The 70,594-nt window shown below is 47.1% G+C and overlaps 2 protein-coding genes across 7 annotated transcripts in view; both read left to right on the forward strand.

The window, feature by feature from the left end:
• The first annotated feature begins 749 nt into the window (after positions 1-749).
• Positions 750-45,582, forward strand: TRAF3IP1 (TRAF3 interacting protein 1). 5 transcript variants are annotated; one of them, XM_080670350.1, is made up of 17 exons: positions 750-976; positions 5,394-5,462; positions 5,857-6,018; positions 7,763-7,903; positions 8,009-8,443; positions 10,676-10,747; positions 10,830-10,994; positions 11,730-11,805; positions 21,973-22,074; positions 24,236-24,256; positions 25,344-25,428; positions 25,868-25,951; positions 27,359-27,482; positions 27,680-27,716; positions 29,234-29,310; positions 42,302-42,525; positions 43,457-45,575. In XM_080670350.1, exons 1-17 carry the CDS (start codon positions 854-856, stop codon positions 43,620-43,622), a joined length of 2,163 nt encoding a protein of 720 aa, XP_080526476.1. In that variant the 5' UTR covers positions 750-853; the 3' UTR covers positions 43,623-45,575. The 5 variants fall into 5 exon arrangements, with proteins under 5 accessions (XP_080526476.1, XP_080526472.1, XP_080526473.1 ...); XM_080670346.1 differs by lacking the exon at positions 10,830-10,994 and having other exon boundaries at positions 43,457-45,582; XM_080670347.1 differs by lacking the exon at positions 10,830-10,994 and having other exon boundaries at positions 27,359-27,464.
• Positions 45,583-57,859: 12,277 nt separating this feature from the next.
• ASB1 (ankyrin repeat and SOCS box containing 1) overlaps positions 57,860-70,594 on the forward strand; it is a 17,809-nt gene continuing 5,074 nt past the window's right edge. The window contains exons 1-4 of one of the 2 annotated variants that reach the window (XM_080670824.1): positions 57,860-58,119; positions 59,523-59,664; positions 62,177-62,479; positions 70,192-70,577. In XM_080670824.1, the coding sequence (XP_080526950.1) occupies positions 58,071-58,119; positions 59,523-59,664; positions 62,177-62,479; positions 70,192-70,577 (880 nt within the window). In that variant the 5' untranslated portion in view covers positions 57,860-58,070. The remainder of the gene's footprint in view (positions 58,120-59,522; positions 59,665-62,176; positions 62,480-70,191; positions 70,578-70,594) is intronic. The other variant, XM_080670825.1, reaches the window with a different exon arrangement.

Genomic DNA, 70,594 nt, shown 5'->3' on the forward strand with positions numbered 1-70,594 from the left:
TCAGACAGGAGGAGCATGACATCAGATGGAAATGCTGGTCTTTACAAGGAACAAAGAACATTAAAAATGGTAAAAAAAAAAAAAGGAATGTAAACAAAGTTACAAAGGTATCCATTAGAAGAACTACAACCAGATCGCCAAGCTTCCAGGTAGCTAAAAGGGTCTCTGCACTGAGCTTGTGCATGGTGGATAGAGACAGGTGGCAGAACCACAGACACTTGGCACAACTCCGGGGCCTGACTTCGCACGGGTTACTGGGCGCCAAAGCACCGTTCAATCCTCACCGCTCTGGGAAGGAGGGAGGCTGGCACATACTGTCCCTGCTTTATTGGAACAGAAACGGAGACTCAGAGAAAACGAGTGACTGTACTGGCGCAGGAAGCCATGTTAACAGACAGGACTGGGCATTTTCTATCCCGTGTGAGCTTAGTCCAGTCTCCTAAGTGTCTGTGAAACAGGCCACACAGATCTTGGAGGCTGTGTCGCTGTTAAGCATTCCTCGGCGGTCACCTCTAACCCGGGGCGAGCACCCACTTCCCGGGACCGTTGGGAGGGTCCAGGGAGAGGGCGCCGTCACTGCAGACAGGGACGACCCGGCTTCCGTTCGCAGCGGGGCAGGGGCCGTCGCCCCTTGGCGTCCGTTGCTAAGGCCGCGCTGCCCTGGCGACCGATTGCCGTGGCTCCGCGCACGCGCAGTGGCGGACTCCGGTGCACTGTGGGATGGAAACTAGAGCGGCGCGTCCGGGAAGGAGCGGGCGGTGGCGGTGGCGGCGGCGGCGGGGCCGGGGCGGTGGGGCTGCGGGGCGGCGGGGCTGAGGTTCGGCGGGCCGTCCGGGGTGCGGACGGCGCCGCCATGAACGCGGCGGTGGTGAAGCGGACGCAGGAGGCTCTGGGGAGGGTGATTCGGAGGCCGCCGCTGACGGAGAAGCTGCTGAGCAAGCCCCCGTTCCGCTACCTGCACGACATCATCACTGAGGTGGGCGCCAGGCCGGGGTCCAGGCCCTGGCGGGGGTCGGGGCGGGGCCGGGACCGAGGTGGAAATCCGGGGGCCTGGGTGTGGGCCGGAGTCCGGGCCCAGGTGTGGGTCGGGGTCCAGGTGCGGATCGGGGTCGGTGGTCGGGGCCCATGTGCAGGTCCGGGATCAGGGTCCGCCCGAGTGTGGGCCAGGGTCGAGGTGGGTGATCGTCGGCCGGGGCGGGAATTAGGGCTGGCGTCGGGGTCGGGCCTCGCGTGGCTGTGCGCAGCCCCTGCCCGCGGAGCCCTCCTTTGACCTGGCCTTGGGCCGGAGGGGCGACCTCGGGCCCAGTTCAGTGGTGCCCGTGCGCCGAGTGCCTCTCCACTCCTGCGCCGCCCTTGTCATCCATCCCCTTGGGCCACCTCTTCTGGGGAGTCTCCTGGCCATTTCTTTCCAGCCTGCCCTCGTATCTGTTAGAGCACATCTTACATTCTACCTGCCAGAGTTGTTTCTGTGATTTTTTTCTTCAGTGCCAAGCAGGTGGAAGGCGGTCAGAAATTCTGGGAGAAGGAAATTATCCTTTTTTATGGTCTCCTCTACCCCCTAGTTTTCCTCTACAGGGCCCTGCACAAGTTTTCTACATATTGTATGTTTAATGAATACCTGTGGGTGAATTTATTGAAGGTGGTTGTAGGGGGGAAACTGTAAAAGAGCACGTTAGTATTTGCTGATCAGTGGCACAGCTTGCCTCCGTTAAGGTTGGTTGTAACTTTTCCCTAGTGGAAGGAAGGTGAATTCCTGAGCCACGGAGACTGTAACTTGTTGACATGTTCCCATTGAACTGCACCGGGTGCACACAAACATTCAGTTACCTAGAATTTGTCAAGACTCCTGGTAACACCTGTGACGGCGTCCATCTCCATGGAGTACCTGGGACGGGCATCGAACTCCAGCGTGCTCTGTGGAGTTAGGACTCAGCTTGAACTTGCAGGCTTCTAGGGGCTCCTGATCTCCCCCCTTGTTGGTTCTCAAATGTCATTTATCACTCTTTCCAGCAGGTTGGGCATCTTACTCTTCCACATACTTTGCTTTACTCATTTCTGCTGTCTTATAATGTTTGTAAAATGTGTGTCTGTGTTAAAAAGCCCTAATTGTACTTAAAACTCTCTGGAATCCCACCCACATACAAAGGGCTGTCTGGCCTCCACCTCCTCCTGCAGCCCTGGATGATGTGTGGGGAAGGGACACAGCCATGTGTTTCATCACCTTCAACCTGTGAAGCAGGCAGGTAGCGTCTTCTAACCCAGGAGGGTACAAGTCAGTCCCCAGGATGGGAGCCTGGCCGACTATAGCCTCACACTTTTATCTTGGGCGTTAGTCCTGTCTGCCCACTGAAACGGAGAGCCAGAAAGGGAGGTGGGGGACATGCCTCCTCCCCTGGGTCTTGGCGTGTCATCAGGCAGATGCATTGGAAAGCATTTTCAGATAATAGGTGCAGAGCCTTGTATGAAAATTCTTTACTGCCCCTGAGTATTAGATTTAAGTCATCCTCTTATCATCTTAGCTACAGCTAAACTAACTTTGCCTCTTTCATAAGTCAAATAATTGATCTTGTGATGTTGATGTCTCTTGTCACTTAAAATTATTGCTCACAATTTTAACTGCCAGCTAACTGGGAAAACCTCAAAAAAGACAAAAAGAAAAGTTTCCAGGAATACGAAGTACAGGACACTCTTTTTTTCTTTTTTTTAAATCTTCTAAAAACTTCTGAGGAACTTAGTGAGACCTTTAAGGATCTTAATGAGAATGCCAAAAAAAAAAAAAAAAAAAAAGGAAAAGGACCAGTCAGAAATTAAGCATAAAATAAAGAATATACAGAAACTCAACTGTAGATCAACGTACCCCAAGAATCAAACCAAAGATCTGAAACATGAGGAAACAAAAAACACCCAACCAGAAAAACAAAAAGAAACCAAAAATATGAAGATAGTGTAAGGAGCCTCTGGGACAACTTTAAGCATACCAACATCCGAATTTTTGGGGTGCCAGAAGAAGAGAGAGAGCAAAATATTGAAAACCTATTAGAAGAAATAATGACAGAAAACTTACCCTACCTGGTGAAAGAAATAGACTTACAAGTTTAGGAAGCGCACAGAACCCCATACAAGAGGAATCCAAAGAGGACCACACCAAGACACATCATAATTAAAATGCCAAGGGCAAAAGACAAAGAGAGAATCTTGAAAGCAGCAAGAGAAAAACGGTTAGTTACCTACAAGGGAGCACCCATATGACTGTTGGCTGATTTCTCGGCAGAAACTATGCAGGCCAGAAGGGAGTGGCAAGAAATATTCAAAGTGATGAACAGCAAGAACCTACAACCAAGATTACTCTACCCAGCAAAGCTATCATTCAGAGTTGAAGGTCAGATAAAGAGCTTCACAGACAAGAAAAAGCTAAAGGAGTTCATCACCACCAAACCAGGATTACATGAAATGCTGAAGGGTATTCTTTGAGAAGAGGAAGAAGAAGAAACAGGTAAAGATAAAAATTATGAACAACAAAATGACATCAAATACATACCTACCAACAAGTGAATCTAAAAAGTGAATAAAAAATCTGAAGGACAGAATGGACTGGGGAATATAATAGAATCAGGGACATAGAAAGGGAGTGGACTGACAATTCTTAGGGGGAAGGGGATGTGAGGGGTGCGGGAAGAGATTGGACAAAAATCTTACACCTATGGATGAAGACAGTGGCGGGGGGTAAGGGCATGGGGTGGGGTGGGGAATCAGGTGGAGGGGAGCTATGGGGGGGGGGGGGAAAGAGGAACACCTGTAATAATCTGAACAATAAAGATTTATTAAAAATATATATATATATATTTTTATTGATTTCAGAGAAGAAAGGAGAGGGAGAGAGAAAGAGAAACATCAATGATGAGAAAGAATCATTGATCATTGATCGGCTGCCTCCTGCACATCCCCTACTGGGGATAGAGCCCACAACCTGGGCATATGCCCTTGACCAGAATCTAACCCGGAACCCTTCAGTCTGCAGGCCAACACTCTATCCACTGAGCCAAACCAGCTAGGGCCAGGATACTCTTAATGTTCTACCTGTTTTCCCAGGAAAATTAATGGCACAGCTCTTACATAGTTTGATGAGGAATAAACATTTAATCAGTAAGCTGGCTGTAACTGGGTCTCAGAGAAGCAGTTGATTTTAGTATGGGACTATTTTTTGTTTTTTAAACATGTCTTCCAGTAATAAATATGCTTTATATCCATCTGAAATGCACACAGATAGAGATATTCACTCTTACTACATAAAAACGCAGTCTGATGTTTTTTTTTTTGTTTCATTAAGAAAATGCTGTTGCTATCCATTGTGTTGATTTTATAGTAACCTACCACATTTTGAAAAAAAGCTGGTCTTGGAGAACCCAGAGTCCTGGCTGTGTATGGGGATGAGGAGGAACAGAAAAGCTAGTGTTCAGGGTCATTGGGAGGGGCAGGTTGACTGAGGGAGAGGACAGAAGTGATGCGGCACGGGGCACCCTCTGTCCCAGGAAGTGAGGAACACAGTGAAGGAGAAAGACCTTCTACCTAGTTTCAGAAACCTAGGAAGTTCCTCTTCTTTCTGGAATCCATTCTTTCCACTGGGCCTGAGTGACCCTTGTAAGATGTTGTCTTCTGCTTTTGAACCTCCCAGGGCCTCCTTGTGGTCCTTAGGCTAAGTTCCTATTCCTGAATGGCTTCAAAGGCCATCTGGGTCAGGCCCCTGCCTGACTCTGGCCTCAGGCTGCGATTTTCTTGGTCTGGACCAGATGTCCTCAAACTACGGCCCGCGGGCCACATGCGGCCCGCCGAGGACATTTATCCGGCCCGCCGGGTGCCGCTGCCTGTCCAGCTTAGCAGCCGACTCGTCCCGGGCCCGCAGTGCGCATAGGAATTTGTTCATAGTGTTTTTTTTAAGCTATAGTCCGGCCCTCCAACGGTCTGAGGGACAGTGAACTGGCCCCCTGTTTAAAAAGTTTGAGGACCCCTGGTCTGGACCTTTCCAGGGCTGTTCACTTAGCCTGGCATGTGCTTCCTCAGTACCCCCTCCCCCAACTGTTCTCCTATACGCCTCTGGTCTCAGTTTAGATCTGAGGTCTTCTGGGAGGTAGTCCCTGACACCCTCACCCCTCTGGAGTTTGGATGGGTACTGATCCCCTCTTCCCTCTCCACCCCATAAGTCTTTTTGATGTTTACCTATTCCCACAGCTAGGCTGGTTTCGCCTGGTCAAGGCCTCACACATGATAGACATGTGTTTGTGGGGTGAGTACATGAATTAGATCTTGGGTACGGACAGATTCGGGGTTCAGTGAATGAGGCTGATGAAGAGGCTGCCCTGTGGGGTGCTGATCATGCTTTGCTATATCTTTTGAAGGTGATTCGAATGACTGGCTTCATGAAGGGCCTGTACACGGACGCCGAGATGAAGTCAGATAACGTGAAGGTAGGTTTGAGGGGGGCTATTTTCCTCGCCGTCATGAATTTTTTTTAAAATAATCTGTGTACCTTGGTGTGTGTCATTTATATGCTGATTATGGTTGGGTAATTTGTGAATTGCTGTATACTCTTTTTCATTTCATTTTTGGCAACTGCATTCATGCTCATTTTATTCACTGAGAAATGGGATTAGTGTTGCAAAGGTTAGTGCTACCACATCAACTAATATTAAAAGCTTTATTGAATTTTGTTTTGTTTTGTTATAGAGGGTCAGTATTTTTAAATTGACATCTCAAAATAGCTTTTTATGCAAACAGGAACTGTGCCTACCGAATATACTAAAGATAACACAAACCTTTTGAAGTATTTTATCATTTGTATTTTAAATGGAAATCTTTCAGGATAAAGACGCAAAAATTAGCTTCCTTCAGAAGGCCATAGACGTAGTGGTGATGGTCACGGGAGAGCCATTGTCGGCGAAGCCAGCCCGGATTGTGGCGGGGCACGAGCCCGAGAGAACAAACGAGCTGCTCCAGAGAATTGGAAAGTGCTGCCTCAGCAAGGTAATGCTGCAGCCGGGCCCTTAAAACTCACCAGCATGAGAGCAGCAGTTACAGAAGGAGTTTTGGGTGGTGTGTGTTGGACGCTGCACTTTGAATCTGATCCCACCTAATCTGGAACCTCGGAGTTACATGGGAGTAACTTAAACCTGTGTAATGAAATAGAGACCCAAGTTCCACAGGCTTTCAGTGTAAAATTGGGACTCACAGGCACTTGGCTCTTGGGGCCGGTGGCCCGAGGCTGTGCACCCAGGCTTCCCGGCCTTGTCCTCCTCCTTTCGGGCCCCTTTCAGGACAGGTGACTGTTTCCAACTGGGGCTCAAGTAGATGGAGAAGCTCCTTTTCTTATTTGGGACTCATGGGACATTCCAGTTCTCTGCTTGCCTTCCCAGCCTCTGGTGTCACTTCCCTCCCTCCTTTCTTCCCTATTGCCCCTCCCCTCTCCTGGTTGTTGTTTGCAGAACTGTGCTGCCTTCAGAGAAACCCTGTTTCAATTGTACAGAGACTGGAATTGTTACTTTTTGAGGTCCTCACTATGGCCTGGAAGCATGGCCTCTGGTTAGATGCAACCTGGCCCTGTTTGCTGAGACGATGGAGAAGGTCATCCCGAGGGCCTGCCTTCTTTGTGGGGTTGGACCTTTATCAAGGGCTAGCTAATAAAGCCCTCCGTGTACCTGGTGGATTATGGGGTGGGGGCTAACCTTCGTTGTTGCTGGTAGCAACAGTGGGGGTAGTGGAGTGGTGGCTCCTAGGAGGCCTCAGGAGAGCCTCATTGGTTTGTGTCCAACTCATAGGCTTGGAGATGCAGAAGCTGATTTTGCCATTGTGGGTGGTGGTGGGGAGAGAGAATGTTTCCGTCCCCAATCCCCACCCCACTTCCTTCACGTTGCTCCTCTTTCTAGAAAGCAAATCTGACTCCTGTCTTCCCTGCTGAATCCTTTGAGGCTTCCTGTTGCGTGTGTGTGCGTGCGCGCGCACGCACATGCATAGACAGCTCTGTGATGTGGCTCATAAGGCCCAGAGAGACCTGCTGCTACTCCCTGTCCTCCAGTTCTCTCTCGTCTGCTGCACCTGTGCCTGCTCCTAGGTCTCCTGCTCTGGTTGTTCTCCTGCTTCCCAGTTTCATCTGGCAGCAAAGTGGGACCCCTAGCCTTTCCTCCTCCCAGGCTGACTTGTGTTCCCATAGCGCACACATAAGCACAACTGTTTAACCATTGTATTTGGCCATGTCTCCCAGGACATCCCCTAGTATGCAGTACATCCTCTAGTACAGTGGTGGCCAACCTTTTGGACCTCACTGACCACCCGTTGGCGATGGCTGCTCAGTACTAGTATATCTTTGGCCCCGGAGTCTAGTGCCTCCTTGTGGAGAGAGTGCGTGAGTGTGAGGTGTGCCCAGGCTCTGGCTGGTGGGCGGGTGCTGCAGAGGGATTCTCTTATTTCCTTCCTTCAGGCCTTTAATGGTGGGTGTCTGTGACCCTGTAGGGAGTAGGAGGCATTCATGGAGTTGTCCTTGAACAGTGTGTCCACACTTCAAGCGGGATTCATTGCGCTCGGGTGGGTTCTGCTGTCCACACTGCAGTGCTGCTAGTGTACTGCCAGCAGGTGGTGTCATATCTTATCCTTCGAATCTCACTGATAGACGAGGAATCTGTAATGAGCTGCCTTTGAATGTTACCATTCATGTTTGTTACGTGTGCTAATCCCAATTTCACCCGCATTTCATTTCCTCCCATGGGACAACAAGCTGTCCAGCGATGATGCGGTGAAGAGAGTACTAGCTGGAGAGAAGGACGTGAAGGGAAAGGCCTCACTGACGTCGAAATCTCAAGAACCGGACAACAGGAATATGAGAGAAGAGGAGCCCAGGGTTCCTAAAGATGAAGAGGTGATTCTGAAGCGACATATTGGAGCACGAGACAGTGAATCTTTTTGTAGGTCGGGCAGTGACACCTGTAAATGAGCTTGTTATTTGACTTTTTTTTTTTTTCAGGGTAGAAGAAATTCTGAAATAAATGAGGGAAGTACAAGCAGAGATCGCAAACAAAATGAAGAATTGAAAGAAGAAAGCAAACAGAGGGAAAAAGAAAGGGACAAGGAGAAGACCAAGGAGAATGACCGCGATCGACATAAAGACTCTGAGAGAGACAAGGGCCGTGAAGGGGAGAGAGAGAGGACCAGAACCAGGGCCAGGCCTGACAGGGACAGAGACAGAGGCAACAGGGACCGGGACAAGGATTTGGACCGTGCTAGAGAGAGGAAAAACGAGGGAGGAAAAGAAAAGGAGCGGTGGAAAGACAGGGAGAAGGAGCGTGAGCGAGACAAGGGCAGGGACAGGGATAGGGACAGGCGGAGGGTGAAAAACGGGGAGCATGCCCGGGACCCTGTCAAGGAAAAGAGCCGAGAGCATGATAAACCGGAGAAGAAGGTAAAGTCCTCTTTGAAAATGTGAGCCTCTAACTTAGAGTTTGTGTTGTTCTCTAAAATGATTTTTGTCTTTATTAGAATGTGACTAGGAAACTGATTTTTTAATCGCCAATTTAAAATTAGGACAGTCTTGGATTCTCAGTAGAAACTGGAAGAGATGTCAGTTTTTTGCCAGGTGATTTCAGATTTGCTCTGTGCTGTGAGTGTGTGTTTGGGTGTTTTTCTGAAGTCTGTGGAATGGCCAGGACCCAGCGTTGTGAGCAGTGTTCACAGGCTGGCTCAGTGGTATGTGGGCCTAGGAGCCTGGTTGTGGCTGCATTCATTAAGGATTATGGCTACTTCCTGAGTCTTGTAGGTATTAGTGGGTAAGTACAGCCAATTCCTTGGTTTCTGTATTTCTTGTTTAATTAAATGTTCAGATAAATTTAGGATTGACCAGAAGATTAGTTTGGTTTCAATGTTTTCTGAATGTGCAAGTTGCTTTGGATTCCCTTTGGATGGTATAGGTGTCTCGTCAGGCTAGTGTTCCAGCTGTCTGTTCTCCTGGGGGCATCTTGTGGTTCTAGAGTGTTCTGGGAAGAAGGTTGTGGGGGTCTTCTGGTCTCAAGCTGCTAGAAAGGAGGGACCCAAGGCCTAGAACGGTTCAAGGTCAGTTCAAGGTGGTAAGGGGTGAGGCCTGAGCTGTGATTCCTCCTGGTTTTGTAGCATGGTACCTTAGGGTGTAGCACAGGGGGCCCAGGGGTAGATGGGCCTGGCTCTGCGGGAGGCCTGGGCACTGCACACAGGTTTGGTTAGTAATTGAGTTGTGATCTACTGAGAACTGTGGGGTTCCCACAGGCCCTGGAGTAATATAGCCTATGGCAGGTGTCATGAAAACCAGGGTCACTGCAGGAGTCTGAGAAATACGAAGACATTCCCCATGTTCTCTCATGCGTTGATGTTTCTCCCCTCCCTCCCTCCCTCCCTTTCTCCTTCCCTCCTTCCCTCCTTCCTCTCTCTGAGAGCAATTAAAAAAGAGAGAGAATGTTAAAAAAAAAAAAAAAAGACATCCCCCATGTCTTGCTCTTTCTAGAGGTCTAAGAAGTGTTTGTCAACAACCTGCTTTTTCTCAGGCACTGGCACATTCTGGTGTGTTTTCCTGTGCTCCAGGCAGCGGAGTGAATGGCCAGTGTTCCTAACTGTTCTGTTCACTACACTTGCTGGTGCTGTTACGAGGTTTTGATGGAGAGACAATTCTAAAGAGTGGTTTTGCAGGTGGATATGTGGGACCTATTGGAGCCAAGTAAGAGCCATGGTTTTGTGTAAAGGTATGTGAGACCAGGGAGAAGGCACTGTGTTCCTGCTTGGAGCTTGGCTGCCAGAGAGAGACAGACACCAGTCCCGACTTCTGTATGTAAACGGTGGCTTGGGAGGTGGGAGTTGCCTCCCTTCGACTTCTGTTCAGCTTAGATGGCATTCTCAGCCTCCCTCTGGGGTTTGTTAGGAAAAGGTGAAATGGTTGGTGTGAAGTGCTCTGAGAAGTCAGAGTGACATGTGGGGGTGAAGGACCCAGGCCATCTGTGGACGTGACACCCTGTCACCTCTGAGGAGACAGCTTGGTGCACCTGGGCTGGGGGAGCCCCAAGCAGGGTCATTATGGCCAATACTGTCTGTCCCGTCATGACTCAGTAATGAGGACATTTAGTTGTCGAAATGTTGAACAGGCATAATGCCCTCTGCCTTTACAGAGGAACCTCAGTGATTATATCTCCTCTCCCAGTACGAGATGTGTCTTCCAGGGAATTTGATTCAAGGTGCGAGGTGGTGTTCACAGTTTTCCTGCAATTTGTTTAAAGAGGGCTTTCCTGGCGCACCATCTGGAGCCTCCATCTGAGAGTGCCTGGTTCTCAGAGCTGGGCAGGGAGTGGGCCACTCTCCCCCACTGCCGGGGTCCCTGTGTCTCACTGGGATGTGCCCGAGAGGTTTGGCCTGGTGCCAAGAGACACTGTCCTGCAGTTTCCCCGAGAGGCACTGCCTCCAAGTGTGCTTCCCTTGTTCTGCCCCATGTGGGAGTGGTCTGGATGGTCTTTTGGGATCCAAGCAGCTAACAGCCACAGGGGTCCGGTCTACAGTGGGACATGGGGAATGGTTATCTCACTGTTGTCAGCAAGAAGCATCTTGCTTTTGGATGTCATTTTAGATGTAATGGGTTTGAATAATTCTAGAATTTGAAGAAAAACACTTTTTTTTATAGTCATCAAGCTCCGGGGAGGTGTCTAAAAAGTTGTCAGATGGATCTTTTAAAGACTCCAAAGCTGAAACAGAGGTAAGCTTTTAAAACTAACTTTAAGAGATGCAAAGCTGTGGCTGTGTGGAAATAGTAACTGCTGTGCCGGGGCCTCTCCTAGCCACAAGACGGGAGGAGCGCGCAGCGTGGGCTGCAGGCCGGAGGGCCCTGTTCAGCTTGTCGTAGGAGCGATGATTTGAGTGGCTTACTGCCTGGACACACAGCTGGGGTGTGCAATCCTCCGGTCTCCTGTGTGGACCCCTGGGCTTCCTTAAAGCTTCATTTGGCAAGTGCTATGTATGGTGTACAAAGGGATAAGGTAGTCATTCGGGAGAGGGGGAGGTGGCACTTTGGATGAGTCTGGGAGAGGACTAAGTCACCAGGTAGACAGGGAGACAGAGGCCAAGCTCTTCTGGCCTGTGTGGGACCCCGCAGTGTATCCAGTGGCAGGGGGTGGTTAAGGCTGGGCCCTATCCTCTCCATGTGGGCCATCCTAGGGAGGTTAGACTTATCCCAGTTCTCACAATCTAACTTGCTTTCAGAGAGCACCTCCAGGCAGCTGCAGGAAAGAGGGACGAGGTGTGGGACTGAGGTTGGGAGGCCAGTTAGGAGGTCAATTAGGAGGCCGTCATGGCTGGTTGAGGGAGGTGGCAAGGCAGGAACTGCCAGGGGTGGGAGGGATGGGATGAGCTGTTTTCTCTGATCTGTGCTCACAGTTTTCTACGGATGCATGATCAAGTGTATAGCTGTAGTGGTTGAATAAAGTGTGGTTGGCTAATTGCTGGCCTGTTAAGGGCTGTACAGAAGACAGGATTCTAAATCTAGAGCGAGAGCGGGTTCAGCCTCTCTCTGACTTCTCAGGCCTGGAGTGCTTTAAATGTACCGAGTTGGTGTCAGTGCCTCTAAAGAGTATGGATGGCCTTGTTTTGTTTCCTGTTCTTCCTTGAGTGGAGCTTGGATCATAAATCTGCTCGTGGATCGCTGGGTGAGGCATCAATTAATTTTTTTCATTCTCTTTAAGACTGAGGTTTCCAGTAGAGCATCCAGATCAATGGCAACAAAGACATCAAAACGGCGATCTAAAACTTCCATGGAAGGTATAGCAAACTTTATCATATAAGTGCCTAAAAATGTGGAGATTCATTTCTTTGCCTTAATCACAGTATCTATGGGAAAACACTCCTGTGGCTTGAAAGCAGATCTGCCATTGGGGGGATGAACAAAGACTGGGAAAATGATGAAGATATGTGGCTCTACACACATACATGAGCTCATGACACCGGGGCAGAGAGCACCTCCTTACTGGAGATCTGTGTTGCAACCTAGAAGATGTCATCCAATTTTAATTCTCTAGACTCTTATCTTTTGTATGATTGGCTGCATTTAATCCTGATGCAGGATGGACAGAAAGAGCCTCCTGTTCTTAGATGGCTCCTATGCATTTAAAATAGCAGAAGTTATCACTGGGAAGCTGCTGGGAACAGGCCTGGCCTGGGATTGCCGAAGGATAGACTCATTATGACAGAAATAAGTAAGTGGGGAGAGAGTGAGCCAGTGCAGGGAAGTGCTGTTGAAGGTTTTCAGTTCAGTATAAAGTTACTTTTCCTAAATTGTGGAAGTTAAAGAAGTGAGGCAAGAATGTCATCTTTGAAATTTTTTATTTAGAAATTAAGCTTGGATGTTTTGTTTTGAGTTTTTGGACATGGAATCGTCCATCCCCTCTTTAACCATAACACGTAATACTTCAATGAACATCTGTGTGGGATGGGTTCCCAGAAGTGTAAGTGCTGGCACGAAGGTTTTAGCTACAGGTACCTACCGTACCCTCTGCCCCACTCGTGCTCCAGGGCTTTAAAGGCTCGCTGTCTCCCTGGACTTGCTAGTGAAACTGCATACTCTGTGGGTCAGTCATTCTCATCAACTTCCTCATTTGTCTGTTCTTCCCTTTGCCTGATTCCTTACTACTCTCCTTAGAGTCTCGGTCTTCTTAATTTGCATAACTTCCCTGTACATGAAGGATATCTGCCAATTTTTAAAAAAGTGTTCGTTTTTTACATTTTTTAAAGTTCATTTTTATTAATTATGTTTGATTTCTGACTTGCCCAAGTGTTTAATTTGTATGCATTGGAAGCTGCCAGTCTTTTTTTTGTGTGTCCAGAGATTTGAGAGATGAAGACTGTATTTTGTCATACATTATTATCATTAATTGTTTTAGTTATCTCTTATTTTAATTCATGGTGGAAGGTGAGGCTTCAGAGTCTATTTATTTTTTTTGGAATAACTCAGCAGTGTTCAGGATCACTTACTAGTGATTTCCCTTCCCTCCTGCTCTCTGGTTTCCATACACGCCTTTTAAAACTTCCACTGTTTTCTGTTTTACTACTGGTTTCCTATCATTGTTCTTTAAAAAAGCTTTCAGCCATTTTATTTGTCTACTCTTCCAGATATATTTTTAAATCACTTGATGAGTCAAAGAATCCCACAACTCAGAAACAAAACTACCTTAACTTCCCTGGATTTAGTTGGATTTGTGTTCAACTCATGCTTCATTATGTGGGGAAGATTGGATACCTCCAATTTGGAGTTACTGCAGGCGTCTCTTTCCTCCCAAGATGTGTGTGCATGTGTGTCTGTGAGTCAAGGTTTATTTGATTGTTTGTTTTGTTTTTAGTTTTTTGGAAGTGGAATCTTCCTTTCCCTCATCATTTTTAGTGATTATTGTTGGAATGTAGATGCTTTATTGATTGTTGCTTTGAATCTTAAATCAAGCCTTGTCATGGGTCTTCTGTTGACTTGTTGGGTTTTCTAAGCTGATATTGTCTACTTTCTTTTCTAATAACTCCAGATGTTTGTGTCTGAGTTCATGGGCAAGCTTGCACTATAGAGTTCCTTTAGAGGTTATTTAACTCATTCGACTGTTGGAGATTTGCAAGCTTTGTGGGATTACTGAGCTGTCAACAAATTGGTGGACTCTTTTCTTCCTTGCCTGCTAGCTGGGGCACTGACCTCAAGTGGATCCTCACCCAGCAAAGCGGGCACTGCACCCTGATACTGGCTTGTTGGCATGGGAGCATCGGGAAAAGGGCATGAGGCCGAGGAACTCTGTTCAGCTCGAGGGATAAGCCTGTATGTACTGGAGTGTGAGGTGTTATGCTTTTGGACACATAGAATCGTAAAGCCATTCTAGAACCCATATAGAATCCAGAAAACATTCTGCATGAGAAGATAACTTTTGCCTGTTCTTAAATAGTACATTATAGCAAAACTAGTCACTTTGAGTTGGTGAGTGCATTTAAATTTCATTTGATAACTGCAGCATTACAAATTCAGTTTAGTACATATTTTCATTGTGCAATTTCATGTTAGGAAGAAGGGGCTATAGAACAAGTGAACCTAGTCTTTCCTTTGAGAAAGAACATAGTCCTCCTGCAGTAAAGCTAAGAAGGAGCATGGGAAACCTGGGCCGCCCCGCCCAACAGGCTTTGCAGGATGTTTGAGAGCCGGCCCCTGAGCCACCTATTATTATTGACCAGGTAGAACTCAGTGGGTAGTCAGCAAAGGTTCCACCTGGGACCTGGGCTCTAGACACCGCCTGTGGAGCAGGGCAGGAGGACACATGGGTCCTGCCTTCCAGAGCTGCAGGGCTGCAAGGATTTCCTGCCATGAGTCAGTCCCGAGCTGAGTGTGTGCATTGGAGCCTTTGTTTCTTCGTTCTGCAAATGTCTGTGGACAGTGATCGAGAGGGAGAAGACAGGTAGCCGGGAGAACACAGCATGCACACATTCATGTTAGTTAGCCGGGAGATTTGAAGGGAAGTGAAGCTAGGAGGAGTGGGTAAGGTTGGGCGGTGTGCAGGCAGGGAGGGCCTCTGAGGAGGTATTGGTCCTAAACCTGCAGTCCGACATCCCTCTTGCAATCTGGGACCGTGGCTACTAACCCCTCGCCTGCCTGCCTGTCTGATCGCCCCTAACTGCCTCTGCCTGCCAGACTGATGCCCCTAACTGCTCCCCTGCTGGCCTGATCACCCCCTAACTGCTCCCCTGCCAGCCTGACTACCCCCTGACTGCCCTCCCCTGCCGGCCTGATCACCCCTAACTGCCTCTGTCTCGGCCCCCACCACTGTGGCTTTGTCCAGAAGGATGTCCGGAAGATGTCCAGTCTAATTAGCATATTACTCTTTTATTAGTATAGACTAGAGGCCCAATGCACGAAGATTCGTGCAAGAATGGGCCTTCCTTCCCTTGGCTGCTGGCACCGCCTTCGCTCCGGCCTGAGCCGCCTTTCTGCTCCGGCCCGGAGCCGCCTTTCTGCTCCGGCCTGGAGCTGCCTTTCTGTCTTCCCACACTGCCCAGAGGCCCGGAACAGCTGGGGTGGTGCGGAACGCCTGTTACTCTTTTATTAGTATAGATTATTTTTATTCTAACCACTTTGATGTTCATTATAATGTCCTGAAGGTCAGAAATGAGTTGATATTCTATTTATTTTAACTTGCTATGTTACATGATAAAGATGAATAACAGCTCTTAAGTTAACCATTCTGTGCCCTTTTTGTACAACTTATTTTTTTATGGTTGTTAATCCTCACCTGAGGATATTTTTCCCATTGATTTAAAAAAATATTTTTTTATTGATTTCAGAGAGGAAGGGAAAGGGAGAGAGAAATAGAAACATCAATGATGAGAGAGAATCATTGATTGGCTGCTTTCTGCATGCCCCCTACTGGGGATCAAGCCCACAACTTGGGCATGTGCCCTGACCGGGAATCGAACCATGACCTCCTGGTTTATAGGTAGAAGCTGAACCACTGAGCCATGCCAGCTGGGCTCCCATTGATTCCTTAGAGGGAGGGAGGGGGAGAAAGAGAGAGAGAAAGGAACATTCATGCAAGAGAGACACAAATTGGTTGTCTCCCACATGTGCCCTGACCAGGGCCTGGGATTGAACCTGCAACCCAGGTACGTGCCCTTGACCAAGAATTGAACCTGAGACCCTTTGGTGCACAGGCCAATGCTCTAACCACAGAGAAACACTGGCCAGGGCAATACAACTTATTTTTGCATCTAAACCAGTGGTTTACAACGTGGAGCACATGCCTCACAGGGGGGCAATTTGATTTTTAAGGGGGGCAATTTGAGAATGAGTTATTAACAGTGAATTTTTTGCATTTCTTATGGTTCTAGGGGTCTCATAGTATATTAATATATATTGTGACATATTTGTGCATTTCAGTTCTCTATTGTATGTTTTGAATATTTGCTATTTTTTCATATCACTTCATATTATTATTACTATTTTTTAACAATTTCTTAGTGATTTCTTCCTCAGTACTTCAACTGTCCTTTTGTTCTTTTATTTTTCTCTTTCATGGATGCCATGTTCTTTGGAAGCTTGTTTGAACCAAGTTAATGGCCTTTTAGGCTTCCCCCATGTGAATAGGAGTTCACTTTTTGAATAATAAGAATTATATGTCACAGGGCGGGGGGTATCAGGAATTTAAAGATGCTTAGATGGGGCAGAGCCAAAAAAAGGTTGGGAACCACTGGTCTAAACCAAAATGCTGTCTTCATCTTGCTGTTGGGATTTACAAAATGATGTGGGTGTTAGAGAAATCATCTTCCAGTTTTCCATCCTTCTCCGCTCTGTTCTAGAAGATGCCCACAGGGAAGACTGGGAAGTGCTTGCTGTGGGCACTTGGGGAGCTCTTCTGTGGCTTGCCTTTCTTTTTCTGTTTGAGGTCGGCAGTGTGATGTGGGCACACATCCTCGCCTACTGATAAGGAGCAATTAGATGTATGAATTTGGATTTCAAATGGGATGATTTTAATTAAATACCAGTAATTGTAGCCTTCTGTGATGTTAAACTAAATTCTTCAAAAATACTAGAATTCTTTAGTGTAATTGAAGGGAAGAAAGAGTGTAAATCTGACTGTAGGGAAAAATAAAAATTTTTTAGGCTGAACTACCTTATATTTCTGATTTTAAAAATTTTATGCCTGTGGCTAGAAGAATGATAGGCATGTCTTTCCTACCATGTATTTCCCCTTAAGAACCACATTTCTGAAAGTTGTGTGTCTGCCGCCCTGCTCCAGTGGGGTCCCCAGGCACTGTGTGAGGTGGCCTTGGCTGTTTGTTCCAAGTGGGTCAGCTCTGTGTGGTTTATCTGGGTCTCCAGCACTGCAGGACGACTGAATAAAGGGCACTGAACTGGAGCAGGATGACTTCTTACAATGAAAACGCTCTCACAAAGGGCCCACATGCTGCAGTGCAGTCGCTTCTTGGGGTGGTGCATTTATGTCATCCTTGCGGGAGCTTCTCTCAGCTGGTAGGCAGGGTCCCAGGAGGGAGCTCCCAGGCAGTCCCTGGGCCAAAGGAGAGGGGTGGGGCATGGAGTGGCCAGTGTAGTCTCAGACCTTGGGAAGAATTCCAACCCCCACCCCCCTGCAAGCCCATGGATCCTCCTTTCATTGGCATATGGGTCACAGTGAATGAGATGATATCCACAAGGTGGCTGGCCTGTCACAAGCATGCCATACCACTCTGCTCCTTACACACACTTGAGTTTACTGAGGCCCTGTGTCCAATGCCAGATGGCTGGCTTTGTGTTGTCAGGGGCAGGAGGAGAGTTCATGGTTTTGTTATCATTTGCTTTTTCAGGTGGATTGACGACTTCCACAAGGAATTTATCCATTTAATCCTATCTAATAAAGAGGGCATATGCTAATTGACCATCACTCCATCACAAAGATGGCTGCACTCACAGCTGAGGCCAAGTTCCCATAAGGAGCCTTAACAAGCAATCAGCAGGGACCTGAGGCTACACCCTCTCCCGCCCCTATGGGGCTTGACAGGGGACCTCAGGCTGTGTCCCCCACCCGGCAGGGCTTAACAGGGGACCTCAGGCCGCGCCCCCTGCCCTGGTGTCTGGCTGGGGGACCTCAGGCCATGCCCCCTGCCCTGGCGCCAGACCAGGGGACCTGAGGCCATGCCCCCCACCTGGCAGGGCTTGACGGGGGACCTCAAGGTGCGCTTCCCGTCCTGGTGCTGGGCTAGGGGACCTCAGGTTGATCCCCCCGCCCCAGTGCCAGGCCAGGAGACCTCAGGCTGCGCCCCATCAGGTGAGGCTTGACAGGGGACTTCAGGCCGCACCTCCCATCCCGGCACCAGGCCAGGGGACCTCAGGCCGCACCCCCGCCCCAGCACCAGGCCAGGGGACCTGAGGCTGCGCCCCCCTGCCTGGCAGGGCTTGACAGGGGACCTCAGGCTGTGCTCCCCACCCAGAGTGGCTTGACAGGGGAACTCAAGGTGCACCCCCAGTGCTGGGTCAGGGGAACTCAGGCCACGACCCCCGCCCAGTGGGGCTGGACGCGGGACCTGAGGCTGCACCCCCCTCCCGGTGCCAGGCCGGGGGACCTGAGGCTGCACCCCCCTCCCGGTGCTGGGCCGGGGGACCTGAGGCTGTGCCACCCCGCCTGGCAAGGCTTGATGGGGGACCTCAGGTCATGCCCCCCACCCAGCGGGGCTTGACAGGGGATCTCAGGCCACGTCCCCCACCTGGCGGGGCTTGATGGGGGACCTCAAAGCATGCCCCCTGCCCCGGTCTGGGCTGGGGGACCTCAGGCCACGCCCCCCGTCCTGGCACCAGGCCAGGGGACATGAGGCTACGTCCCCTGCCTGGTGGGGCTTGACAAGGGTGGGACTGGCCAGGTCTGGATCTAGCCCATTGGGGGCAGGGGCCGGCCAGGTCTGGGTCTCACATGATCTTGAGGTGCATGTGGGTGGGCGGGGACTTGACTCTGGGTCCTGTGGTGTGCCCCAGATTCTGACAGGAGAAAGGTTTTCATATACATTTTACTAATTTTCTTTCATCTCTGACACTTCTATTATAGAGAAAGGGCAAATAGCAATATTATTTCCTCTAATTAATCCCCTTTTAATGTGCATGAATTTTGTGCACCGGGCCACTAGTTTTTAAAATATGAACTATTTCTCCTACTTGATATTGTGGTGCAGGCTGCCTGCTAAGCCTGTTCTTTTTACTGTGGTTTGACAGTCCCAGCTTTCCCGGAATAGAAAGCCATCCATATCTTTACTTTGCTTGAGTCCCACATTTAATTTTGTTTTATTTTTTAAATTTTCTTATTGTGAAAGATACAGAAAGTAGAGAGATGAGAATGATTAAGACCCATATACCTCTCACCTAGATCTAGCAGTGATGACATTTTGTCATGTTTGCTTCATTAATAGCTGTGTAATTTTACTTTATTTTTAATTATTTATTGCTGAAAGTATTACATATGTCCCCCTTCCTCCCCCATTGACTTCCTCCAGCTTCCCTCCACCCCCCTTCCCCCGCCCAGGTTCTCCCCCCCCATGCATATATGAATGGCCTCATTTGTGTCCATGGGTTATACATATATGCATATAAGGTCCTTGGTTTGTTTCCTCACCCCCACCCCATCCTCCCACCTTCCCTCCAAGATTCCACACTCTGTTCCATGCTTCCATGTCTCTGGATCCACTCCATTCATCAGTTTATTTTGTTACTTAGATTCTACATATGAGTAAGATCATATGATACTTTTCTTTTCTCTGACTGACTTATTTCATTTAGCCTGATACTCTCCAGGTCCCTCCATGCTATCTCAAAGGATAAGATAGTATTCTTTTTTTACTGCTGCATAGTATTCCATGGTATAAAGGTACCACAGCTTTTTTATCTACTCATCTACTGATGGGCACTTGGGCTGTTCCCAGATCTTTTTTTTTTTTTAAATATATTTTATTGATATTTTACAGAGAGGAAGGGAGAGGGATAGAGAGCTAGAAACATCGATGAGAGAGAAACATCGATCAGCTGCCTCCTGCACACCTCCCACTGGGGATGTGCCCGCAACCAAGGTACATGCCCTTGACCGGAATCGAACCTGGGACCCTTCAGTCCGCAGGCCGACGCTCTATCCACTGAGCCAAACCGGTTTTGGCTGTTCCCAGATCTTATATAGCTGTGTATTTTTTATGAAGTATTTCACAGTATATTGAAAACATCCTAACAGTTTACCCTTTAAATATCTCAGTATGCAGCTCAAAAAAAAAAAAAAAAAAAAAAAGACATACTCCTACATAGCCACAAAATTATTGTTGCACCTAACAAAATTCTCTTACCATCTGAACCCCGATACTCCTAAAAACCCAGGCTGTATTCTGATTGTCTCAAAAAAGTTCTTATGTTTTTAAAAACCAGGACCCAGTTAAGATTAATACACTATATTTTTATTATAATTTTTGCCTCCTCACTTTGAATTTGGAATACACCCCCCGCCCCGCCCTTTTATCCCAGCGCATTTTTGGAGAGAATAGGTTATTTGTCTTGTAGAATGTTCACTTTCTGGATTTGTCTGGTTGTTTTTTTGTGGTGTCGTTTAACTTATGATACCCCTTTACTCCCCACCGCCCATATTTCTGTTAGACCTAAAGGCCTGCTTGGATCAGGCAGAACGTTTTGCTTCCCACTCACCCTGATGCAGGTGCACTGTGCTCTTTACCTTGTTTCCCGATGGTGTGCACCGGGATCTCGTTGGACTCTATGGCAGCTGCTCAAGGCAACAGGCTGCGGCTCAGGAAGGGCATCAGAACTTGAGAGGTCTTGATGACCAGTCCACACCTGACCTGCGAGGTTTCTTGGTTCCTGGTAGTTTAGACAACAGATGGCGCTAGTGCGCCTTTTTTTTCTTTCCAGTTCATAGTAATTTTAATATGAGTATATTATTTCTTTGAGTGTTATTTGGCAAACTGGTTAACCTTCCCTCTGTGATTAAGAATTAGTTGTATAGCCCTAACCGGTTTGGCTCAGTGACTAGAGCGTCGGCCTGTGGACTGAGGGGTCCCAGGTTCGATTCCGGTCAAGGGCATGTACTTGGTTGTGGGCACATTCCCAGTATGAGGTGTGCAGGAGGCAGCTGATTGATGTTTCTCTCTCATCAATGTTTCTAACTCTCCCTTCCTCTCTGTAAAAATCAATAAAATATATGTATATATAAAAAGAATTAGTTGTATAATTAGTGAATATATAGCCTGTTTCTCTGTTCTATTTGTGTGAATTTGAAGCTTACTCAAGAAAATAACCAGAACTTTAAAAAGATAAAATTGTGCAGTGTCACTAATCTCCTTGAACTACAGAATAAAGATAGTACATTTGTAATTTACTTATTGTGCTAGTGGGTTTTGTAGAGTATAGAAAATATTTGACACTTTCAAATAAAATGTAACTTAAAATTATTGGGGTGTTTTCTTCTAAAATTGATAATCTATAGCTGCCAAGCTGATACTTATGTTTGTCTAGAACTTAATATTTCATATTGCTTCCTTGTCTGCCCTCTATAAGATATCATAAGTAATTGGCCACTTGAATCAGATTGTTTGCATCATTTTAAAGATTTTTAAAAAAATCACCTTAGAAAATTATGTCATCCATTTATGTACTTCTGTTACATAAAATAAAGCAGTTCTTTGATAGTTAATGGCAGGTTGATATAAACCATTTCTTTGAATACTTTTGAGAAATGATAAGATGTGTTTCAGGAAAGGGAACATTTTTTTATTTTATTTTTGTCTTCCAGTTTCTTCTGAGACAGTGGGGTCCTTTAGTGATAGGTCACTTTCCAGCCCAGGATCATGCCACAATTAAATATCTGTCCCTCCTGTACCTCTCTGCCCCTCCCCCCTTTTTTAAATAGGAAAAACATTTCTCAGATACTGGATTTTTTTTTTTTCTAATTTTATAAACATTGGCACATTAGTCATTAATTGGTAGGCAGGTATTTGGGAGCGTTTAAGATATCTAGGCCTGTACACCATGCCCCAAATATTTTTCTTTTCCTCTTGCTTTTCTGAGATTACTGCCTATTTGCAGCTTCTCAAGTCCCAGGCCTGGCAGTAGTGGGAGGCACTTCTAGAAATGGAGGAGGGGGGCCAGGCCCCCGCCTGGGCTGAGTGGGGCCTGGCCCTGCTCACAGGCTGCTCCCTTCTTTCCCTCTGGACCCTGGAGCCACACCTGGGGACTTTTTTTTTTAATTTTTGAATTTTTATGAGAGTTTATTTGTGCCAAAATGAGGACATATGCCTGGGAGCAAGATCTCAAATGCTCCCCCTGGGGATCGCCTTTGGCGTGTCCACTATACACTGTGGGTCACCTAGTGGGCTCTGTGGTAAAGCCACCAGCCCGCAGTGCACAGTCTTAACTACCCGTTTCAAACTGTTTCATATCAGGACCGACAGAAGCTAATACTAACTCAGCTAGTGTTTCAGATGGTAACTCATCTAGTCTGTGGAGAGACAACCCTGAGCCAGAACCAGCAGTGAAGCAGAAAGGTAAGGATGGCTCTTTCACTCCTTTCCTGGGGACACTGAGTCCCCCGATGTGGTGCTTCTTTTGGGCACCTCCCTTCTTGGGGTCCTGTCAGAGCTATAGGGTCACCTCGGGTCTGTGGTCCACACGGGGCCCTGTCCCTTACCTTCATACACCAGGCTTGGACATGGCCACTGCTTCCCTTTCTCCTCTACATAAATGAGAGCGGAATATTCTAGTCATTGCTGGATAGCACCAGCCTGTCCCGTGTCCTTGGAGTTTTTTTCAGAGGAAGGTCAAGTGGCAGAGTCCTGGAGTGTAGGAATGATCCTGAAGCCAGCCTCAGCCACTGCTGGGCCTCCCACAGGCTGAGCACACTCCACTGATTTCTTTTTTTAATATATTTTATTGATTTTTTACAGAGAGGAAGGGAGAGGAATAGAGAGTTAGAAACATCGATGAGAGAGAAACATCGATCAGCTGCCTCCTGCACAACCCCCACTGGAGATGTGCCCACAACCAAGGCACATGCCCTTGACCAGAATCGAACCTGGGACCCTTCAGTCTGCAGGCCTACGCTCTATCCACTGAGCCAAACCAGTTAGGGCACACTCCACTGATTTCATGTTCAAAGAAGACTTTCATCAGCTCACAACACTGTCATGACCATGGTTTTCTGTCTGTAATGTTCTTTCAGTGTCTTAAGTTGTACCTGGTTAGTCTCTGCTTTTGGCATAGTTTTCTTAGCACTTAAAAAAAAGTTGTGGTGAAATGCACATTCTGCAGTTGTCTTCTAAGGCCTGGAGTTCCTAACAGGCTAGGGGAGTGCCAGGGCCTCCTCAAGTGTTGTGCCTCAGAAGCAGGGCTGTGCGGGCCTGGTGCTGGGTGGCCTGGGGCTGCTGGGGCTGGGCGGCGGTGTGGCCAGGTGGGGCTGATGTTTGTCCATTTGCTCAAACAGAAAACACCTGTTGGAGGCCTAGTGTGTCAGGCCCTGGGCAGTGAGTATGTTAGTGTGCACAAAGCAGACTGAGGACAGCGGTGTGCACCAGAGCTGCAAGGGACTTTGCCACGGGGTCGGGGACAGCCTTTGGGCAGGAGGAGGCAGGCAGGCCGGCCACCAGGAGCCTCAAAACACAGAGGCCCGTGTGGGGGACAGGAGCATCGGGACCCACTCCCACTAGGTGTTGTGGCCGTGTGGGAGTTTAGCAGCAGGAAGCCATGATGCTTTCAGGAGTGGCTTAGTCACACTGAGGTCATGGGGACTGAAATTGCCATGTGCACGTTCTCACCTTGGTGTCATCTAGAGCCACATTCTCCAGGCCCCTCTTAACCACCCCTCCAGTTCCTTGGGCCCCCACCGGTCACCAGGCCTGTCCTCTGCTGTCACTCTGTGGGGTCCTGTGGGGCCTCCCGGTTCCCATTGCCCCTGGGGCACCGTTGCTGTGGCTCTCTGTGTGGTGTTCCATAGTCAGTGGAGAGTCAAGTCCTGCGGATGGACAGACCAGGGGGCCGAGAGCACTCTTCACCCTGCGTTGGCATGTGGGTCCTCCCAGTGACCCAGGGGCGTGCAGTTTCGGCTCTTCTGCACATGTGTTCATGCATTCTAAGAGTTATACAAAAAAGGATGATCCACCTGTGGGTTGAACGCACCCACCCTGCAGTGCTTCTGCTCAGGTACCTGTGCCCTGAGCAGCACTTGAAGAAAAAGGACCCTGGTGACAAGTGCAAAGGTCGGCTCCTGTGGAGCTTGAGAAAGTTTCTTCTAATTTAGGAGCTGATGGAAAAGTCCTGACTGACCAGTTAGGGAAGGCTGGTTGTTTGGTCTCACCGGAGTCCTACCCGTGGCCGGCGGTTCCTTCGAGGAATGAATGGCCTGGACCCGCACATTCGGAGTCAGTCAGTGTTTGTCCTGCCTGTTTCATTGTCTCTATGACACACTTTCTTCATACCAGTTTCCTGTTATAACATGTTATGAGTCATAGTTTTCTTGGTTCTTTGTTTTTCTACCTTTGAAAACAAGAGAGTGACAGTGACTAGAAGTTTTGAAGAAATGACCATTTCCCCCCTGATAAAATCCAAATTGTTTATTATGTATTTTTCTCTAATACTGTTCTGCTCATTTTGTATACTGAGGTTTACTAACACAAAAGTGAATTTCTGATGTGTTCTTTTTCTTTTTTTCAGGTGATTCCCCTAGTGTTTCAGGTAAGGAATGGTGCTGAGTGAGTGCTCGATACGAATTGTGTGCACACGTGTACAGATGCAGACATGCTCTCAGATTTATGTCTTATAGGTGTGTTAGTAAAACTATCCCAATTTAAGATTTAATCTGCATGTTTTATGTGTCAAAAATACATTTTAAGCCCTACCCTGTTTGGCTCAGTGGATAGAGCGTTGGCCTGTGGACTGAAGGGTTCTGGGTTTGATTCCAGTCAAGGGCACATGCGGGCTTGATCCCCAGTAGGGGGCGTACAGGAGGCAGCCAATCAATGATTCTCTCTCATCACTGATATTTCTGTCTCTCCCTCTCCCTTCCCCTCTGAAATAAAAAAAATATATATATATTAAAAAGAAACATTTCAAAGGATTTCTTTCCAGAGTATAAAGTATATTTTCAAAATTCAAATTCTGATGGATTTTCACTTTTACTTTAAATAGTGGAGTAAATGTAATTGTCTTAATAGTTTGGACTTGTTACTTACAGATTAAATCATTTTATCAAAGTGAAGACAGTTTTGTTCAGATTATAAATATAATATGGTATACTCAAAGTAGAAAAATTTTAAAATGAAGAAGAAAATGAAAAGCACTAGTAATTCCACTGCTCACAACTCAGATGAAGACCTTCTAGAACCCCATGTTTAGACATGCAATTATTAGATGTATCACTGTACTCTGCTAGTTACATGTTAAAATGATGTCACTGTTTACACTAAAAGGTCTCGCTTGTGGCGATGCCATATTTACCAGATTGCCTGTTGTTAGTCACTAGTGGTGATGGGAGCCTCCTGGCACATGTGTTATTTAACGTGCCCATTTCTTTTGGTTGTATTTTCTTTAAAGTGCTGAATTGATCAATCTCCCTTTTTAGTTCTGTTTCTGGAGGAGTTGAGCCAGGGCTGAAGGGAGCCCATTTCCCTGGTCTTCACCAGAGTTAGATGCCAGGTGTCTGTTTTATCTTCATCAGAATGATGGATGAGAAAGCTCATTTATATTTGCAATTACTTGGTTACTGTCTTCTCCAGTATGTATCCGTTGTTTCTATTCCTTCCTTTGCAAACTGCTGACTCAGAAGGAGAAGTGGGACCCATCGGCCAGGAGAAGTCAGAGGTGCCCGAGAACCCTGAGGTCCCCCATGAGCTCCCGTCTGGTGCCAGGTCTGTGCTCCCCCCACGCGGAGCTGACACGCTCCTCTCTGTATCTCCCGCAGTTCATGTAATGCTTGAGCTTAATTCCGAGGAAATATTTGTACTAAGAAGCAAAAACTGTGTATTTTATTTAGTCTTTCTGTACTTGGGTGACAACTAACTACACATAGAACATTTTAGAGATTTAGAGTAATGCATAATTATGGCTAAATTATGTCATGTTTTGATTACTGATAGTTATTTTTGTACCTTAAAATTAATGAAAATATAAGATTAAAAGATAGATACTTTTAGGTTAATGGCATTTCTTAATATTCTAAGAGTATGTGCAGACTAGGAGGCAGATGGTGGCTGGAAGTCAGTGTTGAGCTGACCTGGGTTTTCTGTTGTCTACTTTGAAATGTGGGAGTGTTTATACCCCTGTTTGGTTTTCCACGTCTGGGTTTAGAAGAATTCCTCGTCCTGGGAGTGCCAGGCCAGCGCCTCCCCGAGTGAAACGACAAGACAGCACGGAGGTGTTAACAGCGGACAGGTGAGGCGCACTCTAACAGGAGGGGCAAGGGCTTCTCCCAGTGTGTGGGACCTCGGGATAATGGGAATCGGGCACATGCTGCAGCGGAAGGGGTGGAGTGGATGGTGCTGGGAAAACTTGCTGTTGAGAAAAAGAAAAAACAGGTTAGACCCTCACCTGAAACCACACATGGCCTCACTTTTCAGATCAGTGAGAGAGAACACAGGCACTCCCACAATTAAACCTTTACAATACGTGGGGAAGATGTTCGGGTGCATTTCTCTGACCTCTGGATAGAGGATTTTCTAAGCATAAAAACAATGAGGGGAGAAATAGGAAAAAGATTTAAAGGCTTAATTGCAGAAATAGAAAACAAAGGTTATGAGCAAATCATAAACAATATAAAGGCCAGCGCCAGGTAGGGCTTTTGTAAGTTTACAACCTGCCAGTCGCTGTGGTCGGCAAACTGCGGCTCGCGAGTCACATGCGGTTCTTTGGCCCCTTGAGTGTGGCTCTTCCACAAAATACCACGGCCTGGGCGAGTCTATTTTGAAGAAGTGGTATTAGAAGAAGTTTAAGTTTAAAAAATTTGGCTCTCAAAAGAAATTTCAATCGTCGTACTGTTGATATTTGGCTCTGTTGACTAATGAGTTTGCCGACCACTGTGCCAGTGGCTGCAGTAGGATCCGTAGATACAAAAGTCAACAGGCTGGGTCAGGTGTTTCAGATAGAGCAGGAGGTCGGACTTGGAAATGGCAGGTGTAGACATTTACTCAAGTTTTGTTGCAAAGAGACCAAGAGAAGGAAAGGAAGGGCAGTAGGGAGTGGGAAGGAACGCAGGGCCGAGGGAAGTTACTAGTTCTTGTTTTTAAGATGAGAGAATGAGCACATTTTTGGATGACAGGATGATCCTGTGGGGGCGGATTTGGTGATGTGGGGAAGCAGGCTGGGGGTGTTGGAACAGAATCCCTGAGTGGGCAAGGGGACGTGGAGAGTTAATATGTGGGTGAGATTCTGGGAGGTGAGTTCTCTCTGCCGCTTGGTTTTCCTCATTCGCTAGGAGTCTGGGGAGGAGGAGCAGGTCAGAGGAGGGAGGAGGGCAAGCAGGTCTCCACGAGAGAGGGCTGTACAGAGGTTCTCATCCAGGGGCCACCCACCCCCCAGGGATGTTGGGACGTTGGGGCTATGTCTGGAGTGGCGTCATGACTGGGGAGGAGGCGGAGGGAAAGTTCTTGGCATCCAGTTGGGGGGTTTGGGGCCAGGGCTGCTGCTAAACATTCTACAGTAGACAGGCTGCCCCCCACAGAGAGCGATAGGCCCCTGTCCTGAGCTGCTCTCACGGAACCTCGCATTCAGTTCCAGATGCACTGGGTGGATGAAAACATCACCGACAAGATTTCTAATTTAATCTGATTTCTTTGTATTCAGGACAGGAAGTGGTCAAACCGTCTCCAATGTGATTGTCGATTTGCAGAACTCTGAGAACGAAGAGGACGACCAGTTCGTGGTGGAGGCTGCGCCCCCGCCCTCTGAGGTGTCAGAACTCGAAGTGGTTAGTGCCCTGGCCTGGGCGTTTTGTAATGACACTTTCACTCCAGCGTTCAGTTTTATGCAGACAGAACTTCCCTCTAATTTTTCAGTTAGTTTTCTACCCTAATTTCGCCATTCCTCTGATGAGATCCATGAAGGTAGGGTTTTGAGGATTCAACAAACCCGAATCTCCTTTTTTCTCCTTTCTTTCCTGCTCAGGTACACGCAGTGGAATTGGAGGAAGATGAGAAGCACGGTGAGTGCTGGTGTTGGTGTGGGTTGGAAGGGTCAGATGCAGGAGTCCAACCAGCAGTACATAGGGCTCCATGGGCACGGGTCCCTCCGAGGTTGGTGCTTTTCATTCTGGGAGATGATGGATGCTGCTCCCATCCTTGGGGGACCTGGGGGCACCCTAGACCCTGGAGGTCAGGTGTGAGCTGTTTCGTAGGTGACTCCTTTTCTTATCCGTATGGTTACATTTAGAATTGCATGACCTCCAGGGTCATTCCCAGGTTCTGTAATGTTATCTGCTTTATTTCATACATCTATGAAAGCAGAGAATAGGCTAATGATGCCTTGTCCCTGTCACACAGCTCCCACAGTGAGGCTCATCTTGTTTTATTTCAGCTTCCACCCCCCAACCCCACTCCCCAGGCCCTTTGCAAGTCCCAGGCATCAGTTCTTCGGGAAGCACACTGTATGTAGCGCTAAAAGATAAGGGCTCTTAAAAAAAAAAAAAAAAAAGCCATAAATTCATTGCTATATGTACAAAAAAAATTACTTAATATCATCCATACCCCTTTTTCCAGTTTTGTGTATTTTTTCAGTTTGACTGGCAGTCCAGATAAGGTCCCTGCATTACAATTGATCTGACTGAAGTATGTCTCTCTCTTTTTTAAAAAAATATATTTTATTGATTTTTTTACAGAGAGGAAGGGAGAGGGATAGAGAGTTAGAAACATTGATGAGAGAGAAACATCGATCAGCTGCCTCCTGCACACCCCCTACTGGGGATGTGCCCGCAACCAAGGTACATGCCCTTGACCGGCCAGTGCTCTACCCACTGAGCCAAACCAGTTAGGGCAAGGGAAGTCTCTCTTAACTCGGGGCCCTCACACCCTTTCCCCTCATGATGTATTTGTTGAAGAAGCTAGTTGTCTGAGTTTCTCACACCTAGGTGTTGCTTATTATACCCTCTATTATGCCTTTTTCCACATTCTTGTAACTTAGTTCTAGAAAGTTGATCAGATTCAGGTTTTTTAAATTTAAAATATGCTTTTATTGATTTGAGAGAGAGAAAGGGAGAGAGAGAGAGAGAGAGAGAGAGAGAGAGAGAGAGAGAAACATTGATGTGAGAGACAACACCCATCGGCTGCCTCCTGCACACCACCTACTGGGGATTGAGCCTGCAACCCGGCATGTGCCCTGACCGGGAATCAAACTGTCAACGCTCAACCATTGAGCCGTGCTGCCGGGCTCTCCATTTCTTCTTAATCTTTGGAAACAGAAGAGAAAATCTAAAGATTATTTTTCCCTTTCAAGGAGCTGATTTCTTTGAAACATTATGAAGCTGTAGAGTTAGTTTCCACCTCCAGCTGTTGTATCAGTCTGATGCAGGCTATCTTTGTCAAATAAAAGTGAATGAAGCTGCTTTTAGTGTAGAAGGAGAAGAATAAGGACTTGGCTGTTCTTGCCACCCCTCTGCCCATTCAGAGTAGAGTAGCTTCAAAGGTCAGAGAACAACTGGAGCATAAAGCTGCTGCTTTTTAACAGGAGGACTCGTCAAAAAAATTCTGGAGACAAAGAAAGATTATGAGAAGCTGCAGCTGTCACCCAAACCTGGAGAGAAGGTAATGGAATGTCTTGTAAATAAATATCAGCATTTTAGTGTCTGTTTCATACATTTACTTGGAAAAACAAGAAGCACCATTCGAATGTGGTCACACAGTAATGTCTCTTTGTACGTAGAAAAGCGTCCCCTCCCTCAGTGGGGAGGAAAGACACTGCGGGCTCTTGCAGTGGCTGTCACTTCCCCGGACCCTGGGTCAGTGCTGCCCTGGGTGGGCAGCAGCCTCGTTTTGGGGCTCAGGAGTCAAGGGCCAAGGCCTGCTCTGCTCTGACTCCGTGGCTCTCCCCTTCCTGCCTCGTCCATCCCTTCTCCGCTGTGCGGAGTCCGGAGCTGGCTGCCTGGCGCCGGCTGATTGAGAGGCTAGGGAAGCTTTCAAGTCTGGTTTTTAAATACAGGCTCCTTGTATCAGGCCGCCCAGCAGTCTTTCTCACAGTGTGTGATGAGGCTTTGTTGGGACCCACGGCCTCCTGCTGGCCACTGCCCCTTAGGCATGTGAACCTGGGGTGAATGCCTGCAGGCCAGGCAGTGTGCCTCAAATGTCATCATGTCTAGGTTTCTGTTACATTCGTTTGAAAAATAACAATAAATATTTATTGTGTGTGTGTTTTACAGAAAGCAATTTCTTAGAAAGTTCGTTGTATCAGCAGCCACAATTTCCCTGTTTTACGCATACTCACACACATGTGAATTTAATGGTTGTTTTAGACAATTCTGCTTAAAATGACCTGGTTTGTCATGAAAACGTGGCCTGAAATAGCCTATAAGAACCATGCAGTGAGAGTTACACCAGGGGGAGCCTTTAGATGCTCATAGGAGAAACATGTTGCCCAAGGCTTCATGTAAGAGCACTGTTTGCTCCACCGAGGGAGGCCCAACTTTCTGGCTTGCTGTGTGTGGCTGTGGAATTTTAGTCTCTCAGAGTCCTTTCCACAGGCCAGGCATTGTCCTGCTGTCCCTCACTGTGTCCCCAGCCCACTGGAGGGTCTGCCTCCAGGCCGGGACTGGAGTGGTCAGCCTTCGTAATTTGTTGTGGTTTTACTTTGCGTTTCTTCTACGGCTAAGGATCCTTATGTCCGGTTGCTGGTTCCTCCTATTCTCACTCAGTGCTGTTGAGGTTCTGAGGTGGCTGGCTGCCCTCTTCTCTCAAACTGGTTCTTTCTGTCTGTTTTACCAAGTCAGCTTCTTTAGAGGGTAATTCCATTTTCCTATTTCCTTTTTAGTTTCTTTTGGTAATTAGTATTTGAATCAGGATCAAGTTGACCTATGAGTGAAGGAAAGATCTGGAACAGTAGTGGCTTACAGGAGGTAGAAAGTGCTTTAGCTCATGCGCCAGAGCCTGGAGTGGCAGTGACCCAGACGCCTTCTACCTTTTTCCTCCTGATCTCCATGCCTCAGGGACCAGCCTTCAGGACTGCATTCCAGCCAGAAGGAAGGAGGAAAAGGGAAGTAGAAGGGCACACCCCTTCTCTCTCAGGCTATTTATTGGGAGTTGTGCACACCACTTCCACTTACATTATGTTGGCCACATTTTTATCACTGAGGGAACCATGAAGTGACATTTTTATTGCAGGCATCAGTTTGCTTGGCTAACAATCAAGGGCTCCATTAACACAGACTAAAACTTGCCAGGTGTCCTCAATGCCTGGCACACTCAGAAGTGATAATATTTGCAAGGCACAGGGGTAAGTAGAGGAGGCTGCCTGCCTGGCTGGGGCTGAGGATTTCTGGAACTAGCACATCTGCCACGTGCTCTCAGTGGCAGGAAGCTTCTCAGAGGTCAGAAACGGGGTTGACCAGCAGTCTCTCCACAGTGCTTCTCCAGGAAATGGTTCATTTCATTCATGCTTACAAAGTCATGGCAAGAACATGTCTGAAGTATACTTTATGATTTAAAAATATATCTATAGTTATAGTTTTCCTTCCCTTCTGGAAATGTCATCTTTTTTTTCCCCTGAGACTTTTGAAAAACTATTGATGTAGGCACTCCCTAGCAAAGAATCAACTTTGGTTTTGTAGATACTCACTTTTGTGTTGTTTTCATTTCAGTGATTTCTGCTTTTTCCTTTTAATTTCTTTTTTAAAAAAAATATGTTTTTATTGATTTCAGAGAGGAAGGGAGAGGGAGAGATAGAAACATCAGTGAGAAGAATCATTGATCGGCTGCCTCCTGCATGCCCCCTACTGGGATCGAGCTCGCAACCCCGGCATGTGCCCTTGACTGGAATAAAACCCGGGACCCTTTAGTCCTCAGGCCGATGCTCTATCCACTGAGCCAAACCAGCTAAGGCCCTTTTAATTTCTTTAGGTGTTTATTTTTTCTAGCCTCTTGTGTAAAACTTAGCTCATTTATTTTTAGTTTTTGTCATTTTAAAAATTAATATATTCACTATACATTTCTATTTAAGCATGCTTTATCCTTGAATTTTAAATTTCTTAAATAACAAATTAATATTAAGTATTAAATTTTCTTTTATTTTAATATGAAGTCCTTTGTTGTTATTTCTTCTAGACATGTAGGCTACTTAGGAGTCTGTTCTTTAGCTTTTAAATATAAGGCTTTTTTAAAAGTCTTTTTTCTTTTTAAATCCTCACCCGAGGGCATGTTCATTGATTTTTTTTTTTTAGAGAAAAGTTAAAGGGGTGGGGAGAGAGAGAACCATTGATCCGTTGCCTCCCGTACATGCCCTGATCAGGGCTGGGGATCAAACCTTCAATCCGGGCATGTGCCCTGACTGGGAATCGAACCTGAGACCTTGTGGTGTATGGGACGATGCTCCAGTTAACTGAGCTACACGACCAGAGCTAAAAAATCTTTTTTTTTTTTTTAAATATATTTTATTGGTATTTCACAGAGAGGAAGGGAGAGGGATAGAGAGCTAGAAACATCGATGAGAGAGAAACATCGATCAGCTGCCTCCTGCACACCTCCCACTGAGGATGTGCCCGCAACCAAGGTACATGCCCTTGACCGGAATCGAACCCAGGACCTTTCAGTCCACAGGCCGACGCTCTATCCACTGAGCCAAACCGGTTTCGGCTAAAAAATCTTTTTATTGACAGTATCTAACATAATTGCATATTCAGTGAATATGGTCTACATGATATTGATTATTTGGAAATGAGCCTTTCTTCTTGGCCTGGCTGTGGTCAGTGTTTGTAAAAGCTTTAGAATGCTCGCACAGTGGTTCTACCTTCTACACTTTGGGGCCAGGCTTCAGTACACCCTGTTGACTTCCTGGGGAGGTAATTGTAATGTACTCAATGCCTGTGGGCTGTAGCTGCCTGTTATTATTGATTTATACAAATTAATTATAATACTAGAGGCCTGGTGCACAAAGTTCGTGCACAGGGGTGTGTGTCCCTCAGCCCAGCCTGCACCCTCTCCAATCTGGGACTCCTCGAGGGATGTCCGACTGCCCGTTTAGGCCCAATCCTACCGGAATCAGGCCTAAACGGGTAGTCGGACATTTCTCTCACAGTCCAGGACTGCTGGCTCCCAACTGCTCGCCTGCCTGCCTTCCTGATTGCCCATAACCGCTTCTGCCTGCCAGCCTGATCACCCCCTAACCACTCCCCTGCCAGCTTGATTGATGCCTAACTGTTCCCCTGCCAGCCAGTTTGCCCCTAACTGCCCTCCCCTGCAGGCCTTGTCCCCCCCAACTGCTCTCCCCTGCAGGCCTGGGTCCCCCCCCAACTGCCCTTCCCTGCAGCCCTGGTTGCCCCCAACTCCCCTCCTCTGCCGGCCTGGTCACCCCTAACTGCCCTCCCCTGCAGGCTTGATCGCCCCCAACTGCCCTCCTTTGCAGGCCTGGTCCCTCCCAACTGCCCTCCCCTGCTGGCCTGATCGCTCACAACTGCCCTCCCCTGCTGGCCATCTTGTGGCGGCCATCTTGTGTCCACATGGGGCAGCCATCTTTGACCACATGGTGGCAGCCATCTTGTGTGTTGGAGTGATGGTCAATCTGCATATTACTCTTTTATTAGATAGGATAGAGGCCTGGTGCATGGGTGGGGGCCAGCTGGTTTGCCCTGAAGGGTGTCCTGGATCAGGGTGGGGGTTCCCTTGGGGTGTGGGGCGGCCTGGGCGAGGGGCCTGTGGTGGTTTGCAGGCTGGCCATGCCCCCTGGCGACCCAAGCGGAAGCCCTGGTATCTGGGATTTATCTTCTATAATTGAAACTTTGTAGCCTTGAGCAGAGCCAAGCCTCCTGCTTGCTCCATGGCTGCAGCCATTTTTGTTGGGATTTATTTATCTTCTATAATTGAAACTTTGTAGCCTTGAGTGGAGACCTGGGCCGGCCAGGGTGTGCGGAAAGCTTGGCTTCCTCCATTGCCGGGAAACCCAAGCCTGCTGCTCGCTCTGTGGCCGCAGCCATCTTGTTTGGGTTAATTTGCATACTCGCTCCTGATTGGCTGATGGGTGTGGCTTGTGGGTGTAGCAGAGTGATGGTTAATTTGCATATTACTCTTTTATTAGATAGGATTACTTGTGTATCTGCTGTCTCTAAAAATTCAGATACTAGGCCTGGGTGGTATCCTCAGTGGTTAAGAACATTGCCCTGTACACCGAAGGATCTTGGTTTTTATTCCAGTCAAGGCACGTACCCGATTGCAGGTTCAATCCCTGGCCCCAGTAGGGGTGCATGCCGGAGGCAACCAATCAATGTGTCTCTCTGACATCAATGTTTCTCTCTCTTTCCTCCCCTTTCCTACCACTCTCTCTAAAAATCAACGGAAAAATATCCTCGGGTGAGGATTAACAACAACAGAAATTCAAATACTAGGTGTTTTCTCTGCTTTTCACATATAAGTTATAGTGTGCCCTTAGTCTTAGTACTTTTTACTTCTTTTGGAGGGAGCCTTTTTTTTTTCATGCTAAGGAAATACATATTTGTAATCTGGGCATCTCTCCAGCCTGTCTTTGAAGTTTTGTTGGAAGAAAAGCCATTTCTTAGTGTACTAATGGATTGAATAATATATTATAAAATAAATATAAATAAATACGTGAATCAGACTGCTTTGAGCATTTTTTCATTATCTTGACTTATTTGTTCTCTTTTCAAGAGGAAATATTAAACTTTGCTAATAGTAAGATATTAGTTCATGCCAACATTTTTTTCTTCAGATTTATGAAGCTTTTGAAAAACAACCAGAAAAGCACTTTTATTAGTGTTTCTTATACTTTAAAAATACTTGTGTTTTAAACTTTGTAAATGAAGATGCTTCGGTATAATAACCAGTGATTTCAAAGGTGGTTAACTCACTTTTGGGGACTGTGTGAAGATTGCTGTCTTCTGAGTTTTCAGTCTTTTTTTCATTCTCTTCTTTTAGCTTTTTTTTTCATGTTATATCTATTCTAATTGAATGTAAATTTCATACTTTTTTTTTTAAGGTTTATTTTGTTGTTGTTAATCCTCACCTGAGGATATGTTTTCTATTGCTTTTTAGGAGAGTGGAAGGGAGGGGGGAGGAGGAGGAGAGAGAGAAACATTGATGTGAGAGAGACACATTGACTAGTTGCCTCCCCTATGCACCTGAGAGGAGTGAACCCACAACCCAGGTAAGTGGCGGACTCTAACCTGGGACCCTTTAGTCCGAAGGCCAACAGCACTCTACCCACTGAACCAAATGGGCTAGGGCAAAATATCTTCAGTTTGATTGACTTTGACAGCATAAGTCTGTAGGTGTAAATTCAGTTACTAAGTAGTGTAGACGTGTTCATATAAACTGTGACACATTAAGGAATGTGTGAGGGGTCGACATCACATTAGCCACAGGATGAAAATCAGTGGATAGAACTGGAATTCAGGTTGGGTTAGTCAGACTGACTGTAACGTGGTGAAGCTCGGGAAAGTGCAGGTGGTCGGGAAAGCAATTGGGAAAACAGAAGGGACTTGGTCCCACGTTACAGAAGCTGGAGCTGCCCGTGACCTTGGGTCCAGCATTGGAAGACTAGCCCTCAGTAGTTTGAAGAGGTCTGAGGACAAAGTCCTTCAAACTACTGAGGACTAGTCTTCGTTAGGAGGCATAATGGACATTTCCCACGAGGCTTCTAGGGTCAGGACACAGTGAGGAGAGGTCATGGTGAGGAGGGGCCATGGCCTGGGTGAGCCCCACAGAATCTGCTGGGTGGAGCTTTTAGCCCCTGCAGTGTAGCCGTCCTGACTGTAGGCTGCTGGCAGTGGGGGCCTGGCTCAGCTCTTTGGCTCTGTGGTTTTCTGCCACAACTTGAAAATTTGTAGTTTGGACAGTAATACAGATTTCAAGTGAAGTGTGATAGAAATGAAGTTAAAATAGCGTCTGACCTAGATTAGTATGACATTAAACATAAAGCATGCTATTTTAAGAGGCACTGTGGTACTTCCCATGAAAGCAAGAAGCTTAACCTGCTGTGAGTCTGTACTCCACGCTCTTATGTTCTGAGTACAAAGGGAACTCACAGTATTGGAAGGGCAGAGGGTAGCCCTGTGCTGACCCTTTTCAGTGGTGCGGGGACACTTGAAAAGTGGCAGATCCATGCTGGAGCGCCTCAAGTGTGAAATACACAGCTGATTTCGAAGACTTAGAAGGAAAGAAGGACATAGAATCCTGTTAGTAATTTTTATACTAACTATATGTTGAAACAATATTTTATATATATTGAGTTAAATAAATTTTTTGAAATTAATTTCACCCAATTTATTTTTAAATGAAACTATTGGAAAATGTTAAATTGTCTATGTGGTCCACATATTTGTATTGGGCAGCATTGGTATGGATGAAATGAATTAAGCTGAGCATTAAAACCAGTTAAGCAAGTAGAATTGAACATAACTTTCACTACAGAATTGAATGCAAAAGCCCTAAATCAGTTTTCAAAAATTAGTTTATAGAAAAATAACATCATAGAAGATAGTAGGGTATAGGGTCAAGGGAGTTAAAACCACATTAAAATCATAATTTATTCCAAAGTATTTTTCCTGAACTTGCCCTAACTGGGGATCAAACCTGAAACTTGGGTATGTGCCCTGTCCTGGGAATTGAACCTGCCACCTTTTGGTGTATGGGACGGTACTCTAACCCAGCTGTTGCCAACCTTTCAGACCTCATGGACCACCAGTGGTCCGTGGACCATCGGTTGGCGACCGCTGCTCTAACCAACTGAGCCACCTGGCCAGGGTGCAGAAGCTTTTTTCTTCACTTACTTTAAGGTATCTTGATGGCTGAGTTTTTTACTTTAGTTTTTAACTTTTCTCAGTCTTATCTATTATGATTAGTGCTTTTTGTGCCTCAATTGAGAAATCTCTGTTCTAAGGTCAGAAAGATACTTATTTTTTAAAAAAATTAAAGCTTTTTTGGGCAGTTGAATTCTTAATCCACATGGAGTTCATTTTCCTATTCTGTGAGAGGAGGTGTTTGTTTGTTTCATATAGATAACCAGTTTCTCCCCCTTTCCACACTGATCTGCTGTATTGGGGGCTCTTTTTGGATTCACTACACCAGGGGTCAGCACACGTTTTCTAGAAAGGGTAGTTGGGATTTTCAGCTGAGAGATCCTTGTTTTGTCCTCCCTGATGAATGAGCCTGTCTAGGTCCCAATAAAACCTCATGTATGGAAGTTGAAACATGAATTTTATAGCACTTTCATGTGTGTCACAAAGTATCTTCTTTACATATTGTCTTGAACTATTCAAGGGTGTGAAAACTGTTCTTAGTCCATGGGCTTGTCTACCAGACTGTAGGCTTAAGCTATCTCCCTGGCCCAGCCCAACTCCTTCTGCTTTACCTCCTGCAGCTTCCTTAGGCCCCATGGCTGGTGGCTGGGCTGGCACACGGGTCGGTTCCTCTCTCTGCCATGCAGGTGCTGTGACCAGCTCACTGAGTGCCTTGGAAGCTGGCTTGGGATTTAGTGGAAGTGTTTGTGCCTGGCCCTCTGCAGTGCGTCTCTGTAAACACCTACGATCTTCTCTGCAGAGGTTGTGCCCGTCTTTAGCTACATTGTATCCGGATACTGTTGAGTTTATTCTGCTTTTGTAACACTGCATGTTTTAAATTTGTGTTCTAATTCTTTATTTCCAGGAGGTAGGAATGCTGTTGACACAACCAGCCTCATTGATACACCGATTGTTTTCAAAATGTGTCTGTTGATTTTTTTATGTTTCTGTGCTTTAATAGCGGCTGGATACTGACTGGATGATAGAGAGGTACAGGTGGGGTTTCAGGAGGTTAAGGGGCTTACCTGAGATGGGATTGGGGACCAGTGAGCGGGCAGAGTTGGATTCACACCCAGGTGTTCTGGCCCCAGGCCATGCTCTTTCTTATGAGCTACACCGGCTGTTCATGTCACCCTGAGTCACAGCCTTAATTTCCCCCTTTCCATCTTTGCACTTTGCTTTTATTGCCTGATTTCTCTGGCCACCTGTTTCCTTCCTAATTTTTAATGGGAACACTTCTGGAATTTACCCTTGTCTGGTATTTGTTGTAGCAAATCGATGGAGAAAGTACAGTTTTCCCCCAGTATGGGGCTTTATCATGAATTGAGTGGTGAATTTTATTAAATGCTTTTTCTGTGATGATTGACATGATTCTGTTTAATTTACTAAATTATATTTATAGCTTTTCTAAATATTAAATTACTGGAGGCCCAATTCGTGCATGGATAGGGTCCCTAGCGGCTGCTGGCTGCTGGCCGGGGCCTCCCTTTCCTGGCTGCCGGCTGCTGGCCAGGGCATTCCTTCCTTCCACGCCGCCCCCTGGTGGTCAGTGCACGTCATAGCGAGTGATCGAACTCCTGGTCAGTCGAACTCCCGAGGAGGACATTTTGCATATTAGGTTTTTATATATAGAGAGTCTTATATTTTTGGAATAAAACCAGCATTGTGATGTTATATTATCTTCCTATCCACTGTTAGATTGTAGTTGATAATTAGTATTTATATTCATGGATGAAATGGGCCCATGATTTTCTTTCCTGCTCTTGTCTGAGTGTCAGGTTAAAGATGAATGGGGATGTTCTCTTCTCTAGAATAGATTGTAGGTAGAATGATATTGTGTCTTGACAACTGGTGGGACTCACTTGTAAAACTGAGCGTGATGTTTCTTTGGTGGAACAAATTGAAACTACTGCTTTTATTTTTATATTAATTATGGGAGTATTTAGGCTTTCTGTTTCTTCTCAAGTCAGTCCCAGTTACCAATTTCTTTAAAAATTTTCAAGTTTATTGTCTTGATAGAATTCTTTTAAATATCTGCTCTATATATAGTTCAGTTTTGCTCTCTTTTTACTAATTATACTATCTATTCGTGCTTTTTTTTTTTTTTTTTTAATTTTTTTCCCCCCCGGAAACTTGTCTGTTTTCTTAAACCACAAACTTTTGGCTTTGTTGATTTTCTCTTTAAATTTTTGCTTTTCTTTTCACTGACATCTCCAATTTTTAAACAAATTGCTTTCCATCCTGGCTGGTGTTGCTCTGGGGTTAGAACATCAGCCCAAGCACCAAGCAGTCTCGGGTTCGATTCCTGGTCAAGGGCACATACCTGGATTGCAGGTTTGATCCCCATCCTGCTCTCTCTCACATCTCTATCTCTATCTCTATCTCTATCTCTATCTTTCTATCTCCTCCCTTTCGCCCTTCCACTCTCTAAAAAGCAATGGGAAAAATATCCTGGGTGAATATTAACAAAGCAAAAATTTTCTTCCTTTTACTCTGTGTTTATTCTGGAAGAATAAAAGTAAAGGTTAGGAATTACTAAAGCATATATTTTATTATATAACTAGAGGCCCAATGCACGAAAATTAGTGCAAGAGTAGCTTCCCCGGGCTGCCGGCACCGGCTTCGCTTCGGCATCTGGGCCCCGGACTGCTTCCCTCCTCTGGCCACCGGCAGGCACCTGGGACTTGGGCTGCTTCCTTCGGGCCACCCGCAGGCACCCGGGACCTGGGCTGGCTTCTGTTCGGCTCCAGCTTCATCAGGAAGGACGCCCGGAATGACGTCCAGTCTAATTAGTATATTACCCTTTTATTATTATAGATTAATAGTGAAGTGGAATATATTCTAGGATTAAAAACTGTTCCCTATTAGAGAAATATAGTCTCATCTGTTTCCTTTGTCAATTTCTTCCTCTTTTGTGCTGCTACATCAGGTAAAGAGTCAGATGTTTCAGTTAAAAAAATGCAAGTCAGTTGTAGTATCCATTAAACGTGGCTTGCTTATCTTACATTTAACCAAAAAATTATTTTCGAACCAAATAATATCACCAGTACGGGTGTTGTCTCTTAAAAATAAGTGGCATGTATACAATTCAGCACCCATTTTGATGCAAACTCATCTGAACTAGGGTAGAAAGGTACTTTGAACCAGGGGAGCAAGAAGGCCTGTGCCAAGTGGTCAGCAGCTGATGCCGCAGCGAGTGGCTGCAGCGACTTCTACTAGATTCAGGTACAAGGATGGGATTTGACCCTGCTAAGATGTTCTGGAGGTTCTAGCCAGTTCCAGAGAAATGAGATGTGATTCTGGAAGGGAGATAGGGCCACCATATTTGAAGATGACAACAGTTTTGTCAAGGAAATCAACCCACAAAGTTAAAACTGTTAGAAACAAATGTGTCAGATCCCGGTGACAAATAAGTACACAGAGGTCAGTATTTTCCTAAATGTCAGCAGTCAGCAGTGAAAACTGTGTCCCCTGCAGAACTGGAGACAAAACTGGCTTCCCGGGGCATGCATGCTTTTAACAGGACTTTTCTAGGAACTGGATTGAGAAGCCAAGGAATTTTACCAAGAAATAGAAAAGGTCTGGAAAAAATCAAGACACTGTGCTCCTGGATGGGAAACTCAATGTTATAGAGATGTCATTTCTCTGAAATTAACTTATAAATTTAATGTAATTCTAATAAATGTTCACTGGAGGTTTGGAACTTGGCAAAGAATATTCTTAAGTTCATCTGGAAGACAAATATATGAGAATAGCCTTTCATAAAAATGTTTGAAAGGCCCAGTAATAGGCCAGTAATGTCATATTCTTAACTTATTTTCATTTCTTTAGGTAGAGAAGGGAGCCTTTTGGTTGAGAATTTGAGTTCTGCATTTCCCTGTTGCCTGCTTGCTTTGTTAATGTCAGTGTTAAATTATTTCCATTTTTTAGGTTGGTAGGAAAGGTGGGTCTGAACATTGTCTTCTCTGTTCTGTGCACTAACCTTTGCTTCAGCCACAGTGCCCCCTGGTCTCATTCCAAGCTCCCTACTCTGACCTTACCCAGACTTCCAAGGCCGTCCCTTGGTCCTTTGCATGGACAGAACTGTTTGTAGGAGTAGCTAACATCGAATGATCTGCACCGGCTGTGGGAGGTCCCTTATCTGCCTTTCTTCTCCAAGAGAAGTTTACCAATTGGTTATTCTTCGTTGTGGACAATATGGTCATTATAGCAGACATTTACAGAGCACTTGTTATGACTAAGAACTTGCATATGTCTCTATTTAATCCTCAGTGATCTGTGAAACAGGTGTGTTCCCCATTTTCTAGTTAGGAAACTAAAGCACAAAAGTTATCTTGTCCAAGATGACATAGATCAGTGGTTGGCAAACTGCGGCTCGCGAGCCACATGCGGCTCTTTGGCCCCTTGAGTGTGGCTCTTCCACAAAATACCACGGCCTGGGTGAGTCTATTTTGAAGAAGTGGCGTTAGAAGAAGTTTAAGTTTAAAAAATTTGGCTCTCAAAAGAAATTTCAGTCGTTATACTGTTGATATTTGGCTCTGTTGACTAGTGAGTTTGCTGACCACTGACATAGACGGTAAGTCGCAGAGGTCAGACATCATCCCAGGCCCGACAGTCCCAGTCTGCGCTGTGAAAAAAACCACAGGTAGCACAGCTCTCGTACCTGCATCCAGGAGCCTCCTGCTCATGTGATTTCTGTCTGTAGTTGCTTCGTGCACAGGCTCTGCACCTAGAAGGTTGCTTGCTTGGGGCCATGCATGTTCTGACCTGAGCAGCAGCTTCTCTCTGTGGCCAGGGCCCTGGCTCAGTGCTGACTGCCTGTACCTGTCCCTGCAGAGCTGCCACTGACTAGACAGCTCTCAGAGCTTACAAATACAATACTGCTTCATGAACCATATTTGATGTCATTTGGGTTAGCCCTTTCGGGAACTGTTTGACATTGTCCTAAGGTTAGAGGCAGGCATACCCTTTGAAACCCAATGGCCCTACACATGGCATGTCCGGGCCCTTGTGTGCTGGGACGTGTGTGAGATTGTTCAGAGCTGCATGGTTTGTAAGAGCCCAGACCAAGAATGACCCATGTGTCTGTCAGCCATGGGGAGGATGAATAAATCATGGTGTAGTCCTAAAATGAAATGCCATTGAACAGAGCAAAGGAGTAAAATATGAGTGCAAGTGACAACATGGCTGACCCTTGAACGTGCTATTGAGCAGAAGAGGCCGATGCGCACGGGTGTGGGCATACGATTCCCTTTGTCCTGTGGGAGTGGAAAAGGCAGGGAGATAGCCAGCAGGCCAAGGTGCCCTCCAGGACTGTCACCTCGGAGGACGGCCTCGGGCTTCGGGGATGCAGCCTGCACGTGTCACTTTATCATTTGTTAAACGCTGCATTCATGTTTTCTGTGAGTGTGTGGAAAAGTTAACATGTGCTTTATGAATGAGTTTGATGCTGGAATATTTCTGGGTGGGTGAACAGGACACTCGATAGTCGGTGTCTGCTCTTCTGTTGTAACTTGAACACAGGCATTCTTGGTTTATGAGAACAAGGAACTTTAAAAAATTCTCACCTGAGGATATGTTTTATGAATTTAGAGAGGAAGGGGAAGAAAGAGGATTAAAGGGGGGAAGGGGATAGCGGGAGAGAAACTTCGATGGGTTGCCTCCCTTACACATCCCCACGGGGGATGGAACCCACAACCTAGGTATGTGCCTTGACCAGGCATTGGACTGGCAACCCACTCCCGTGCCCTCCTGCCATAAGACTGAGGATGTTTCTTTCCATATTCTCCCACTGATGGTAGGAGAAGTCCCTTGCCTTGGAGTCAGCGTGGAAGAAGGAGAAGGACATCGTTTCCAAGGAGATAGAGAAGCTCCGCCTGTCCATCCAGACGCTGTGCAAGAGTGCGCTGCCCCTGGGCAAAATCATGGACTACCTCCAGGAGGACGCGGATGCCATGCAGAACGAGCTGCAGCTGTGGCATCATGAGAACCAGCAGCATGCCGAGGCCCTGCAGAAGGAGCAGAGGTCAGGGGCGGGCCAGTGTGGGCATGGTCAGGGGCGGGATCCGGGTGGAGGGGGTGTGGGGCGGTGTCAGGACTCCCTCAAGTCTGCAGGCCTCGCGCCCCCCCGCCCCCCGCCCCTTCGTTGTCTTGGTTCCTCATTCCCATTGGGGTGTGCATTTTTTTGTAGCAGTTAGAAGGGATTTTGCAGTTAATGTTCATACACAAAACAGATTTAGGCATTAAAAAATAGAGGAAACTTTGCTGTTTGGATACCATATTTTTCATGTGTTTTATCAAAATTCCCCAAGTTTTATCTGTTTACAGTTCAAAAGTATTTTATTTTTTTACTCTAAAAGAACTGCCGGTGAACCCATTTTGAAATTGCTACTATAAAAGAAATGTAATAGTCATTAAAAAGATTATTTCAGAATAATGTTTGATATTCCGTATTTATAATCAGTGAATCTAGGATGCATGTAACTGTATCAACTGTTGTGTTTTTGCCCTGGTCAGCATGTTCAGTGGTTAGAGCCTATGCCCATTCACTGAAGGGTCTTGGGTTTGATTCCCCATCAAGGGCATATACCTAGGTTGCAGGTTCGATCCCGACCTGGTGGGGGTGTGTGAGGGAGGCATCAATGTTTCTCTCTCTCCTTCCTTCCCTCCCGTTCACCCTCTAAAAAAATCAGTGGAAAAAAGAAAGAAATACTAGCCTCCTTTGTATAAGTTTCATGTTCAGCTTCACTTTCGGTTGTGGCAGGGATGTGAAAATGAGTGGATCTTCCCCAGGCATGAGGTTTCTGTCCCTTTATGTCATTATCATGTACACTTACATTTTTACCCATTTTTCTTTGGATGAAATAAGCACTTTTGTAGTCTTTCAGTGTTTTAATTAAGAAGCAAATCTAGAATGAGACGGGATACTTACAAGCCGCTGGTTTTGTTCCCGTCAGTATCACGGACAGTGCTGTGGAACCCTTGAAGGTGGAGCTAGCAGAGCTGGAGCAGCTGATTAAAGACCAGCAGGACAAGATCTGTGCCGTGAAGGCCAACATCCTGAAGAACGAGGAGAAAATTCAGAAAATGGTGTACAGTATCAATCTGAGTTCAAGAAGGTGAAAGCTAAAACATTTCAAAGATTTGAAGTCATCCTCAGTTTGAAAATAAAAAGGCAGATAGAACATCATTTCTCTTTAACTCTCAATTTGCAAAAAAAAAGGAACAATTTATAATGTTATCCAACTAATTTTCAGAGCTTTCAAAACAGTTGGCACATTCAGTGTATAAAAAGACCATGTTTTCTACCTTCCTCGGGCTAGACTGCTCACTAATTATAAACAGCTCTTCCAAACACCTGTGTGAGAATTACTTTGCAGGCATGTTCTGTCCACAGCAGCCTGTGGAGGTTAGTTCTGTACTGAAGTTCTCTGGCAGGAGTGCTGTTGGCGAACAGTGGTCATAGATTTCAGTTTTCAGGTTTGGTGAGGACTTCTGCAGGCCAGACACTGGAGGAAGGATGACTATACTTTTTGAGGCACTTTATAAATAGAATGAGGCCTGAACATGAATGGATTATATTTTTAATCCATTTGCACTTGAAAAGGGTTAATTCAGCCTGTATTTTGATAAGGATACAGGTGAACTCTTTTTAAAACCTCTTCATAATTGTATATAATTCTTTATGTAATTTTTTTATTGGTTCCTGTTATCTTTTGCTTGTGTTTCTAACCCGTAAAGTTCATACATTTAAGAAGGCGATTTCAATGTGGCCATCATGACATTGTCTGGACACGAGTTTGTCCCGGCCATCCTCACTTTCCTCTGCATCAGCCCTGCGCTTCCCCAGATGGTGCTTGTGTGGCTCTGCAGGAGGCCTGCTCTCCCAGGCCCGGCAGCACGTCTTCCCTTCGGACTGGTCTGTGCACCTGTGTACCCGAGAGATGGATAGTTTAGGGGAATCTGAGAAAGAAAAACTTAAAAGGAGGCACGATTTACCAATTTTTTTGATATGACCTTTTTATGGGGGGAGGAAATTATTTTTTAAAGCCAATTTTTATTTTAAACATGGTTTACATTTAGTTCTTCATTTACATACAATACTGTACATGTTTTCAAGTTTGTATATAAAGGGTTTCACTGTTCAGAGATGTACTTACTGGTCCTGATACTTTTATTTCTAGATGCTGTATTTATTATGTAAACCAAGGAGTGCCGGTTAAGTGTTGGAATTGCCTGAGGAAGTTTTGTTTCTCTGAGGGTTAACACAAATGGCACAGCTTGGATTTTTCTTAATGTGATTTCCAAAATAAATCTTTTACTAAGGTAGTTATATGATTTTCTAAGCTGAGTAAGTTCAAGATCAGATTACCAAGATCTGCCATTTAGAAACGCTGGTCTTTTTCTCCTTTCTAAAGTGCATCATAAAGTTCTGTTTGATCTGATTATACTAAATAGTTTATTGGAGGTGGGGAGGCATTCTAGCTACTAGTCCTTCATATATGTACAATCTGTTTTCTACTGAATTGAATGACTTAGCCACAATCCCGAATGGCCCTGTTTTGCTTCAAGTTAAGATGTCTGCCCTTTATGAATTTGTATATATGATTAGAATTTTTGTTGCAAAAAATTACATACATTGTATGTGGGTAAAATTTTGTATGAAGTAGTCTTTCAAATTGTACCATAAAATTTATTTTTTCTTTTATACATAAATCATTAAAAATAATCATATTTTTTCTATAAGTGTATGGGTTGTGCAATTCAGTTCATACCTGGAAGAAATTTACAAGCATTTTTATTTTTTAAATTTTTGAATGTCCTTTTTTTCTTTGAAGAAAGTTCAGGGAAATGCACCTTTTCATTCATATTGTGACATTTGCTTCTTTTCTGTATAAATTGAAGTTTTATAAGACAAGTAAGCATTTATCAAATTTTAGGATCATTCATGAAGCTTTAGAAAGTCTCTGATTATAACTGTGTCTTATGGATGAGTTAAATCCTGGTGTTACTTATTATTTTGATAAACTACACAAATGGGATTATTAAATGTTTTCTCTACTTTGGTTTATAAGTTTTCAGGAAGTACTGGAGTCATACTTCATAATTTTAGTTTTAAAGTTGAGCTGAGCCCAGCCCATGTGGTTCAATGATTGAGCATCAACCTATGAACCAGGATGTCACGGTTCGAATTCTGGTCAGGGCACATGCCCGGGTTGTGGGCTCAATCTCCAGTAGGGGGTGTGCAGGAGGCAGCCAATCAGTGATTCTCTCTCATCATTGATATTTCTATCTCTCTCTCCCTCTCCCTTCCTCTCTGAAATCAATAAAAAAAATATATTGAAAAACTATTAAGTGTCAAGGCCCAGGGCACTTTAGGAGCCCACGAAAGTGTAAATTCTTAGAAGACAAAAGTGAACTTTTAAGTCAAAGCAAATATTTTAATGTGTAATATTAATATTTTTGCCTTTCTATCAATGCAGTTATAAAATAAATATTTTAATATTTTCTATGGAGGAAGGGCCCATGGAGGCACAAGTGTCCCGGGCTATTGTGCAGCCTGAGTTGGTCACTGGGACTCAACACCTATTGGTCCCCTGTGGCTGGACCCACCGCGAAGGTGACCTCATTCTGCTCTCTGCCTGGGACCTGGGGAGCAGAGCAGCACCCGCATTCTTCCGGCGGGTTTTCCATTTCCAGGGATTAAGGCTCTGAAGGAAGGCGTCTTTGGGGCAGTTTCAATACAAACACGGATGCATTTAAAAATAGAACTTTCAAATAAAAACTCCTAAACCAAGGATTTGAAGCATTAAGCTCATTTGGATAATTGCAAAATCAAAACCTGGAGTCAGCATGTGGACTTGGCACTCTTGGCCTGTGGCGCCCCAGCTGAGAGCAGGCCCGGCTCCCCCAGAGCCCTCCTGTCGCCTGTAAAACTGCACACCCATGTCGCTATTTCCCCTCCTGCCACACCTGCCAAAACAACCATTTGTGGGATTAAAATAAAAGTCTTGGACTCCTCACCGATGAACAAGGTCACAATTAATAAAGAGCCAAGTAGTCCCTGGTGAGTTGGACTGTGTTACGGGGTCCCCTCACTTCCTCCCTGCACCCCCAAAAGGATGAGCCTGGCAGAACCCAGCCTGTGGGGTGCTTCATGTCCACACTTGGCCACCACCTGCCAACCTGCAGACCTTGCCCTAGACATGGGCTCACTGGGGCCTGCACTCCTGGTCTCCTGCTGCAGGTGACTATTAAACTTCCAGGAAGTTTTCAAGCCATTATGTTAAAACAAGAATAGTAGCCCGGCTGGTGTGGCTCAGTGGTTGAGTGTCAACCTATGAACCAGGAGGTCATGGTTCAATTCCTGGTCAGGGCACATGCCTGGGTTGTGGGCTTGATCTCCAGTAGGGTATACAGGAGGCAGCCGATCAATGATTCTCTCTCATCACTGATGTTTCTCTCTCTCCCTTCCTCTCTGAAATCAATAAAAATATATTTTAAAAAATAAGAGTAGTAGATACTGAAAACTCATCACTTTCTTTTATTACGTTTTACTGTTCCCTACGCCCTTGTATCCATAGGATGGAAATACTTTGTGCCACAGCCCAGCTCTTCCTGACTCAGGTTCAGCACAGTCACTTCTGGCCAAGGTGGGAGGAGTCGCACTGCGGAAATGGGCAGATGCCATAGGGTGAAAGATAATGATGCACATTAACCAAAAAGTGTTTTATCTGCAGCGGTTCATTATGAACAGCACAAAAAGTGGAGGCCGTTCCTTCCAGTGTTCAAAAACTATCATTCAGTCCAGCAAGGAAGTCACCTGTGTCACTGCCGAGCGAGTGACATCCTCGCAGCTCCCGCTTTTCTCTTGTTAAAGTAAGTGAAGGTCAGGACTACACTGGTTTCTCACCTGCAACCGTAGTTTGGCTATGGATTCACCAGTTCAGCAAAAATCAGCAAAAGCCTATGAGAACCAATCGTCTACATGGAAGTTACAAAAGAGAGCACGTTATATTTTATTATATGGAAATTGTGGGCTACACATCTTTATCTCACTAATTTTTTCAAAATATGTATATGTCATTGTTAACATAATTCACCTCCCCTGGACCAGGGGAGGAGGTGGACTCTGGTTTGGTCTTCTAGGTTCTGACTGGGAGCTAGGGCTCCCTTAGTGTCCTGGGCATCACCTCTGTGGGAGGCAGAGGGGCCCCTGAAGAAATCAGCTCTCCTTTCACACCAGGGTAGGCCCTGGAGATTCCCTCTTATAACCGGGGGTTTGTCCTTCCTTCTAGTTGTGTTCCCTGAGTCGCCCGCCACAGTAAAGGCCAGTGTGCTGGATCTGGGACCGGGTGGAGGGGCCGCTGGGACGGCACCAGGGAGGGGTGCTGATTGCTTTCCAAGTGAGTACACCTGTCCTTCCCCACAAAATAGCCACTTGAGGTTCCAACAGACATGTTTAAGGGCTTCGGATATGGCCTCCTACCCGTCAATTTATGCACATACAACACACACATAAGCACACATATTTACACTGTTCTCAAACCATTACTTGAATAGCAGCATGCTAGTTCACTGAACAGATACCTTATTTTGGTTCAGTTGCAAGTATTTTCTCATTCCATAATGCTTTCTTCATTGCCAAATACATGTCTCATTCCCCATTCCTCCCCCTCAATGGCCTAGCACAGTGTCAATTCCATAAAAGGTCCATATAATTTTTTTTTACCATTATCATTTTATTGGACTTAACAAACAACATTTTGCATGTCATTTCCCCCACCCCTTTTTATTGTGGTAAAATACACATAACATTGACCATTTTAACCATCTTTAAGTATATAGTTTAGTGGTATTAAGCACATTCACATTGTGCAACCATCACCACCATCCCCAGAACGTTTACATTTTCCCAAACGGAGATTCTTCCCCATTCAACAGTAATTCCCCATCCCCTCCTCCAGCCCTCGGCCACCCTATTCTACTTTCTATCCCCAAGAATCTGGCTACTGTGGGTCCCTCATATATGTGGACTCATGGTATTTATCTTTATGTGATGGGATTAATTTGCTCAGCAAAATGTCTTTGAGGTTCATCCTTGTAGAAGGTGTCAGAATTCATTTTCTTTTCAAGGCTGAGTCGTAGTCCATGTGTGTCTGAACCACATTTATTTATCCATTCATCCATTGATGAACACTGACTGCTCTCACCCCTTGACCATTGTGAATAATGCTGCTGTGAATAGGGTGAACACATATCTGTTTGTGTACTTGCTTTCCATTCGTTTGGATATGTACCCAGAGTTCGAATTGGTAGTTCTCTGTAATTTTTTTGAGAATCTGCCGGGCTGTTTTCCACAATGGCTGGACCATTTTCTATTCCCTCCAGTTGAGCACAAGGGGCCATTTCCCTACATTTTTTGCCACACTTGATATTTTCATGTTCCATATTTAAAAAATCCATCCTTTCAAATTATTGGGCACAATGTGATATCTATGTGTGATCATGCTGTCGTGTCTGTGGATTGTCTTGTTGAAATCCATATCCTAGTAGACATTTTCTATGGGATTCATCACTTACTGACAGCTGTTTTCAAGTCTCCCACCCACTTTGACGGTTAATTGATTTCTCCTTGATATATTTTGTCATCTTTTACCTTTAAATCTATCTGAATTCTTTTTTTAAAAAAATATATTTTATTGATTTTTTACAGAGAAGAATGGAGAGGGATAGAGAGTTAGAAACATCGATGAGAGAGAAACATCGATCAGCTGCCTCTTGCACACCCCCTACTGGGGATGTGCCCGCAACCAAGGTACATGCCCTTGACCGGAATCGAACCTGGGACCCTTGAGTCCGCAGGCCGAGGCTCTATCCACTGAGCCAAACCGGTTAGGGCTCTGTCTGAATTCTTATATTTTAATTGTGTCTTGTAAACATTTGGTTTTTGTTGTTACGGAGGATTTATTCCCTTTGGGTTTATTATACCATCTCATTAAAATGAGCTCTCTATTTTCCTCTCTGTTTTTTTTTTTCTTTTTCAGATCTACTTTTTTTTGGGCCTTGTTTTGGAAAAAGAAAAAATTTTATCCTATCTTTCTTATTCACTTTGTTTAGATCTGTCTGATTTGGAGATAATGCATTATATGGTTGTTATTCTGGTAGTTACCTCAGCAACTCTAATACTGACAGTTTACAAAATCTGATATGTATCCAAATCTTCAACATCCATTCAACAATACAAGGACAACCCCAACTTATATGCTTTATTATCTGGTCTTTTAGTTTTGTTCTGTTTCTTAGCTCACGAATTAAAGGTTTTATTGTTGTTCAGGCAGCCAAGGTTTGTCCAAATTTACCCATATGCTTAGCCATTTCTGTTATTCCTTCTTGCACCTCAGCCCTACCCAGCATCCATTTTTCTTTCTAAAATTAACCCTGTAGAATTTACATTCTGGAACAGGATGATGTGCAGGCGTGGAATACCTGCACACTCACAAAGTGCCTGGATGGCGGTTAGTGAGGACGACCTGCCCTCACGCAGCCCTGTCTGTTAGCAGGAGGGGCTGCAGGCCCCGCCATCCTGGTCCCAGGCCACCACAGCGCCATCTCCAGGCTGTTGGCAGTCTCTGGGGGTTGCTGTCTTTGTAAAAGGTGTGCGGGGAAACTGGATTAAACTGAACAGACTTCCTACAGGAAACACAATCACGCTGCTGCTAACGTCGCTTTTATGGACGTTTCCCCAAGAAATATTTCTCGCTGGAAAAATAAATTCACAGGATACAGTTAAACCACTTGGTGTGTATGTTGGCCTGGGCGTCTCGTAAGTGCTTCAGCAAACGGGCCACCAAATAAAGAAAAGAAGGCTGGCTTTGTTCACGTCCAGTAACAATGATCTTTATTACCTGTGACCCAGGGCGTTCTGTTACATGTGGGCTCAGAAGCAGCCTTTCCTTGGGCCCCTGGGCCTGACCCCTATGTGACCGCTGCGTCGGGGAACAGCAGTGGGGGTGGCACTGCAACCCCTGGATAAAGGCAGCCGTATCAACTTCAATCCATGGTTGAATGGCATGTGTTTTCTGTCTAATGACCCTTGAAAAAATAAAATTAATTTATTTGGTCTTCAAACATCAGAAAAATTAATTTCTGAAAAAAAACTTTCCAAAGCAACGTGCTTTTAAAAATATACAGATGTATTTTTACTGATTTGAGAGAGGAAGGGAGAGGGATAGAAATATCAATGTGAGAATCATGGATTGGCTGCCTCCTGCATGCTCCCCCACTGGGATTGAGCCCGAAACCCAGACATGTGCCCTGACCAGGAATCGAACTATGACCTCCTGGTGCATAGGTCGACACTCAACCCCTAAGCCACCCTAGCAATGTGCTTTTTTTTAAAAAAAGTTACTGATTGATTTTAGAGAGAAAGATATAGAAAGAAACATTTATTTGTTGTTGCAATACATTCATTGGGCCCACGGAAAGGGTGCTTCTGAACCCATAGGGTAACAGATTGCCCTGGGCTACAGGTAACAAAGGTCATTGTTACTAGACCTGAAGTCAGATCCGCAACCTTGGTGCATCGGGATGATGCTTCAACCAACTGAGCTACTCAGCCAGGGTTAGCAAAGCAATGTGCTTTTGAGCAGCGAGGCTCAGAGGAGCTACATGGCTGTGCTGTCTTCTTTTACCTTCTTTCTGTTCATTTTTTGCCTGTTCTTTTGGGGAACTCCTCCTTCACTCCAGTGCCCTGGTGGAGGCCCCAGGGATGGGGCTTCACTGGCCCCAATGAAGGGCACAGGGCCACAGCAGGGAAATCAGAATATTTCCTGTGAGTGACATGTGATGTGGGTGAGTGACTGTGTGTCCTGCAGTTGCTGAGCTAGGAGTTTGAAGGCCTGTGGTGATGCCACAGAGGAAACTGTTACAGTGCATGCTGCATGAAGAAGAAAGCAAGGCTGCAGATGACTGAGACCTAGGGCCAGACTTTGAGCTCCTGGATCCAGCCATGCCTGAAGACCATCCCATCCCATCCTGGACATTTCTGTTCTATAGATGTCTTAGCAGTTGTGATGGTTCAATTTCATCTCAGCTTGGCTAGGTCCTGGTGCTCAGTTATTTGGTCAAATACCATTCTAGATGTTGCTGTGAAGCTATTTTGTAAATGGGATGAACATCTATAATCAGATGACTTTAAATTGAGGCCATTTCCCTTAACAATCTGGGTGGCCCTTATCCAGTCAGTCAAAGGGTTTAAGGCAGGGGTGGGCAAACTTTTTGACTCGAGGGCCACAATGGGTTCTTAAACTGGACCAGAGGGCCGGAACAAAAGCACGGATGGAGTGTTTGTGTGAACTAATATAAATTCAAAGTAAAGGAGCAGAGGGAGAGCAAGAGAACCGGATAGAACAGCTGGATCCGGCCCACGGGCCGTAGTTTGCCCACGGCTGGTTTAAGGGCATAAACAGGTAACCCTGAGCAAAGGAACTCTGCCTCAGGACTGCAGAGAAGACACCCTATGAAGTTTCCAGCTTTCTAGCCTGCCCTACAGATTTTAAGATAATGTCAGTTCTTGTTGACTTTCCGCCTGGATTTCAGAATGCTAGCCTTCACAGTCATGGGAGCCAATTCCTTAAAATAAATCTAAGTTATGTCCATTGTTTTAGACATAATGCTATTGTATACCTAATAGACTACAGCAGTGGTCAGCAAACTCGTTAGTCAACAGAGTGGCAAACCGCGGCTCGCGAGCCGCATGCGGCTCGCGAGCTGCAGTTTGCCGACCACTGGACTACAGTTTAGTGTGAACATAACATTTGTATGTACTGGGAAACCAAAAAAATCATGTGACTTGCTTTATTGTGATATTTACTTTATTGCTGTTGTCTGGAACCAAGCCTGCAATGTCTCCAAGGTCTACCTGCACATACCTTCATTTTAAAAACTTTATTGTTGCCCTGGCCAGTGTGGTTCAGTTGGTTGAGTGTTGTCCCAGGCACAGGAAGGTTGCTGATTCAGGTTGCAGGCTCGATCCCTAGTAGGGGGCATGCAGGAGACACCCAATCAATGTTTCTCTCATCATCCATGTTTCTCTCTCCCTCTCTAAAGTCAATAAAAACATATTTAAAAACTTCATTGTTAAAAAAAATGCTAACCAACATCTGAGACTTCAGCGAGTGTTAATCTTTGTGCTGGTGGAGGGTCTTGCCTTGATGTTGATGAAAATGCAGTGTCTCCGAAGCACACTAAAGTGAAACACAATAAAATGAGGTCTGTGCACAGCCTCAGAGTCCAGGCTTCAAGCGGGGGCTGCTGGGCCACAGGAACTTGGCCACAGCCGCCTAACTGACCAGAGCTCCGTCCCCAGAATGTGAACTGAGAGGCTCAGGTTGGAGGTGGATGTCTGAGCTGATGGCAGAGGGTCAGGCTGGAGTCTTCAACTTGGTGGGACCAATGACCAGTCACAGGGGCAGAGATGGGCAGGCAATGCACAGGGACAGGCAGAGGAGGTGTGGTGAGCTGAGAGAGACAAAGACAGAAAGACAGGGTGCTAAAGAGACAGAGAAAGTAAAGTTCAGGGAAACAGAGACAAAGATAGAGACAGGGAGAGATCTACAAGAAAGAGAGAGGGGAGGGGGGATAGCTGAGACCCTTAATCCCTTATTACATCTGCAAAACCCGTTTTCCAAAATAAGGTGCCAGAGGTGAAGAAGTGGACTTATATCTTTGGGGACTCTCATTCACCCGCTTCCCTGGCCATAGGCTCACCCTGCCTGGATGAGACGGCTGTTGAGTGACTTTATCCATTTGTTCAGTAACCAGCCCTGGGGACTCAGGTGAGAGAATCAAGATTTCCGTGTGACCAGAGGCAGCTTTCCAGGAACGCCATGTCTGCTGGGGTAGATAGGCTAGGACAGCCCGTGGCAGTGAGTCAGGGTGAGAGGCACCTACTGGAGACTAGATGGGTGGAGTCTGGCACCGGGCCCAGGCACCCAGCTGCTGGGGAGGGACTGGGGGAGGCATCAGGCGAGCTGGCCATCCCAGGGCGGGGTGCTGGAATGGAGGGGTCCCACGTGTGTAGACACTGGGCTCTGGAGGGAGTGTTGGAAACTGCAGGGGTGGGGAGACTGGAGGAGCATGCTTTTCTTTAACTGCGTCTGGAACCTCCTTAGGGCAAACTGAGGTCGTTGGTCATCCTGGAGTGGGGAGTCACCCTCTAAGAACCTGCCACTTCTGCTGTGAGGCATAGGTTCAGGCGTCTCCCTGCTCTGATTCTGAATACCCCTCCCCACTCCTCCCTCCTCCCCCCCAGCCATGGTGCACAGTAGGTGCTCACCTGGTCTCATCCAGCTCTGTGCCTCCTGATACCTGTAGAAATCTCAGACACCTGTGGGGACACACAGAGGGCACCTGCATGCCAAGGCTGTCCTCCGTGGCCCAGCAGGTCAGTAGGCTCAGGGTCCAGGGTGGGCGGTGTGTGTGTAGGAGGCTTTGATCCCTGCTTCTCTCCCAGGGAGGGCAGCAAATGAGGTGAGATCCCACCCAGGGAAGGGGTGTGGGAGGAGGTGGGCCTGGCCCCTGTTTAGCGTCTTGCTGCCCTACTCAGCAAAGGGACACGGTCCTGGGCACTAGCAGCCATGGCACTGCTGCCCATTCTGCTCCGATGCTCTCACACCGGGAAGTGCATGGCACCTTCTATGGGATTCTGTGTCTTCTCTACAGCCCTGTAGCAGGCATTCTTATTCCATCCTTCAGACAGGAAACTGAGGCCTGCAGGAGCTGCTCCTTGTCCAGGTCCCTCAGCCAGAAGGATGTGGCCTCGGGGCTCCTGACAGCTCCTTTCTAGGGCAGACAACTCTGTGGATACCAGCTCCCCACCGGAGGCTCCGAGGGAGGCAGGCCTGCAAGCAGGGCTGGTCAAAACGTTTCCAGGGCAAAGCCCAGAGTGCAGGCTGCCCCGATTTGTGGTCTCCCCTGGAGAATGCCTCTGCTCCCTTCTCGGGGATCAAGGGCAGAAGAGGAGGAGGGGTTGGGGGCAAAAGAGATCTCCAAAAGAGGAAGGAGGCCCGATGTCTTCTGGGAGGAGCCGCCCCAATGCAGGCCTAAAGGGGGGTGGACCAGGAGAGCTGCTTGTCTCCTGCCCTGCAGGGTGGCATCTGGTCCCCATTCTCAGAGCTGGGCTGTGGGGGTCCACCTGCCAGCAGCACCAGCACCCCAAACTCTGTGGTGAGGTCCTCCCCACACACAGCAGTGAGGCTCAGGCTTCCAGCCACCTGCACACCTGCAGTATTTGCAGAAGAGGCCCCTGGCTCTCTGCAGCGGGCAGGGAACCCAGGTGGGACTAGTGACTGGTTAATATGAGGAGTCCCAGCTCCTTCCCAGACCTCCTGAGCCAAAAAACTATTGTTGGGCATTTTTGCTATAAAAATTATGTTTAATGAGCACCGCTGTAGCTAAATCTCTCACACGCCTTAAAATAAATGCTTAGAAGAGGAATTTCTTTTTTTTTCTTTTCTTGTTAATCGTCACTAGAGGATTTTTTTCCCATTGATTTTTAGAGAGCGTGGGAGGGAGAGAGAGAAAGAGAGAGAGATCAATGTGAGACAGACGCATCGACTGGTTGCCTCTTGCACATGCCCCAACCGAGGTCAGGGCCCAGGGACCAAACCTGCAACCCAGGTGCGTGGCTTTGAACAGGTATTGAACCTGAGGCCCTTTGGTGGAATTTCTAATTAAGGATTAGAAACATTTAAAAAAATACATATTTTTGGAGAGGAAGAGATAGAAACATCAATGATGAGAGAGATTCATCAATTGGTTGCCTCCTGCAAGCCCCCCACTGGTGTTTGAGCCCAAAACCTGGGCATGTGTCCTGGTTCATAGGTCAACACTCAACCACTGAGCCACACTGGCTGGACAAGGATTAGGAACATTTTATGCCAAGCTATGCCCCAGAAATATTGGGCTAGACTCCAAGGAGGAGTCATTATGGGATGCTGGGCGTTTTATTTTGGGGACATAGATGACTGGGCTACTACGGAGAGGCCTGAGCTGTCAGATAGCAAGAGGATTCAGGATATGTGTGATTATAGGGTGGGAGGAAGTGGGGAGGCAAATGCAAGGGTGCTGCTGGGACTTGGAGGGGGCAGGGACAGCTCCCACTTTGCCTGAGGTGGCACTCACCCTATTGGTCCAGGCTGGTGCTGGTGGCACACGCAGGGTGCCCACGACTGTGATGGCATGGCCACGTTTCTGTTGACTGCAGGTCATGTGATCTGAATGAGTTTCATCCAACAGCAGTCACTGTGTAGCCCTTTGTTGGTGGGCGTTTGGGGCTTAAAGGACCCAGAGGAAGTGGGACCCTGGGTAGAAGGTGAGGCTTGAAGAGAAGGGGTTTGAGTCCTGTCTCAGCCATTGTGTGTTTTGTGCATGGCAGGGAGCCCCTGACCTCAGGTCTGAACAATGGGGTGAGGGTTAGTGCTACAGCCAGCACCTGCTGGTGTTGAGAACACTGCCCAGAGTCCAGTGGGCATTTTGGAAGAGGGGGTGGACCCACTGGAGCTTCAGGTCCTTCTAAAAGAGACAGAGTTCCTAGGGCAACATCAGAGCCAGGCCCAGGCATGTCACCTCTGGTCAGGCCATTGAACCCCTCAGTGCAAAGGTGCTGACGACAGGGAAACCCCACTGCAGGTATCACCTGGAAGCCTCAAAAATCTCTCTGTCCAGGCCACACCCAGACCAACTGCAGGGGGGTCTCGGGTGTGGGGGAGAGTGGCACCATGCTTCCTTTCTTGTATTGTGGTAATCTATATATATTAAAGCCCAGCGACCGGAACGGCGTGACGTGCACTGCGGCAGCCAACCAGCCTGATCCAGGCCCGATCGGCCCCCAACACCCCGATTGGGGGCGGGGCCGGCCAGCCAACTGCCCGCGGCCCCTCCCCTCTGCCGGCCGGGACTGATGGGCTCCCATTGGGACCGGCTGGCCAGACCCCAGCTGTGCACGAAATCGTGCACCAGGCCTCTAGTATATACATAGTAAACATTACCACCTTAACCTTTTAAAAGGTGTATTCACATTGTAGTGCAACCAATCTTCAGAACTTGATTATCTTCCCATCCTGAAACTGTCCATTAAACTCATTTCCCCTCCCCCTCCCCCAGCCTCAGGCACCCACCCTTCTACTTTGTCTCTATGAATCTGACTACATTAGGAACCATATATAAGTGGAATCATAGTGTTTGTCCTTTTTGTGACTGGCTTATTTCACTCAGTATAATGTCCTCAGGTTCATCCATGTTGAAGCCTGTGTCAGAATGTCCTTCCGTTTCAAGACTGAGTAATATTCCATTGCATGGGCAGACCACACTTTATCCATTCATCCCCTGATGAATGCTTGGGTTGTTTCCAGGCTCCGTGTTTTGAAAACTCCCATGTGCTTCTGTGCGCAGTTCTGGTTCCCTGCAGGGCAGCACCATGGGCGTCACCCTGGCCCTAGTGCCAAAGGTGCTCTCTGCTGTTATCAAGTCCAAACAGTGCTTCATAAAGTCCTCTTCCTCCAACAAACACTAGGAGGGCCTGCCAAGTTTGCAGCAGGTGGGCCAGTCTCAGCAAGGGACACCAGCTCTCATCTTTGTGGCTCCCCTTACTCCAGCCCGGTCCTGTTATTGCAACACAAGAAGGGCCAGCGGGTCACATGCACAGTGTTGGGGAGAGGGGGAGGTCTCCGGCCTCACACTCATCAGTTACCGGCTGTACCTCCCACTTCACCGCTCAAACCTGTCCATGTGCGCCCTCCCAGCATCCACTGAGGCCCTCCTGCCCCTTCTGCAGAAGCCTTCTCTCTAAGCCGGTGGGGAGCACGGAAGGAGCCAAGGGAACCCACGCTAAAGCACCGACTCAATGCACATGATTTGACAGCAGTTGGTGGAAGGAATTTTGGGGGAACATTCATCGAATACCAAGTTAACATAAGCCCAGCGCTGTGGTAACCCTCCAACTAAGCCTGCTGCGGGACCAGAGCTGGGAGGACCGCATCTTCGCATCCGCGCGCTCCGGGACTGCTCCGAGCCCACTGCTGAGCGCGGGGACATAGTGGAGCGAGGTCGCTGCTGCCCGGTGCAGGCTTCCCCGCACCCGCACTCCCGGGGACCTCGCATCCGCAAGGCTAAGGTCGGGCTCGAACCGGCCTCCGGACCCACCCGAGGCCCCGCCCACACCCGCCAGGCTGATGGCCACGCCCTTTCCGTGGGGGCGGGGACGGGCGCGACCAACCGCAGTTCCCTGGGCCTCGCGAATTAGGCCCCGCCCCCGTCGAGCGTGTTTTCCCAGACTCCTCTGCGTGTTGTGTGGGGAAAAAGCAGGTTCGCCCTCCGGTTGGGAAGCGAGGCGGGACGCAGAGAACCCGGGAGCCCGTGCGGGCGGGGCGCGGTCGTCAGAAATCGTTACCCGGACGCGACCTACCTGCCCGCGGCGCCGGAAGTGGTCGCCGTCCCGCTGGTTCCGGTCGGCGGGGCTCGCTGGGGCCGGGGAGGCGGGCAGCGGACGGGCCGAAGGTCGGAGTGCCCATGGCAGAGGGCGGCGGCCCCGACGGGCGGGCCGGGCCCGGACCCGCAGGTAACGTGCGGGCAGCGGGGTGAGGGCAGTCCCCTGCGATCCCTCGCTCCTTGGCCTGGCGGGAGCAGCCCCCGCGCCGGACGTCCTTTCCCAGGGAACGTGCATCTTTAACTGCCTGCCCGTTAGGACCCCAAGTATGAGCATAGTGGTCACCTTCCAGCTCTGAGGGCACCTGCCAGGGAAGACACCCACTCACAGCGGTAACGCCTTCGCAGCGTGCTTTCCGTGACGGCACGTCTAGAGGAGGCAGCCCTGTCATACTTTGGTTTGAAACGCCCACCACTCACAATAGCCATCTGACGTAGGGTCTCTCCCTGAAATATTCCTACTGTGCAGATGTGAATCGGCAGGGCAGTGCATCATTCGCAGGTGTTCAGGACAGCTTCCCTGTTAACCTGTGTTGGGATCCCCTCCTCGCCTGTTGTCTGAATTTGTCCTGTGTACCAGCCGCTTTTGTGTGCTCTGGACTTTACATGCTCATATGTGTCTTTGGAGAGAGATCCCCTCCAAAGAGCTTATTAGTCCTTAGTAATAAATAAGAACCTTACTACTGTTACTCATAGGCGTGCCACGACTTAAGAGACAGTGTTGACTTGGAGACCAGAGCAAGTAGCACTTTGCATTCCTCCCTCCCTCCCCCAAACATTCACTGAGGGCTCAGTATTGGCTGGACCTTGCTGGAGCTGGGACACCCCAATGAACAAGAACAAGTCAGGCAAGACCCCTTCTGCCCTGGGCTTTGGCCGGTATGGGCTTTGGCCGGTATTGGCTTTGACCCCCAGGACAGCCAGGACCTTAAGGCCTGGGATGTCATTTCATGTGAGAGTGAGGGATGGAATGAGAGGTGTTCAGTTGGGAAGAGAGGAGGACTGACAACTGCTCCCCAGTGGAGAGAGGAGTCTTGTGGAAGAAAGGTTGGCGCTGTCCTTACACAGGGGCTTGTATACCGAAGGCACGCAAAAGAGGTTTGACTATAAAAAGCATCTTCAGCACTGGAAAAAGCCTGCCTTTGGAGGGGTGTGCTGTACAGCTGTGCTTGGTCCCACGCTGGCATGGTGGGGATGTGAATGCAGGCAGCCTGAGGTCCTCACCTTTCCTCCTGCCCGGCTGTGTAATTGTTTTCAAAAGTCTTGTTTTACTTAGGATCTTCTATATTAAGTAGGTTTGGCTCACCATCCCCCATCTCACCAATGTTTTTAGAATTATTATTCTTGTCAGGTTTGGTGTCAGGAATGTGCTACTTCTATTAAGGGAAACTTTCTAAATTTTTCTGTGCTCTGGAAGTTTCTGGAGCATGGGAACGATTTATTCTTGAGGGAAAGGGATTGCTGTAGATGGCGCCCCTTTTGGTTGGCGTGGGCAGGATTTCCCGGAGCTGACAGGAGCTCCTCTCTTCAGTGCAGGTCCTAATCTGAAGGAGTGGCTGAGGGAGCAGTTTTGTGACCACCCATTGGAGCACTGTGAGGACACGAGGCTCCATGACGCTGCCTACGTGGGGGACCTCCAGACCCTCAGGAGCCTGTTGCAGGAGGAGAGCTACCGCAGGTGAGCATTGCTGTCAGGGGGCTGCCCCGTACTTGGGCCCTGTGGGTTTGCACGAAACTGAGGCTCACAACCCAAGTGGGAGGCACAGTCTGGTTGCAGGTGAAGAGCCTGATGCTTTCCAATTTTAGAGGGCAGGGAACAAAAGAGATGGAGGAGTGGTCAGACTCCTAGGAGATAGCCAGATACTGAGGCCTGGGAGACCTGAGTTCAAGTCCAGCTCTGTCATTTGACCTTTATATTTTTTGGCAGCTTTTGCCTCGTGGCGTCAGCTTCTTCTGTGTTACTCCTGAGGCAGCACGGTTACCCTCTTCAGCAGCGGTAGCCATGCCCCTTTGAAAGTCTCTGGCTCTTTACGCTAAGTGGTATACTACATTCATCTTCCTTGTATATTTTCTTCTGGTTATCTATCCCTTGGGGGTTCAAATCACCTGATGTACCACACGTGACCTCATTCCTGGTGTACTCCTCTCTGGCTTCTCAGGTCCTAGGTCATCTGCCTCCAGGGCCTGGGGATAGCTGTCTCAGCAGCCAGGCGTGTGCTGGGTGCTCACTTTCTCCTTCACTTTGTCCACAGTGCCATAGTGCCCTGCCTGTCACCCTGCCAACTCCTGTCAGTCCCTCTAATGCGGCTCAAGCCCTTTCTTCCCAGCAGTGGACTCTTGCGGCTCCTTCTTCCTACTTGGGACACCTGGGAGAGCTCAGGGCTTTCTTCTTTCTGGGGTGTTTTCTTATTGCTTGGATGCCTAAGACTGGAGTCCCAACTAGATTTGAAACTGCAACCAGAACAACACCATGCTTTTTCCGTGTTTTTCTTTCCCCTTCAGGACTGAGTTGAGAGAAGAAATGCCTGCATGTAGACACGGAATCCAATACCAACTTTGTGGATAGTTCCCCCAAAAAGGGTTTTTGCCCTGGCTGTGTGGCTCAGTTGGTTGGAGCATCATCCTGTACACCGAAAGGTTGCAGGTTCGATCCCTGGTCAGGGTGCCTATGGGCGGCAACTGATCGATGTTTCTCTCTCACATAGATATTTCTCTCTCCTTCTTCTTTCCTCTCTCTCAAAAATCTATGAAAATAACCCTGGCTGGTGTTGCTTAGTAGTGAGAGCATTGACCCACACACCGCAGGGTTATGGGTTCAATTTCTGGTGAAGGGCACGTAGCTAAGTTTCAGGTTCGATTCTCAGCCCTGGTCAGGGTGTGTGTGGGAGGCAACCAACTGACGTGTCTCTCTCACATCGATGTTTCTCTCTCTCTCCCCCCTCCCTCCCTCCCTCTCTTCCACTCTCTATGAAAAAATTAATGGAAAAAATGTCCTCGGGTGAGGATTAACAACAAGAAATAATATTTAAACAAAACAAATGAAAATATATTCTCTAGTGAGGATTAAAAAGAAAGGGTTTCTAACACTATAGAAATAGGTTTCTTTCTGCTTTTCCTTATAATACCTCAGTATTAATCCCTTACAACAGATATTAATATTAAGAAAAAGCTCTAAATGTCCATAAAGAATTGTTATACAAAGACATCAGGTGGATTACACACAGATATTCAATGTGAATGACTCAAGTCCAAAGCAAACCTTAATTTGCTGCTTACCAGTAGAATAAAAATAGCAGAATAATGTAGAGTTCAGCTAGGTTTTAGATCCATGGTTTTTATATTGCTTTTCCAAGTACTTCTTTCTATACTCAAGTACAGTGGCTCCTGCTTGCTGACGGTGTTTTTGCTGCTATGTATTTCTTTGGTGAGGTGTCCTGGAGCGTTCCTTGGCCTCCTTGGCCAGTGGGAGCTAGTTTCCAGCTGAAGGACGAGCCTGGACCCACTGCACATTTCTGGGTCACTGCTCCTGTGGTCTGGGTTCCTGAGTGGTGTCCAAGGCTGCTTGGGGAACTTGAGGTGAAACGTGCCTCAGTTGGTGGCTTGGAGGGTCAGTGGGTTGCACGGATGGCATTCCTGGATAGGGAGCCCTGGTCTGATTGTCACTTCCGATGAGCGCTGAGTCTGCACAGGTTCCCTCCATTGGTGTTGGCCAGGAGGGTAGGCCCTGTGCAGCTTTAGTGGTTCCTACAGGCTGTTACTTGTGCTGTGTCAGATCAGAGGGACCACAGTGGTCACCTAGTCCCAGGGAGAATACCAAGGCCCAGAGTGTGGTCCAACCTTAAGCCTTCGCAGGTAGGCCCAAGCTGGGGAAAAGGGGCCTGGAGGCCTGACCAGATTCCCGTGAGTGCTGTCCTCCATGCTGCCCCGCCTCCCTAGGCAGACCCTTCCCCACTGTGGAGCAGCCCGAGATCTTCTCTAGTGTCCATCCGTGTACCTGGGCCTTGGATTTCTTTTCTGTAGAATGGGTCCAGCAGGGTGAACATGTGAGTGCTGTGGAAGCAAAGGGGTGACTGTTTTAGGAGCTTGGCCCCCTATTCTCTGTTTCTAGTCTCAATACGAGGGGAGGCACAGCAGCTTATGGGTTTCCCAGTGCCGACCCTCACGGCCTGGATCCCTGTGTTCTCTCTCAGTCGCATCAACGAGAAGTCTGTCTGGTGCTGTGGCTGGCTTCCCTGCACACCGCTGCGCATCGCGGCCACTGCTGGCCATGGGAACTGTGTGGACTTCCTTATCCGGAAGGGGGCCGAGGTGGACCTCGTGGATGTGAAGGGACAGACGGCCCTGTATGTGGCCGTGGTGAATGGACACCTGGAGAGTGCCCAGATCCTCCTTGAAGCCGGGGCTGACCCCAATGGAAGCCGGCACCATCGCAGCACCCCGGTCTACCACGCCTCTCGCGTGGGCAGGGCCGACATACTGAAGGCCCTCATCAGGTCAGTACTGCCAGGCCTGGCCCCCATGGCCTCTGACAGCCACCATGGGGAACTGCAGCCATGGTCTCAATCCTTGTTTTCCATATTTGCTTGTTTTTTTTTTCTCTCTCTCTCAAATTAGACTTGTTAGAGGATTTGTCTATTTTGTTTATCTTTTTAAAGAGTTTCTTCTTACCTGTATCAGTTCTCTTATTTTTTTTACTGATTAATTGCTATTTTTAATCTCTGTTTTCCATAACTTTTGAGTTATATGCTTATTCACATTTTTCTTGATTAATAATGTAAATATTTGCCTATAGCTTTGGCGATTCCACTAGGCTTTTTCCTCATTTTTAAATGCAGTTGAAGTTGAGGTCTTCTTTTTTTTTAAATATATATTTTTATTGATTTCAGAGAGGAAGGGAGAGGGAGAGAGAGATAGAAACATCAATGATGAGAGAGAATCATTGATTGTCTGCCTCCTGCACGCCCCACCCTGGGGATCCAGCTCCGCAAACTGGGCATGTGCCCTGACTGGGAATACAACCATGACTTCCTGGTTCAATGCTCAACCACTGAGCCACACTGGCCAGGCAAGTGTAGTTCTTCTTTGTTCTTATAGTTATGGAGAAGAAAGTTTTATCTAATTGTATCGTATTGTGCATCGTATTGTGCTCAGATAATATGGCCCATCTAATTTCCATTTTGGGGATTCTTTGAATTAAATATCTTTTTGTGAATGTGAGACTACATTGTTGTGGGTGCTTGTACCAAAGTACATGACCATGGTTTTTATTTTTTTAATTTACTGATTTTTACAGAGAAGAAGGGAGAGGGATAGAGAATTAGAAACATCAATGAGAGAGTAGCATCGACCAGCTGCCTCTTGCACACCCCCTACTGGGGATGTGTCCGCAACCAAGGTACATGCTCTTGACCGGAATCGAACCTGGGACCCTTCAGCTCACAGGCCGACGCTCTATCCACTGAGCCAAACCAGTTAGGGCGACCATGGGTGTTTTTTTGCGTGGTACAATATGGTTGCCTCAATTATGTGATTCAGAATTCCTCTCTCTGTTTTTACATTTTTAACCAAATTCAGAGACTCTGTTACTGTCTAATCACTGTTGTGATTTGTTTCCCCTGTATTTCTAGTAGTTTTTGCTTTCTGTATTTTGATGCTAATTGAGTTCATAAAAATTCTTGCTTATTGATTATGCTTATTATCAAAACAAAAGGTTTTTTTTTGAATGAAAAACCTATTAGTTTCATTGAAGGCTCCTTTACTTAGCACTCTGTAACTGTGAGCTTTAATCTTCTCAGGTTAATCTTGGTGTTCACCTTTATTATTTGACTGTCTGAGGTTCTTTGTTTTTAGTACAGTTAACATTATTGCTGTAGCTGCTGTTAGGTCTGTTTCTTAACTGTTCTTCAACTTATGTCTTTGTTCCATGATCTATGCTTTCTTTGCTTTCTCTTTCTAGCGTTTTAGATGGTTTGTGGTCTTATTTTAATTACACTGGTGGTTACTTTTTTTCCTTACTTGAATCAGGTTGCATTTTCATTTTCTATATCTCCAGTGACTTCTTTCTACCAAAGATGCTCTTTTCCCTCCCTTACTCAGGAGGCAGCTCCTCTGTGGTTGACTGAGTGCAGTTTAGGTAGCCGGTTCTCAGAGTCAAAGGACTAGGTAAGGTTTCTGTTGTTACAGGTTGCAGTGGGGTGGTTCGAGGAGAGGGACCTGACATTCCCCTTGCCCAGCACAGAACATGGTTTTGAAATCAGGTACCGAGAATATATTTATTCCATTCTGTACTAAATGGCTATGAAATTGATCTTTGGGAAGGAAAATGGGATGATATGGCTGTGATATTGAGGATGATAGAGCGGTGATGCCTTTTCTCCTTCTTTTCCAGGCTTTCTGGCCTGATAAGCTGAGCCCTGTATTTTTGCATCTTGGAGAACATAAGTCATTAATTTGGAAATGTTTCTGAGTAGGATCAATCAGTGAAGTTTCATCTTGGTCCCTGAGATCCCTCTGGGCACTTCAGTCGTCTTGACGCACGGCTGCTTTGAATTAAGTGCAGGCCTGGCTTTGAGAGATGCACTCGCAGTGCCCTGTGGAGAAAGGTCATTAAGTCATCTGGTTCCCTCCTGGAGCACGGACACTGCTTTCACAGTGAGGTCCCCACAACACGTGCTACCCTATTGAAAGTTTGTATGTTCTAAGTGATGAGGTCAGTGACTTGGGAAATGGGAGTGATGTGGTTGGTTCCTGATGGACAATCCGACCTGAGCATTCCCTGCCTTCCCACCATTTCCCCAGGCTGGGCTTTCTTCTGGCACTGTTAGTTGTGTCCTCTGCAACTAAGCCTCCGTTCCGTTACGGTGTATGTTGCTGATGCTTTTTAACAAAGGTAAGGAGTGGTATTTCTCTATGTGCATGTTATGTTGATTTATTGAGTTGTCCCAGGGGTTCCTTGCCAGTGATATTAAAAGCAGTAGGGAATTTTGGAAAATATTCAGGATTAAAATGAACTGGCTCTCATCCAATATATTTTTATGAGTTGATGCAGGGCTGTCTTTCCCACAGCTCAGCTAATACCAGATTGTCATATTGCCCAAAATTACAAACATTTTGGAAAACAAACCCCTGAGAATGAGGAAAAAAAAAATCAATGCTTGAAACCTAGTTCTCCTTTTCTTAATTGATTGAGTGTGTGAAATGAAATAAGAGTTTCTGCATGGTTTGGTGTGTGTTTTAGAACGTTTCCCTCCTTCCTCCTAGGATGTCTGGGAGTGATGTTTGCACTTGTCGTGTCCGATGATGCCACACGGTGGCGTCAGTGGGAGGTCCATATGCCGTCTTTTCTTTACAATAGGCCAGTGCTGCTGGAGAGTGGCAGTGCAGGTTCCACAGGACACTGGGACAGAGCACAAGCCTGGTGCTGGCTGTGACTGCAGGCCAGCCATTTTGAGGAATGCATAGAAACAGTGCTGTTCCCTCTGCCCCCTCGTCATACTGCCTACAAACTCCCATTTCCTAATTCAGATGAAGTGTGTGATGACAAAGCTTGGGAGGCACAGCAGGACTGGCTCAAGGCCACAGGTGCCGGCTGTCTGGTGTTTACTCGATTAGAGTAGGTACTGCATCTTTGCCAGGACCCCCGGAAGTGAGGCTGTGCTTCCTACTGCATTCTGTGAGGCTGCACGTGATTCCAGTTGTTCCTGATACTGCTGACGTCACGGTGACTTTGTGGTTAACATGGCATCTGCCAGGTTATTCTTTTTCCCTCTGTAATTAATTAATTTGTGGAGAGGTATACTTTGCAAACATGCATATCTCCTATTCCTCATCAGATTTTTAATTCATTTATTTATGTTAGACTCATGGTTTCCTGTATTACCCACTGAGTTATTATTTGATTATATTGTTAATTATTTTGATGCTTTAATTGTGTCAGATTTGTCTTCGGGACCCCCAGCCAGCCATCTCTCTGTCTTTGGACACATCCCCATCTTTGAGCAGTTCCCCACTTTCTCACATAACAAGCTATTCTAGGCTCATCTTGAGCTTTCTGTCTCAGCCCTGGAATTTGAGTCCTGGTTTCTTTGAGTGGAGAATGTGTTTAGAAACCAAGATCAGACACAAGGAGTGCTTATTGCGTGTGGTGTCACTGTTTCCAGGCCCTCCTACTGTGCAGCCACTTACACACATTCGATCTATGTTTCTCTGTCTGTGAACATCAGCAGGTAGGTGTTCACGTGGATGCCTCCAGCTTCTCTTTTCCAACCAGAGAGACCTGGTTTCCCTGTCCTTAACATATTTACTTATTTTGCAATCCAATCTCTATTAATGACTGTTTTGTGGAGAGGTATACTTTACAACCATCTTCTATTACCACTGCCCCTTCCCACACATGTCCCCTCACCCACCCCATACCAGGCACCCTCAGCAGGCACCCTCTTCACTTGGCCAGTATGCTGACATCCTGAGCAGGTCTCCCTGCCCGCTGTAGTCAGCGGCCCCTGCTTAGAATAAAATGACCCAGATTGGTAGCTTGTGCTTGGCCTAGGAAAACTCCAAATGCCTGATAGAATGTGTCCTGAATGCAGTGACAAGGCCAGTCCTTGTGGGGGCCCTGAAGGCTCTCTCTGTAGAGTCCTTTAGAGACTGGCTGGTACACGCCCGCCCGGGTGAGATCATTTCCTACTTCCTGGGCTGCCACTAGGAGTGAGAGGAGGAGGCTCTGGGACAGCCTTAGGGATTAGCTCAGGGACCCTTGAGCAGCCCACCTGGGGGCTGTATGAACCTCCCTGTGCTTCCTGTCCTCATCCTTCCAGGTGACTGATGCACCCAGCAAGCCAGCCCGTCTGGATGTGTAGTATACCTGATGGCACCAGCTGGTACACAGTTGGGTTCAAGTGTTTCTTTTGCTTTCAGTTTTTAGGGATTGCTCTTTATTTAATAACTAGAGGCCTGGTACTCAGATTCATGCACCAGTGGGGTCCCTCATCCTGGCCTGCGGGGATCAGGCTGAAACCATCTCTCCAACATCCCTCGAGGGGTCCCAGATTGTGAGAGGTGCAGGCCAGGCCAAGGGACCCCACTGGTACATGATTGGGGCCGGGGAGGGACCATGGGAGGGCTCCAGGGCATGTCCAGCCTGTCTCACCCAGTCCCAATCGGGCTGATCAGGGCCAGGGAGAGACCGCGGGAGGGCTCTAGGGTGTGTCCGGCCCATCTTGCCCAGTCCCAATCTGCCAGATTCCAGCAGCAAGCTAACCTACTGGTTGGAACATCTGCCCCCTGGTGGTCAGTGTGTGTCATAGCGACTGGTCGAATGGTCAAATGGTTGGACACTTAGCATATAAGGCTTTTTAAAAATTTCTTTATTAATTAAGGTATTACATGTTATAAGGCTTTTATTATCCTATCTAATAAAGAGGGAATATGCTAATTGACCATCACTCTGTCACAAAGATGGCTGCACCCACAGCTGAGGCCAAGTTCCCATAAGGAGCCTTAACGAGCAATCAGCAGGGACCTGAGGCTATGCCCTCCCCCACCTCCATGGGGCTTGACAGGGGACCTCAGACCATGTCCACCCACCTGGCAGGGCTTGACAGGGGACCTCAAGGTGCACTTCCTGTCCTGGTGCTGGGCTAGGGGACCTCAGGCTGCTCCCCCTGCCCCAGCGCCAGGTTGGGGGACCTCAGGCCACGCCCCCCACCAGATGGGGCTTGACAGGGGACTTTAGGCTGTGCCCCCCCACCCCGGCACCAGGCCGGGGAACCTCAGGCCGCACCCTCTGCCCCAGCACCGGGCCAGGGGACCTGAGGCTGCGCCCCCCTGCCTGGCGGGGCTTGACAGGGGACCTCAAGGTGCACCCCCAGTGCTGGGTTGGGGGAACTCAGGCCGCACCCCCCCTCAGCGGGGCTTGATGGGGGACCTGAGGCTGCACCCCTCTGCCGGTGGGGCTTGAAGGAGGACCCGAGGCTGTGCCCCCCTCCTGGTGCTGGGCTGGGGGACCTGAGGCTGCGCCCCCCCCGCCTGGCAGGGCTTGACGGGGGACCTCAGGCCATGCCCCCCATCCTGGCGCCAGGCCAGGGGACCTGAGGCTACGTCCCCTGCCCGGTGGGGCTTTACAAGGGTAGGACTGGCTGGGTCTGGATCTAGGCCAATGAGGGGTGGGGAGGGCAGCCTCAGGGTCCGGGTCTCACGTGATTTTGAGGCGCATTTGGGTGGGCGGGGACTTGACTCTGGGTCCCGTGGTGCGCCCCAGACTCTGACAGGAGGAAGGTTTTCATATACATTTTACTAATTTTCTTTCATCTCTCACACTCCTATTATAGAGAAAGGGCAAATAGCAATATTGAATTATTTCCTTTAATCCCCTTTTAATGTGCATGAATTTCGTGCACCGGGCCACTAGTATAGGATATGCTTTACAACACACAGGTGGGCAAAAGTGGATTTACAGTTGTGAGTGCAAAATAGTGTTTGTTCTTGTATTATTATTAATTATTGTATTATTTATTTGTATTATAATGGTAAGCCTACTTTTGCCCACTCTGTATATTTACATGGTTTAAAGTCAAGTCTATAAATCAATGTACAGTTGACCCTGGGAGTTAGGGGTGCTGTGCTGCGTGCCGTCTAAAATCTGAGTGTAACTTTTGAGTCTTCCAAAACTTAACTGTAGTTGTACCTCAGTATCCCTGGGGGTGGAGGGGTTGGTTCTAGGACCCTCACAGATACCAAAATTCACAGATGCTGAAGTCCCTTATATAAAATGACATAGAACAATGCATACAGTTGGCCCTCACAACCGAGATTCCCACCCACAGATCAAAATGCTGTATTCAAACTGTGGTTGGTTGAATCTGTAGCTACAAAGCCCCAGGGATACAGAGGGCCAACTGAATATTGAAAAAAATCCGCGTATAAGTGGACCCATGTGGTGCAAACCCACCTTTGAGGGTCAACTTTATTTTATAATTTTCCTCATGCAAATCTTGGATACACTGTTAAGTTTATGCTTAGCTATCTCACTTTAATATTTATTTTGCTATCATAAATGCAGTCTTTCCCACTTTATCTTTGACCTTGTTTTTGTTTGTATATATGAAGGCTGTTGTTTTACAACTTGCTACTGTAATAAAGCTCATTGCTTGTTAGTGTGTTTTCAGTAATTATTTAGGGCTTTCCAGACACAGTCATGGCCTTCCTTTCCCATCTTAATCAGCTCATTTTTTCCTCTTGTCTAATTGCACTAGTACCTTTATTTACAGTACCTCTCAGAACAGTGGGCCAGAAGGTAGGAGTGTGCGTTGCTCCTGCCTTTAGTGGGAAAGCCAAGTATTTCCTGACTTCTGGGGTGAGGAAGTCTTTTTCATTGTGTTAAGGAAACATCTATCACTTACTGTCTTATTAGAGTTTTTAAACGTGCGTAAGTATTGAGTTTTATCATGTGCCTTTTCTTTTGCATCTATAGAGGTAAACATGATTCTCCCCTTAGTTCTCTGAATATGATGGGTTATCTCAATAGCGTTTCTAATATTGGAACTACCCTGGCATTCTTGCAGTAATCCCCATGAGGTCCTGGTATGTTGCTTTCTTAATGTTTTTGGATCTTTGCTAACATAAGTGAAGTTAGTTGGTAGTTTTTATTTATGGTGTGGCCTTTATCAGGTTTGGGGAATATTGTTTTAGTGATCTCATAAGATAAATTTGGAAGTTTTCCTTTGTTTAATAGTTTAGATGTGGGATTGTTGGATCTTTGAAGATTTGAGAGAATTTCTTTTTTTTTTTTTTTTTTTTAAAAATATATTTTATTGATTTTTTACAGAGAGGAAGGGAGAGGGATAGAGAGCTAGAAACATCGATGAGAGAGAAACATCGATCAGCTGCCTCCTGCACACCCCCCACTGGGGATGTGCCCGCAACCAAGGTACATGCCCTTGACCGGAATCGAACCCGGGACCCTTCAGTCCGCAGGCCGACGCTCTATCCACTGAGCCAAACCGGTTTCGGCTGAGAGAATTTCTTTACGAATTTGTGAGTGGGTTACAGGTTCCTAACTCCCGCTTACTTGCTGGAAGTAATGAGACTGATGTGAACTGTGGCGTCTCCAGTGGTCCCCAGTGCTCATCTCCTTGGGGTGCGTGGGAATCTGTTGACACCATTAGTCCCCTGCAAGGTCTGATCCATCCCTGTGTTTCCCCTGTAGGTACGGGGCTGACGTCGACATCAACCACCACATTTTTCCTGACATCCGGCCGCCCTTTTCCCGGCGCCTCACCTCCTTGGTTGTCTGCCCTTTGTATATCAGCGCAGCCTACCACAACCTCCAGTGCTTCAAGCTTCTGCTCCAGGCAGGGGCGAACCCCGACTTCAACTGCAACGGGCCTGTCAACACGCAGGGTTTCTGCAGGGGCTCCCCCGGGTGCGTCATGGATGCCGTCTTGCGTCACGGCTGTGAGGCGGCCTTTGTGAGTCTGCTCGTGGAGTTTGGAGCCAACCTGAACCTGGTGAAGTGGGAGTCCCTGGGCCCAGAGTCCAGAGGCAGAAGGAAGGTGGATCCCGAGGCCCTGCAGGTCTTTAAAGAGGCCAGAAGTAAGCGGCCCGAATTC

The sequence above is a fragment of the Plecotus auritus genome, assembly GCF_963455305.1.
Source record: "Plecotus auritus genome assembly, chromosome: 5".
Lineage (NCBI taxonomy): Eukaryota > Metazoa > Chordata > Mammalia > Chiroptera > Vespertilionidae > Plecotus > Plecotus auritus.

Coding starts and splice junctions, on each gene's coding strand:
- TRAF3IP1 (XM_080670350.1), top strand. CDS start 854: ATGAACGCGGCGGTGGTGAAGCGGACGCAGGAGGCTCTGGGGAGGGTG. Junction 22,075..24,235: donor ACCAGCAGTGAAGCAGAAAG/GTAAGGATGGCT, acceptor TCTTTTTTTCAG/GTGATTCCCCTAGTGTTTCA. Junction 29,311..42,301: donor CACCCAAACCTGGAGAGAAG/GTAATGGAATGT, acceptor CACTGATGGTAG/GAGAAGTCCCTTGCCTTGGA.